This window comes from Erpetoichthys calabaricus, chromosome 1, assembly GCF_900747795.2.
Source record: "Erpetoichthys calabaricus chromosome 1, fErpCal1.3, whole genome shotgun sequence".
In the NCBI taxonomy this organism is placed as follows: domain Eukaryota; kingdom Metazoa; phylum Chordata; class Cladistia; order Polypteriformes; family Polypteridae; genus Erpetoichthys; species Erpetoichthys calabaricus.
The window spans coordinates 355,807,123-355,879,211 of record NC_041394.2 but is presented as its reverse complement, the minus strand read 5'-3'; the positions used below and the strand labels follow the sequence as shown (position 1 = coordinate 355,879,211).

Sequence of the window (72,089 nt, the reverse complement as noted above, 5' to 3'; positions counted from 1 at the left end):
AGTGATAATGTTCTTGACATAGTAAATTCGTCATTAGATATGGGGGTCTTCCCAGACTGTCTTAAGACTGCGGTAGTTAAACCCCTACTTAAGAAAAATAATCTCGAACCCTCTGCTCTTGAAAATTATAGACACATCTCTAACCTGCCTTTCTTAAGTAAAATTCTAGAGAAGGCAGTCATTATACAGTTAAATGAGCACCTCAATAAACATGCTATTCTTGATAAATTTCAGTCAGGTTTTAGAACAAATGACAGCACAGAAACTGCACTCGTTAAAGTAGTAAATGACTTGCGGGTAAATGCAGACAGAGGCCATTTATCTGTTCTCATCCTCTTAGATCTGAGTGCCGCATTTGACACCATTGATCATAATATTCTTAAGAATCGCCTTAGTCAATGGGTGGGCCTCTCTGGCAGCATCTTAAATTGGTTTGAATCCTACCTGGCAGGGAGAAAATTCTTTGTTAGTTGTGGTAATTATAACTCAAAGACACATGATATTCTATATGGTGTTCCACAAGGCTCTATCCTGGGTCCACTGCTCTTCTCAATCTACATGCTTCCATTAGGTCAGATTATCTCGGGACATAACGTGAGCTACCACAGCTATGCTGATGACACACAGCTGTATTTATCAATAGCACCCGATGACCCCGAATCTCTTGATTCGCTAACATAATGTCTAACCTGTATCTCAGAATGGATGAATAGTAACTTTCTCAAATTAAATAAAGAGAAAACCGAAATCTTAGTGATTGGCAATAATGGATACAATGAGGCTATTAGAAATAAACTAGATGCATTAGGATTAAAAGTCAAAATGGAGGTAAAAAGCTTAGGGGTAACCATTGACTGTAATCTGAATTTTAAATCACATATTAATCAGATCACTAGGACAGCATTTTTTCACTTAAGAAACATAGCAAAAGTTAGACCACTTATATCATCGAAAGATGCAGAGAAATTAGTTCACACGTTTGTTTTCAGTCGGCTAGATTACTGTAATGCACTCCTCTCAGGACTACCCAAAAAAGACATCAATCGTTTGCAACTAGTGCAAAATGCAGCTGCTAGAATCCTTACCAGGAAAAGAAAATCCGAACACATTTCTCCAGTTTAGATGTCACTACACTGGTTACCTGTGTTATTCAGAAGTGACTTTAAAATTCTGCTTATGGTTTATAAAGCCTTAAATAATCTCGCCCCATCTTATATATCGGAATGTCTGACGTCTTATATTCCAAATCGTAACCTCAGATCCTCAACTGAGTGTCTCCTTAGAATTCCAAGAGCAAAACTTAAAAGAAGTGGTGAGGCGGCCTTCTGCTGTTATGCACCTAAAATCTGGAATAGCCTGCCAGTAGGAATTCGCCAGGCTAATACAGTGGAGCACTTTAAAAAACTACTAAAAACACATTACTTTAACATGGCCTTCTCATAACTTCACTGTAATTTAATCCTGATACTCTGTATATCCAATTCATTATAATAACTATTCATTCAAAATCTGTACTAACCCCTACTCTCTCTTCTGTTTCCTTTTCTGGTGTCCTTTTGGTGGTGGCGTGCGCCACCACCATCTACCCAAAGCACCATGATGTTCCAACAATGATGGATGGATCAAAAACCAGAAGTCTGTATGACCATCAGCATCAAGTGACTCCGTGAAAAACCCGAACTACAAAGAGGACTATTTCATTTATGTTAGGTAGAATGCCCAGAGGGGACTGGGCGGTCTCGTGGCCTGGAACCCCTACAGATTTTATTTTTCTCTCCAGCCATCTGGAGTTTTTTTTTTGCTTTTTCTGTCCACCCTGGCCATCGGACCTTACTCCTTTTCTATGTTATCTAATGTTATCTTATTTTAATTTTGTATTTTGTCTTTTATTTTTCTTTTCTTCATTATGTAAAGCACTTTGAGCTACTTTTTGTATGAAAATGTGCTATATAAATAAATGTTGTTGTTGTTGTTGTTGTACTGATAGAAGACGAAACAAACTGCGTGCAGGGCCTTTGTCTGTGTGAGTACAGGGCAGGCTCTCAAGATATCACATAAAATAGATACGCACTTATCTGACATGTAGATTTATTAGGGCACATCAACAGATTAGGTAATAAAATAAAAATACAATGTATTATGATGTTAGATACTTTGAGCACTATAGGGGCTTAAGAGTTGATTGTTGAAAGTTAGGGACATTTTCATGAACATGTGCTGTGACGTAAGTAGTAGCTTGGCCTCTGACAGACCACCGTGCAGCGGCGTGCCATGACTTAAGAGCGCTGCTGTCTGTGTTTGTGGGCTTTACTATTAGCACGCACATATATGTTTTAGATTAGCATTTAAGTTTATATGTCAATGCTTCTTTATACAGCTTAGTGATAATAATAATAAGATATAGTAGCACATATGAGTGAGCTTAAAGAATCAATTGTTAAAGGCTTGTGTTTTTCCTTCTTTCAAGTATGAAGCTCCGTGTCAAGGTCTCTGCAGCTTGGTCTTCATCAGTGAAGCTGTGTGCTGCCATTCACTGGCACAGTCACCTATTATGTCAGCCTTACAGGACACCAGTGTAACAAGCAATCATTTATTGAATTATTTATTAGGCAGTTCAGTTTTCTTATATGGATCAACTTAATTGATAAGCATTGAATTATTAAGAACTGATTAACTGAAAGGCCATCAATCTTAACAGCTCAGGATTAGGTCATGAGAATGAAAGGAGGTGTAGTCAGGTGATGCTCACTGCCAGGTGGCAAATCTGTCCTTCGAGCCAAAGTGGTTGTTATGAGAAGAAGGGTAGGGGAGAAGATTATTATGGGGATGTCTATGTGGGTAAGGGTATTGTTATGAGAATGTCTGGAACACCAGGTGATTGTTATGAGAAAAGGTGCTGAATGAGGTCATCATCATGAGAAACCCTGTACAGCAGATGATAGGAAACTAATGTGAGAGGGGGGCATTTTGTGATAAGATCTGTAATATATTCGGGGCTCTCCAAACAGTCGGGGCTCACTTCATGAACTAAGATGGCTTTATGTGCTCTGCAATTGTTTTCTATGCTGTGCAATAAAGTCTAAATTCTGACTGCCTTTCTGAAGTCTCTTCTCATTTTTTTCTGAAGATTTCTCCACAACACATTTTGTAGCACTTCCACCTGGACTTTACTGGTCTCCGGGGCCTGATCTGTGTTGTTCGTTATCAGGAATATCCTCAGCAGCATCTTCCTCATCTTCTAAAGGAGAATCATGGTGGCTGTAATGAGCAGCCCTTGGGACTGCAATACACTGGTTCATATGATACCAGGTCGAACTTCCCTTCACTTGGACAGCAGTTGGAGTTGCCCGTACAACTTCATATGGACCTTCTCGTCTTGCCTTGTTCCATTTCCTCCAGAACACTCTCAGGAAAATTTAATCCCCAGACTTGATCACACTTGTGGTCTCCTCAGCTGGCTCAGGCTCTCAATTCTTCTCCTGTAAATAGATAGTTTGATGGACAGCAGTTAAGTGCTTCATTTAATTTTTAATTTCTAATTACAGCTGTTTTGATGAAGGCCCCTTATAAGCCTCCCTGCAAACAGGCCTAGGCATCAGATGGCCAGTAATCACTTCATGTGCTGTTAGATGTGTTACTCTGTTAGTTTGCATGTGATAGCTCATTAAAGCAAGCGGCAGAGCATCTAACCAATTTATCTTCACTGTAGGACAAATTTATTTATTTTTTACTTAACTTAATTTTTCATTGTGGATGGTACACACAGCCAAGTCTCCGTTTAACACCCAATGCCTGCTAGTCTTGTTTCTCTGCTGTCTGAACAAATGCTGAGCCGTTGTCTGAGCTTATTACTGATAGAATGCTAATCTTTGGGTTGACCTCCCTAGTTAAACATTTCACAACTGTAGCTGCTCCTTGATCTGGTTACCTCCAGCCATCTGCTAAACTTGTCTCTTATTACAGCAGGTATCTCTGTTTTCACACCGTTCTTAGCATATCCACACAGTCCATTAGCAAGTGTCTAAATGGGCCCTCTGGTGTTGCTATGTGTCCTAATGGAGAAGTAATTCACTTTTTCACTTTGTGTTTGGCACAAATAAGGCATTCTGACAAAAATTTATCAACAGTAGCTTACAAATGAGGAGACCAACATCCTTAGTTTTTAATTCTCTTAACAATTTCCCCCACTTCTCAATGGTCAACACCATGTGCATCCGTTATTAGAAGATTTAGCAACACAAAAGGAGCAACAATTAGGCCATCACTAGAGCGCCATAATCCTTTGCTTGTCCTTCTCTGCACCTCTTTGATTCCTGTTCATACAGTCCTGCTCTCTCCTGCATGTCACTTATGTCTCTTTCAGTGACGCCAGGCTCAATAATCACAGGTGGAGCTAATATAGGAATTGGTGTTTCAGAAGCTCGTCTGTCTACCTCATCTGCCATGTTATTCCCTTCACTCACAAGTTCATTGCCTTTCTGGTGTGCTTGACACTTGGTCACCTCCAACTTAGCAGGCACCATCATAGCCCTGATCAGTTCTTCAATCTTCTCACAATGCTGTATAGGTGATCCATCGCTTTTCTTGAACCCTTTCTGTTTCCAAACTGCCCCAAAAGCGTGACGTACTCCATGGGCATAGGCTGAGTCTGTGAAGACTTTCACCATTTTATTCATCTCCAGCTTGTAAGCTTCAGTCTGTGCTTTAAGTTCAGCTAGTTGGGCAGAGCAGGGCTCTTTACAGCCTTGTGACACAAACACTTTAAACTGTCACTCTTTGTCCGTTCTATAATTCCAAATCCTCCATGGTCTCCTACCTGATCCCTATAACATAAGCCATCTATAAAACACGTGTGATCCTCGTTCTGTAGAGGCACAGACTCCAAGTCCAGACGTAGCCTGGTGATAACTAATGACTCTGCTATACGCTCATGAGGCTCACCTTCCACGGGCAGAAACTCTGCCATGTTTAGTGTGTCACAACTTTGGATGACACATCAGGATACGTCAGCAACTGAAAAGCAGATATCAGTCTAGCTGGAGTCAAAACAAATCTGCTCTGATTTATTAGTTCAACAATCTTGTGATGGGTGTAAATGATAACCCAGTGTTATAGTGGAGGCTTTATCACTGGCATATTGGACCTCTGCTAAACCCTAAAAGTAAGGTGGGTATCCTTGTGACACACTGACCAGCTTAGAGCTGTAATATGCCACTGGCTGTCACTTCCTGGCCTTACATGTCTCTTACATCAGCACAGAAGTGGCATAGCCTGAGTGGGCATTGCTCAGGTACAGCAGAAGATGCCTGTCCTAGTTAGATGAGGCCAATGCTGACGCTGACTTCATCTCCTGCTTAATCGAGTCAAACGCCACGTTAGCATCAATCATCCATTCCAAGTGATTTCTCAGATTGTGTAACCCTGCAGTTCTCATGATGTCTCTCAATGAGGCTGTTTTCAAAGCATACTCTGGACTCCAGTCTGAGCTAAAACCAGTCATCCCCAAGAACGTCGCCATCTGTCCCACGGTCGTTGGCTTAGGTGCCTTGCTTATCCCTCCCAGTTGCGGTGGAGCTATTGCTTCACTGCCTTGTGTGATAATCCTTCCTAAATACTCAGCCTCAGGTTCACAGTACTGCAGTTTAGCCTTTGAGACTTTATGTCCCCCTTCTGCGAGTTTCTCAAGCACTTTTATTGAATCTGCATGGCTTTGTTCCAATGATGCCAAGCAAAGCAACAAATCATCCACATACTGAATCAATGCACCATCCAGAATCAAGTCCTCTGTGTCAATTTTGAGAACCTGATTAAAAACATGTGGGGAGTGTTTGAACCCCTGTGTCATCCTCATAAAAGTCTGTTACTTCTTTTTATACGTAAAAGCAAACAGCGGCTGGCAGGCCTCAGCCAGTGGAATGATGAAAAACACTGAGCATAAATCAGTGAGTGAAGAGCGTTTTGTACTCTCAGGAATGTCTGTCAGTGACGCGTGGGGGTTAGGGATCTCTGCTGGCCAGTCCTGTACTCCCTCGTTCACCGCTCTTAGGTCATCTACTGACCTCCACTTTGATTTATCACCTTTCCAGACATGGAGCAGTCTCGTGTTACAAACACTTTGTGTCTCTTTTAACACTCCTGCCAGTAAAGCCCTGTTATCGTGCTCTCTATGCCTTCCTCTGCCTCAGGTTTACTGGCTCAACTGCTAGGCCCACATCCATGTCATGTGCAGACCACAGCTCCGTCAGGACTGCTCCTCCATGTCAAGCCTTAGCAGTTCTTGTTTTGTTTCATGCATTTCTAACTGTCGAGATGCTGGTAGTTCCACTACTTTGGGCACACCTTCCATGCTAGCTGCGTACTAAATTCTTATGTATTTTTTATCCTCAGACCGATTAATCATTATGTTATCTGTTGGGCTCCACCATGCTCGCTCTGTGTTCTTCATCACAGGCCCTAAGTCTTTGCTCACAAATCCCTCAGCTACTAGCAAAGTCACCTCTGGCAGAGCAGAAGGGTTTCTGAACCATTTCTTAGTGAATTTGTTCTGATCTATCTGCTTAGCAGCTCCCTGTTTCCTGATTATCACATAGCGTGTGACAAAAAGGACATTCTGAGGAGCAGTTTCAGGGAGCCATCTCCACTCCAACTGGCCATCGCCTCCATTATCATAAATCATCATGCAGCGAGGCTCCAGTTTAGATTTCCTGGCCCCTGGCAATTTCATTTCAATAAATGGTCCCCATTCTTTACAGAGATCAGCTCCAGCCTGACTGATGGAGTAAGGTGGCTTGTCCTCTGCCAAGTAAACTGTTGTCACAATGGTTTGCAATGTCATTTGTGTCTGACCACCATTTGAAACAATGCATACCCTGTCTGGGATACACCAGATAGTCATATTTAACTTACACAGCTCGTCTCTTCCCAGTAAATTTACAGGTGAACAGTCAGAAACCAGTATGGCAATTCTAGTTATTTTATTATGTATGTGCAGATGCACAGGAGCCATCAGTGGAATTAATTGTGTTTGTCCCATCTACCGTCTTAACATGCATTTGCACCCCCTGTTAACATTGGATATTGACCTTCCCAAGTAGGATTCTCTGGGCCCCCCTAAAAGTCCTGATTAAATCCCAGCCAAGCATTGGTGGCCCCTGAAGCAGCCTTCTGCTGATTCCAGTTTTTCTGACTGAAATTCTGCTGGGAATTAGACTGGCGATTTTGATTATTCTGGGCAGACTGATTACCCTGTAGCCCATGGGTTTACCTGCAGTTTCTCCTGTTATGTCCAGGATGGTCACATCCCCAACAGACACCAGGTGGTCCTTGTAGTGGCTTAGAATTTCCACCCTTTTTATGCTTTTGCTGTCCCTTTCCCAAACCAGGTTGCTGGACATATATATTAACAGGGGTCAGAGCCGGTGCCGCTGGGGGTGTTCTGGCAGCTGAAGGACGAGGGGTCGGAGGTGGAGATACCACGGGTGCCATTACTGAGTGCTCCTCTGCTGTATTCATTTCTGGGGCACAGACCACCAGAGCCTGTGTTTTCCTTTTGTGTTTCTCTGTCATCTCCCCCTGCTGGAGGTGAGTCAGCTTTCTTTGGACTTCTATTTCCCAGTGACTTGACTGTTTCTCGTCTCTGTGATTTTGTCCACAGGACTAGCCACGTAATCACAGAACTCCGTGCATGACTTGGTCTCTCGGCCCACAGTGTCCTCCAGCCTGTGTCAGATCAGCTCAGGTAATGCAGTTCTCACTGTCCTTCTGAACAGAGCAGTCATCATTGGGTGCCCCTCCGGATCTTTTTCTGTTTCTTGTTTGCAATTTCTGTCCACAAAAGCGACCAAGTTTTCTGAGTCTCCAATTGGCTCTCCATTTAGCATTTTTGGGTCACATTTCAGTGGATATTCCTCTCTATTGACCCTCCATGTGTTGGAATAAGTATTAAAAGAGACCACCTTATACATAGTGGTGCCTGTAACTGTAGCCAGAGTTGATTTTCCCAGTAAGTACTCCATTTGGCTGGTGCCCCCTATCCTTGAAAACAGTGCTTTCATATTCCCTCTAGCCAGCAGCTTCTCCATCGTCCACCAATAACCATACCCCCCACCACCCCACCAGACCCTCCAGGTCCTGCGTTCCCCATGGCATGTACTGACCTCTGTCTCCTTTAATCAATACTGATAATTGAAATTTACTGACTCCTGGGATTTCTACACCATTTTAGTTTAAATTACCTCTACTCAAATGCCCAGCACTCCCCTCTGCATTCCACAGTTCACCTGTGGGAACGTCCATGCCAAGTAACCCTCACCATTCTGCCCTTCTCTTTATTTCTTTCCCTAATTCCTCGACAAAAGTCACTCCTCCTGGGGACCCCCGGCTCGATGGTTGTTTATTTCTTAGTTTCCTTTTTAACTCCTCAGCAAATGGATGTGTTAGCTGGGGCCTTTTGACATTGTGGCCCTCTTTCTCTATCCTTCCATCTTATCATATTTCTTATCAGACCGTGCTGCTGCTCACTGTTTTCATTCTCTCCTATTTCTCATGTTACTATTTACTCATCTTCTTCCTCCCAATCGTCTGAGTCAGCTACTAGTAACCCTTCCTCCTCATCACTTATTTCAAGTTCCCTCCATCTTTTAGGCTTTCTACTCCTTATTGATTTACTTCTTTGTATTCTCCTCTTTATGACGGGTGTGCAGGGCCTCAGTCTCCATCCTTCTTTTTTCTTGGCCCCTTCTAATCTTATTGTTGTGTCTTTTCCTCATTTGGAAATTCACAGAGAGTTCCTATAATCTTACATCTTTCCTCCAATATGCCCCTCCGTTAGCCCTCCTCACATTCTCTTAGTATTCTTCCAGTTTTCTGATAGCGATCTAACATATCGCTCATGTCTTTATAATCTGCTGCCCTCTGTGTGCTTCCCCCTATCATCTCCTCATAATCTGAATCCTCCTCTGTCTCTTTGTCTACCTCTGCTTTTTGACAATCGCCGTTCCCTTGCCAGTATCTCTCCTTTTTAAACTCTGCCTTTCTCCTCCGTTCGGGGGTCCTTTTCTGTTTTTCTCCCCATATTGTTTCCTCACTGCTAGTCTTTATCAGCAGTTCTGTGTCTGCTCTCTGCCATCCCTGTCTGTGTTTCCTGCTCCTCCTCTCACTCGCCAGCTTCACTCATCCTGTAATGTTCACTTTCACTGTCATTAATGGACTTTCTAATGCAGCATCTGCCGGCGGGGCAAAGGGAATCTGCCGTCTCCCCACCTCCTCCCTGTCCTCCTCTAGCAGCTCTCTGATTTTATCAGCGCTGCTTCTCTCTTTGATGCTTCGCCCAACTACATTTACATCATCTCCAATTCTGCCTTTCTTTTCTTCTGCCTTTTTCTGCTCGTGTCTTTTGATTTATAATTATGAATACGCTCTTGCATATCTTTACACACTGCCATGTTAAATGATCCCAATTTAGACCACTCAGTACCAAGATTTCTCACTCTTTTATGACACTTTTTGTGACAGGTCTATGTGTCTTATTTATACTGTTTGATTTTTCATCCCAAGACCTCAACGGGCTCCTGAACCTCCGCCATTGCTATTCCCTGCAGTCTCAGACTCCATGTTGCAAGCTTTAACGTTGAATTTTTGCTCAAATCTGCATGTGTTTCTTAAATGAGAATTAATGTGATGTCAGGCTAATGTAAGTTGGGATCCACAGAAATTGGACTCATTACAACCATCTATTCATTCATTTCTCTAACCCACTTCATTCTTAGCAGGGTCACTGGGAAGCTGGAGTCCATCCCAGCAAGCATAGGCAGGAAAAATCCCTGGACAGGACTCTAGTCCATCAAAGGGTGAACACACATACATACACACAGGCCCCTCCACCTAACCTACATGTGTTTGGGCTGTGAGAGTAAACTGTAGCACCAAAGTAAAGTTAGGCTGACATGGGGAGAACATGCAAACTCCATACAAGGAGAACTGGGATGAGCTCATTTCATTTCTGCAAAACGTTTATTCAGCCAAACTTATGTTTCTGAACCAGATTAAGCCATAATTGTGTGATCCATAATGCTGATGATATGAATAATTCACTAATCCTCCTTTAAGCTCACAGAAAACATGACATCAATCGGGCTGATCTGAGACAGCGGTCAGTCAGCCAACAGAGAAGAGGGCGGCACTTGAGAGAATGGCGCTCGGTTAATAACCTGTTACTGTTACTTAGTGCCAGAGAAAATAATCAAAAAAATCAAAAGAATCCTAATTGATTTTAGGAGGTTTAAGAATGACCTGGAACCACTTAGCATAAATGGAGAGAAAAAAGAAACAGTCTGCAACTTTACATTTTGGGAACTTACAGTCATATGAAAAAGTTTGGGACCCCCTCTCAGCCTGCATAATAATTGACTCTCCTTTCAACAAAAAAGATAACAGTGGTATGTCTTTCATTTCCTAAGAACATCTGAGTACTGCGGTGTTTTCCAAACAAAGATTTTTAGTGAAGCAGTATTTAGTTGTATGAAATTAAATCAAATGTGAAACACTGGCTGTGTACAAATGTGGGTCCCCTTGTAATTGTGCTGATTTGAATGCCTGTCACTGCTCAATGCTGATTACTTACAACACCAAATTGGTTGATGAGCTCATTAAGCCTTGAACTTCATAGACAGGTGTGTCCAATCATGAGATATTAAGGTATTTAAGGTGGTCAATTGCAAGTTGTGCTTCCCTTTGACTCTCCTCTGAAGAGTGACAGCATGGGATCCTCAAAGCAACTCTCCGAAGATCTGAAAACAAAGATTGTTGAGTCTCCTGGTTTAGGGGAAGGCTACAAAAAGCCACCTGAGAGGTTTAAACTGTCAGTTTCAACTGTAAGGAATGGAATCAGGAAATGGAAGGCCACAGGCACAGTTGCTGTTAAACCCAGCAGGTCTGGCAGGCCAAGAAAAATACAGGAGCGGCATATGAGCAGGATTGTGAGAATGGTTACAGACAACCCACAGATCACCTCCAAAGACCTGCAAGAACATCTCGCTGCAGATGGTGTATCTGTACATCGTTCTACAATTCAGCGCAATTTGCACAAAGAACATCTATATGGCAGGGTGATGAGAAAGAAGCCCTTTCTGCACTCACACCACAAACAGAGTCGGTTGTTGTATACCAATGCTCATTTAGACAAGCCAGATTCATTTTGGAACAAAGTGCTTTGGACTGATGAGACAATAATGGAGTTATTTGATCAGAACAAAAAGCTCTTTGAATGGCGGAAGAAGAACACTGCATTCCAAGAAAAACACCTGCTACCTACTGTCAAATATGGTGGAGGTTCCATCATGCTGTGGGGCTGTGTGGCTAGTTCAGGGACTGGGCCCTTGTTAAAGTCAAGAGTCGGATGAATTCAACCCAATATCAACAAATTCTTCAGGATAATGTTCAAGCATCAGTTACAAAGCTGAAGTTATGCAGGGGTTGGATATTCCAACAAGACAATGACCCAAAACACAGTTGAAAATCTACAAAGGCATTCATGCAGAGAGAGAAGTACAATGTTCTGGAATGGCCGTCACAGTCCCCTGACTTGAATGTCATCGAAAATCTATGGGGCGATTTGAAGCAGGCTGTCCATGCTCAGCAGCCATCAAATTGAACTGAACTGGGGAGATTTTGTATGAAGAATGGTCAACAAGACCTCCATCCAGAATCCAGACACTCATCAAAGGACAGTGTCTAGAGGCTGTTATATTTGAAAAGGAGGCTCAACTAAGTATTGATGTCATATCTCTGTTGGGGTGCCCACATTTATGCACCTGTCTAATTTTGTTATGATGCATGTTGCATATTTTCTGTTAATCCAATAAACTTAATGTCACTGCTGAATTACTACTGTGTCCATAAGGCATGCCAGATATTAAAAGGAAGTTGCTACTTTGAAAGCTCAGCCAATCTTTTTTTATTTTCTTCTTTCAGCTGCTCCTGTTAGGGGTTGCCACAGCGGATCATCCTGCCAATGATGAACAAACATCCAAAGAATTAAGAGGGGGTCCCAAACGTTTTCATATGACTGTATCTGATGGACGACTAAATACTACATCATTGATCAAGAAGGCATAGCAGCGGCTTTTGCTGTCTCAGAAAATTTTAAAATCTGATTTGCGTTTCAGGTAAGGTAATGTCGTCTTTTTGCATAATACTGTACAATATTTTATTAGACAGTTTCCACGGATTTCACTGATTAACTGTCTGACACACTCACTCTCTCTTTGCTATTCCTCCACTTCAACTCCCTTATCTTAGCTGCTGCTGTGTCGCTCGCTCCTCTTTCCTCAGATATGCCGATCATCTTCACGCACTGCCACCTTCACCTCTTGATCTGCTGGCATGATGGCTGCCATCCTCTGTTTCTCAGACATGAAGTCCGTGGCTGATCGGCTGTTCAACGCTAAGCGCTTCTAAAGCTTGCGGATCAATGTATCCAGAATCGCGAGATCCCATTGGAATCCGATGTTCTAATCCTCTGGTGTGAGATCTCCATAAAGCGCAAGATGGAATCCGGTCAAAGATCCAAGATGATCTCATTTCTCTTTCTGGAACAGACCTCTCGTTTTAAGAATGAGTTTACTTCAAATGCGCCTCTGCATTGTGTGTTGCACTGTCGCCCATCGCCCTGAAGATGGCACTGTTGTGCAAGAAATGAACTCAGTAAAGCCGACCTCCATCAGATTTTTAATGTTTTTAAAATTAGTATCGCTAACTCGACTTAGTTGTCATCGCTCAGATTTTCACGACAGGCTAAATGCAGTTTCTTATTTAGAAATGAATTTCTCTTCAGAGTATTTATCTGTTTCTTTTTCCCGGTTTCAGGCCCTTGGACCCCCAGTGTGGCAGTCTACAGCCTTTTTAAAGTGACCACCCAATGGCTCATCTTTGTGATTCAGTTTTTAGAGGAGCCGTCATGACTGCCATGAATCATGTGGATTACTTCTCTGCGATATGATTTAGCACCTCGAACAAAAACTGGAAATGTATGAACATTCATTTGTGTTCCTGGTTTGAGTGTGAAATATTTGATTTACGGCGTCTTTAATGCTGTCTCTCGGTGTCTGCGCTGTACGACTCTGATGACTCGCGTTCTTCAGGCAGGTTCAGTTTTCAGGTTCCACTCTGGCGTCCCCCTGTGGCTGCAGATTTTTATCCGTCCCAAATTCTTCTTTTATTAGGAGTCCTACATTAAGCTGTTACTGTTCTTGTATCACGATGAAGCAGAGACAACAATCTTGTAAAGATATTAGGCAATTTAAACTTGTGGCAAAGGCTTCTCACTAAGATATTCAATGGGACAAAGGTTTTTCCAATTTAAAAAAAATGTAAGGGAAGCCTTATCTTGTGTCAGAAACATTTACAGTATATACTTTAAAATAATTAAATAAATAAAAACTCTGAATTCATAATAGATATATCCTAGCTGATTTTTTTTTCATCAGTTGCAGATTGATCATGCTAAATTTTCACTGATTGAAGTTAGGATTAGGTGCATTAGAATTTGTTTTAGTATTTGGTTCTTTTTTGATTTTCTGATTATATTTGCCATTATTTACTACATTTACATTGCATTTACTTATTTGGCTGACCCTCTCCGAGGCAATTTACAACTTTTGAGGTACAATCAGCTCCATTTCTTTTGTTCTTTCAGTTGTTTTCCAGGTGAAGTGTCTCGTTCCTGGTCACACTGGTGTCAGTAGTGGGATTTGAACCTGCAGCCTAAGAGTTTAAAGTCCAAAGCCTTAACCACCACACCACATCACACACTGTAAAAAATGTTTTGTTGGATCAACCTAAATAAATTACTTCACAAGGTAAGCAATTTAATTGATTTCTTTCAAATTTTAAAAAGTATTTGCGTAAACTTAATTCATTTGAGTTTGTTTTAACCTTTTCAAAAACTTGAATAAAAGCAAAAAAATGTATTTAGCTCAAACCAAATTTCTTTAAAAACTCAAATTAACTGTGGTGGGCTGGTGCCCTGCCCGGGGTTTGTTTCCTGCCTTGCGCCCTGTGTTGGCTGGGATTGGCTCCAGCAGACCCCCCATCACCCTGCAGTTAGGATATAGCAGGTTGGATAATGGATGGATGAACTCAAATTAAAATTTTGTCCATTATTGTATTCACTGTAATGCCAACTTAAATTCTTAATTGGACTCAACTAAATATGTTTTTTATATGGTGTTGAATTCACTGTTTGTTAGGATGAAATTGTTCTTAATAAAACAAACCACAACAATGTTTTGCTTTAAACAATGGATGCAAATTTATTTTAAAATTAGTGCTACATTTTGTACAGTGCCTTCAAACATGAAACATATTTTTAAACTGATCTAATGGTGGTGAATGTTACTGAACCAGCTATAGCAAAACTCTTTTAGATTTATTACTGAATATTTGCAAAACAAAAATCAATTTTTTGGTCATTCCTTGAACATGTTTTTTCTGTAAATATTCAGAACAAACATTTCACAAAAAATACATATATATACATATTAAATACACAATATATTTTATAAACTTTTCACAAAAAATGTTTATAAATTATACATAAAATATCTATTTGAAATAATTATATATACATATATTAAATACACCTTATATTTTGAACATTACATAACATTATATAGTATACATATATATATTAGTCACAAACTCGAGACAGAGTAATATAAAGGTTTGGGGCAGCCACCCGTATAATTTGGTTTCCTGGCTGTAAAGTTGCTTTTCAAAATAATACAGCACTGATGTGCACAAAACCGAGTCCAAACAGAACTGAGGGATTAGAGAAAAGGTGGAGGCTTTTAAAGGAAGAGACAGGAAGTGAAGTCAAAGGGGTCAGACTCATGTAGGTCTTCTGCCATTGGTGCGAGCCCGGACGTGACATCACAGGGGGCTGAGCCGGCAAAGTCTCCAAAGCGATTTTTTGCTTTAGACTAAATAGAAGAAGTTACATTAAGCGACAGCAAGGTTTTTCAATTTGAACTAAGGCAAAAAATTACGTTAGGTGAACAAACATATTAATATAGTTCGTTACAACTACTAAAATTACCTTAAATCAAAAAGATCCCTTTTTCTCTTTTTAGAGTGCAGTGTCTGCCTAGTGGTAATCACATGAGTGGGTGGCACTACAAGAGCTGGCCTTTGGCTGTCAGTGTCACTTGTCATCATGTATACTCGTGTCTATGTGTTCATTGGACCCTTTTCCTACTCCTCTGGTAAAATCTAATGTATCAGATATAAGTCCACTTATTGCTGATGTCATTAATCACTCTCTCCAGAGTGGCTTAGTCCCACTGGCCTTGAAAACTGCAAAAATTAGACCTCATTTAAAAAAATCCTCTTTGGATCCTGAAGTGATAGCAAACTATTGTCCGATCTCCAACCTTCCATTTTTGTCTAAAGTTTTGGAAAAGGTTGTTTTGGTCCAGCTTCAGGATCACCTCAAAAAATTAAATCTGTTTGAAAAATTTCAATCTGGTTTCCGAACTTCTCACACTACAGAGACAGCCCTGGTCAGAGTCACCAATGACCACCTGATGGCTGCTGACCAGGGGTCTCCATCACTTCTTATCCTCCTGGACCTCACAGCTGCATTTGATACAGTAGATCATAATATTCTCCTTCATCATCTTCACTATACAATTGGACTTTCTGGCATTGCTTTGGAGTGGTTCGAGTCCAGTCTTACAGACAGGGCTGCGTATGTGGCCTTGAGGTGATGCTAAATCTCATACTCACACTTTCACCTGTGGGGTCCCACAAGGATCAGTCCTTGGGCCGACCCTCTTTAATATCTATATGTTACCCCTGGGTCACATCATCCACAAGCATGGAGTTTCATTCCATTGCTATGCCGATGACACGCAGCTCTATGTGTGACTGGATTCGATTTCTCTTACACCTCCATCAACTCTTTCCTCTTGCTTGTATGAGATTAAGGCCTGGATGTCCAAGAACTTCCTCAAGCTGAACAGCACCAAAACTGAAGCTCTTTTAATAGGCACTCCCCATCAACTTCGTTCCTCTGTAAATTGTATTTCCTTTTCTGACTGTACCATTACCCTCTACCAAACTGTTACAAATCTGGGTGTCAGGTTAGACTCCCATCTGTCATTTGATACACATGTCCATCACCTTTGTAAAACTGCATTCCTTCATCTTCAAAACATAGCCAAACTCCGTCCCTACCTCTCCCTCTGTGATGCTGTAAAGCTGGTTCATGGCTTTGTCTCCTGCAGGCTGGACTATTGTAATGCACTCCTCATCGGGATACCCAGCAAGAGCCTTCAAAAGCTCCAACAAATTCAAAATAATGCTGCAAGGATCCTGATGAGGGTGCGGAAATATGAACACATCTCACCAATCCTTCGGTCACTTCATTGGCTCCCTATTCACCTCCATATTGAATACAAACTCTGTTTGTTTACTCACCAGTGTATTCATGGAAATGCTCCACAATATCTTAAAGAACTCCTTATATTACAATCCACTACAAGAAACCTCCATTTTACAAATACCTATCGCCTTCGCCCCCCTGTGACCAAACTTCATACAATGGGTGACCGAGCCTTTGCAGTTGCTGCTCCACGGCTCTGGAATGTTCTACCAGAGAGCCTAAGAACACGGCAGATTGTGGTCTGTTTTAAAAAACAACTAAAGACTTTTCTATTTAGGAAAGCTTATTAACAAGAATGCTATAATTATTGTTGTTTTATCTCTGTTTTTATATTGCTTTGCCTTTGTTTAAACTTTTTATGTTGCACTTTCTGCAGTGGGTTGGCACCCTGCCTGGGATTGGTTCCTGCCTTGTGCCCTGTGTTGGCTGGGATTGGCTCCAGCAGACCCCCGTGACCCTGTGTTCAGATTCAGCGGGTTGGAAACTGGATGGATGGATGGATGTTGCACTTTGAGATTTACTGCTAATGTAAGTGCCCCTATAAATAAAATGCATTTTTATTATTATTACTCTGCTTGTCATTTGTTATCAGTGTTCAGCTGCATTACTGGTCAACAGTTTTAGAACACCTCAGTTTTTTCAGTTTTTATGGAATTGTACGCAAATTAATGTCTTAATGCTTCATAAAATCAATGCCTAGAACAAATAAACAATGGAAAATAAAAAGAAAAGTCAAGGAATCATTAAGTGTATAAAATATGAAAATATTTGATTCCTCAGCGTAGCCTGCACCTTTTACTGATATAACAGCCAAACTGTGGTAACCCTTTTAGATTCAGAATGCCAGTCACTCTGTCCAAGTCACCAACTCTGTCTCCAGCAGAAGACCCCCAGACCACCACACTTCCTCCTCCATGTTTGACAGTTGGTGTCACATACTGAGAACCTTCATGTCACCAACTCGATGGGACAGAGCTGTGTGTGAAGCTGTGGTGCTGTGAGGCGCCTGTGGTCACTCAAGCTGATGATCGTCAGAAATTCCTCTTCTGATTGGCTGGTGACTTTGCCTCTGCCACATCTCTTCCTATCAGAGTGTCTTCCAGTTTCCAGTTGCCTTTGGACTGTGTAGGACACCACTGGACTCAAACACACTTGGATTTTTTTTTGCAGTTTCTCTAAATGAAAGGCCTTCATTTCTAAGAGTAATAATGCTCTATCTCATTTCATTTGTTAATTAAAAAGTACAAAGGTCATGATCTGCTGTTTTCAGAATGCAAAATAAGAGAAGAAATAAAAAGGAAAGTGAACTAAACAGGTAGAACAATTTAAGATGAAAATGACTCACTGATTGTGGAACTGGTTGGAACAAAAACCTGCAGCTAGAGGAGGGCGCCAGAACTGAATCTGAGAGCCACTGATGTAGGATGTTAGTGCGGGGACTCAGACTGAGGAACAGAGGAACAGAACTGAGAGGAAGGCTCCAGACGTGCACCTGCAAAGTCAAATTAGATTTTATTGTGCATAAATAAATAAACACAATCATAAAAATCCAAAAACGAGGCAAGCAAAATTACCCCTTTTATTGGCTAACTAAAAAGGTTACAATTTGTAAGATTTCGAGGTAACTCAGGCCCCTTCTTCAGACAAAATGTAATCATTAAGATTAAGATTTCTATAAACTGGAAAAATAACAAACAAACAAAAAAAATCTTCTTTCCAAAGACTTTACACTCTACAGTTCTGCAACGTAACAAGAAAAACAGGAACAATCCTAGCAGGTTTAAAGAAAATTAAGCACCAGCAGCAAAGATTCTTCTTTATGTGAGAGACAGAGCAGGACTATCATCCAGCACTGGAAGTGACCGACCCTAAACTGAAGCCCCCCGTTTGAATGGCTTAAATGCCCTACGCGTGTCCCGAGTGATGGTGCACGCGCCTCCATTAAATCTTGGAAAGTTGGGCGCGCGTGCCCGCTCAAATCCTTCCGAGCCGCCAGCCCGTTGCGCGTTCGCGTATCCTCCAGACTGCCGCTGCCCGCTCAGTTCGCTTTTCGCAAGCAGCACAATGTCCTCAAATTTCAGCGCCCCGTATCCCTGTTATCTCTACAAGTACATAGGAGCTGGATACGTTGGCTGTAGGTGCTTCCAGTCCCTTATGCAGATACAGCATTAGGAAAGTTTATGAACACGTTGAAAATAACCAGCTTTCAGTAAGTTGCGCCATAGTAGACGAATCCGATTTCCTTGAAATGCTGTTATTAAAAGACGTCTAGTTTTAATTAAGCTGCATGTGTACGCTATTATTTGGTTCCGTTTTATTGTAATAATGTACGTATTAATAATGTATATCGTCCACTCGGTTCTGTCAGCTAGACCCGCCCCCCTGCGCCTGCTTGAGTCTGTATATATGTATGTGGGAACACCCTATCTGCTTCGCGCATGCGCATTTTCCAGGCATGCGTGCTCTACCTCCCAGTGTCTGACGCTCCCCGAGGAGCAGATCGAGAAGTGGGCGGCGACACGCTGGCCAGTTTCCTGAAGCTCGACTGCACAATACGATTCATGGAGAAAAAAAGGTATGTGCTTACGTGACATATGAAAGAAATAGAGGGAATTTGTTAAAATCGTGCCCGATGAGCAGTACTTTTTATCGGCAGGCTGTAGCTGTCTGCCGCATCGAGCCTTGCAGCTGTGCTCCGCTCAGTTCATATCCTCATATATACTACAAAGAGCCCGGCTTGTTTGTATTCCTCTGTTAGTAGTCCTTTGGGTTAGCCGCACGACTTGAGCTCAGTGCTGAACTCTTAACGTGAAGACGAGATACTCGTCGAGTTCGGAGATTTTTTTTATTCTATCAGGGTGCGTTTGGTGCAGATTGGTCTAAAACTCGGTTTGTGTGTGTAGTCAGTCAGTCATTTTCGAGGTGATGGCCGGGAAATTAGAGGACAGTCCAGCAGCACCCGACGGCGGATCCCCTTTATTATCTGTCGCTGTACGTCCGCCGCACGAGTGTCCCATTTGCACGAATTTATATTTGTGTCTGCTCTTTTAAACATCGCTATTGTGAATGTAATTCAAGGAGGACGAGCTGCATTCTCAACAAGTTATTTCACCGTCAAGCGTTAAAAAAAAAAAAAGGAAAATTCAAGTGGGCTTCATCGTCATACCATCTTTATACAGCGGGGAAAACAAGTATTCAACGCGTCGATTTTTTTTTTTCGGTGCATATATTTCTAATGGGGCTATTGATATGAAATGTTCACCAGATGTCGGGTAACAATCCAAGAAATCCACACATACAAAGAAATCAAAACAAATAAGTCCATAAATTATGTGTAATGAAGTCAAAAACGATGGAAACCTCCACAAAAGCACATTTCCAAAAGCAATTGCTATGGCAATTGTATTATCCCTTCTTCTTGTTGAAGTAATCTGTCTTCATTTTTGAGAATTCTCTACATTTGTCGATTACCTGAATATACAGAGTTAAGATTAACAGAAACGGGAGGCACAGGCTCTATGCTTGTTTTTGGATTCATGGCAGCCATTGACGATGATAAAATTTTTTTTTTGTATGTATATATTTTTTTCGACATTGGTGTGCTTTGCAAAATGGAGAGCACACTAAATGGACTCGCTCATATAAAGTGGAATATTTTAGAAAGAAGGTTTGTGCCTGTACTGGTTACTCGCCTTATCCCAGTTATGTTTGTACTTGCAAGCGTACTTAATAATGCATCTGGTCAGGATGTCTTCCCTATATGTCTTCAGCCATTACAGAAAGTTGAGTCGCTGCTGTGCTTTCTTGGTCAAGGAGGTGGTATTGATAGACCACGTCAGGTCCTCCACCAGGTGCACACCATGAATTTGGTGCTTTTCACCCTCTGTAGCACAGGTACAGTGGAGTGTGGGAAGGTGGGTCTTCCTGGTCCATGAACAATTCTTTAGTTGTCTCATCATTGAGAGACAGGCTGTCACCCTAGCGCTGGTCTGCCTACTGCGTATCAGGCCTTGTTCAGTGTCCAGCTCAACATCCCTGCCATTTCTCACTTTTTATGCACAGTACCCCACAGTGTTTCCCCCTTTATGTTGTGTGTGTGTGTGTAACACTTTGAAGAAATTTTCCACCCAAAGATGTCTTTTTTTCCTCTTTCTCTCGTCTTGTTTTCCGTGCCCTGTATTCTTTGTAGTGATTGCTTAGAAAACTTGCAAATCTCAGGTTTTTATAGAGAATGGAGATAACACAATTCCTGATATGATCGGCACCTCTGAAAATTTAAACTAAAAACGGCAAACAATATGCAGACATCCACAACAATAATCTCGATTACTGATAATCACATGGCAGGAATCCAACTGTATGATCACAACGTCTTAGAATCCTACTAGAATATCAGTAGCCTCCTAGCGATATGTTTACCCCCAGATAAACATTGATTTTTTTTTCAATAGAAATAGTTACATGTGGCAGAATCATATAAATGTTTAAATGTCACCATAAATACAGTAGTGTAAGGTCTGCCAAGTTTCCACTGCTGTACTGATGCTGATAGACTACACAGCCTTCATGTGACGTTTTGAAACAGTCGCCAATTCACAGCTCGACATCTCAATCAGGACAGTAGACACAGGCTTCTTTTCACACTTTTTAAATATTTTTTTCTGTTGTTTGAACATAACAGGGTAGAATGTTGGTTCCTGATCCTCACAATCGATGTCCCCATTGTCTTAGCCACAGCACAAGGCTTGGTGACCTCCACATTCCTCCTGGCACAAACCTTGACCGTTGCTGCATTGTGCACAGTGCTTAGAGGGCTGACATCTTTCTTGTCCTTAATCACAATCCTCTTTACATTTTGCTCTGCACCTCCTTGCACCCCAGCGAACCTTCAGATCAACCAGATTCACAGGGCATATGACAATGAGTCCGTCATATCAGTTTCACTGTCTGTGTCAATGTCTGGTGATGGATTCACATTGTCAACGCTATCACTCGTTCAGCTAATGGTTCACTTTCAGCTTCTTCTAAAACTGGCTTTACATCCTTGTGTTTGTACGCCATTGTATTTCGGTTGAAGGCTCTACGTCACTCGTGAAGATTGTTGAGTTATCTTAGAGTGGTAGGTGTTTTGCAGTGTGATGTTCTTTCATTCACTAGCTGGCAGCAGAGTTCTGTCCTGTGAGTTATTCAGGCTTAACACTGTTACACAGAGCATTACACATCACCATGAGTGTGACTCGGGCTTAACCACATTTACATAGAAGTCTGAGCCCGTGTCACACTGGGGGTTAAGGCCAAGGAGGTTAAATGAACCAGTCCTCTTGTGGGCAAAAATGAGGACACGCTTTTAAATTAACAGCCCACCTCCACCTTACTCATTGGTCAGGAGTCCTGCTCACTAACAGCTGATATGTTGGCTCCTATGCTGCTTCACGTTAGAGAGGACAGCTTAGCCAAAATTCTGACAGTTTTGGTAGAAAAGAGGTGTAATGTATTAGTATGTACTTTTCTAAGTGAAACGTAATTTTAACCAATGTTACTCCTAAATAATTCTGAATGCTGCTGCGACTCTGACCCACTGAAGTGCTTATCAATGCCTTGTTACTCAAACAGATTCAATAGCAGGTGTCCACCTCACTCAGGCCACCGCTTCTGCTAAAGGAACGCAGCACTACAAGACACGGCTTCTTTATTTCAGACCTTCCTGTTTATATCGAGCACTCTGTGATACTTTACAGTTATTACGTGAAGGTCACATACAAGTCCATAACAAAACATTTCCTTTAAGCCACACAAACACCAACACAAGTTCACATTTCCAATCTTCATATGTATGTATATTTTGTGCTTAAATGTGTAATTTTTAGCATAGCAGTAACACATTTTTATGAAAGTCACACCAAAACATGAATTTCACCCTATACATTCGATCGGCCAGTATGTCGCCCGCTAGTCTTTCACATCACATCTACATTGGTCTGTGAGAGGAGAACAACTAGAGATTAAAAGTTCAAGAAAAGTGAGCAACAATGCAATCGCATGGAAAACAAGCCTCTTATCTGTGCGTCCTCACAGTGCTTCACAATTAGAAGGTCAATTCACCGGTGCAGTTTGACAAACAGGGGACAGAAAAGCCCAGAAGTTCTGTATGTGTGGCTTAATGACCAGCAAATTAAGGAAAAGAAAGGTTTCAGTTCAGAACCTCAACTCCATATTAATGAAGTCTCATTGTTCACAGGAGAATGTTTTAGTCAGAATACACATTCGGAGTACACGACTGGACACCTGATAGATGGAGTATTCAACACGAGTAAGTTGAGATTTTCTTTTTTTAATTGACATGTTGATGATGTTTACTGTTGGTTCACCTTGGATTACCATTGAAGCTCACTGGATCAGGAATGTTGTTCTCTCTGTAAAAACGTGATGTTAACAATGCAAGGGGTGTTCAATAATTTATCTACCAAAGTGTCGTTTGTTTGTGTCACAAATCTGAACTTGTCACTGGAGATCAGGACATTTCTTGGTCTGCCACACATGCACTTTGAGGTCCTTTCATGTCAAGCACTCAGAAAGAGAGGAAGACAAACGCATCTCCTTGTGAGTCTAGAAAGAAATTGACAAATTGGGAGCAACGTTCAGTTATTCCACTCCTTACAAAGGAAAGAATTTCAGCAGCAGTCAGTTTCCACAGTAATCCATACTCATCTGATGATGTCAAAAGTCAGTTCCTGATGGGTGTTCCTCAATGCTGACACCAGAACAGAAAACATATCTCTAGAAATTCAGTAACAAGAACTTGGACCTTCTTAGAGAAAAATTCACTGACTTTTTCCACGTGGATTGTTGTTGGGGACCCTGAAACCAAACAAAAGTCGATTGAATGGAAACATAAGGGCTACCTGAACCACAAATGTTGTGTGCAGCAGTCGGCTGTAAAAGTCATGCCAACAGTTTTCTAGAATACAAAGGGTGTTCTGCTGTTGGAATTCATGCCACACAAGTCGTCAACAACTTCCACAATGAAGTTGTCACATGAGGCCATCAAACAGAAATGTCATGATAAACCTGTCAACAGGTTTGGCGCAGCTTCACAACAATGCAGTGTCCCACAAATCACAAAAATGCAAGGCTGTGGCTTTCCAGAGCTTAATCATCCATCATAGAGTCCTGACTGGGCTCGCAGTGTTTATGTTCCCTTTGGAATCTGAAGATTTCATGATGATGATAACCTCAAGGGGAGGCAGTAGCAGTTTGTCTAGAAGGCCATCAGGAATCCTTCTGTTCCAAATGAATTAAATGATTGGAGGAAAAGTAGACCAAGTGTGTTGAAGTCAAGGGGGGATTACATTGAAAAGTAATGAGGTGAGTTTGACCATCAATTTTTGGATGGATAAATTGAACACCCCTCATATTTCTCTGTTATCTCTACAATGAATAGAGTAAATAAAAGATAAAAAAATATTTTTTTATGTTGAGCTTTCCTTTAAGAAAAACTTCAAGTAAATTGGGAAAGCTTTTCTGCGCCGTGTTCAAAGATTTGACCCAATCTGTAGTGGGGCATTGATAACCATTGTAGATTATAAGATAATAAGGAATATGATGCACGTAACACTCTGCTGATTTATTTGGGTCAAAGGGTTTATCTTTCAGAAGAAAATAAAACTGAGCAATTTAAAACTCTGTACTCGTATCGTTACACCCTTATTCTGGTATCTCTGAAATGCCTGATTTGTCTTAACTGATGAGGAACAATGCGTGGCTCTGACATGTCTGGGTGTTTGTACATTCATCTCTACTGCAACTAAATCCTTTTCTTTCCACACAGAGGAAGAAGAAGCTGCCATTTTTTGTAACTCTTTATGGTTTGTGGATATGACAGAGAAGATGTGCTAAGCAGACATGAATGCTGTGGAGATAAAGACCGGGAATATTAAGGAGGAGGCAGACTATGAATGGGACCATGTGTTCCCTGTACAGGGGAGTCTGTCCATTAAAGGTGAGGATTATGAACAGGAGACATTACACATTAAGGAAGAGACGGAGGAAAAGCCTGTCATCATCAATGTGCAGGAACCTAATATTATAGTCAAGAATGAAGACCTTCATTCAGAGTCCAACCTTCAGTCTAGGGGTCCTGATGGAGGTTTGACAGGATTAGTCTCCCCTCAGAGAAGTAACTGTGCTGTTCTGGAACATTCTGTCATTGTGAAGTCTGATTTAGACACAAAGACGAGTGACAAAACGTCAAGGAGAACACCGGAATGTCAGCCATCCTCTACAAATCAGTCTGAAGAAGGTGAGTAGGAACTGAAAGGGAACAAGCAGAGGAAACTAAGAGGTCCACACGTGATTAATGAAATTTCAGTGAATTTAAAATGTGAATGCTTAAACTGCGTAAGACTTTTTTTTTTATACTTTGTTAATCCCTGGGTGGAAATTGTCTTTTCACCTGACCTTTGGAAGTCAGAGCACAGAGTCAGCCATTGTACAGCACCCCTGGAGCAATTTTCGAGTTAATGGCTTTGCTTAAGGGCCCATTGTTATCACATGCAGTAAGATCTTGAAGACCACAGCATTCAAATATGAACAAGTTAGTTATTTGTAGAGAAAATAAACCATTTTGATGTCTTTGTTACTTTAGTTTTCTTTTTCAGTAGCTGAAGCCCCTTCTACTTTGATTCCACCATCACGTCTCTTGTTCTTCTAATTTAGCACTCCTGGGCTTTCAAAGTTGCTCCAATTGTTACTTAGAGAGCAGTTCAAACCCAAGGTGCTCAAGGACCTCCTGTGCACAGCGCCCTCTTTAGGTGACACTATAGATTTGAGGTCCTGGCTCTGATTGGGTCCTTCCATCACATCCTCTCTCCTTTTCTTAAGCCATTTCCTGGTTGAGCTGGTGATGTACTTTGATTCGCTAACATTTTGTAAGGTGAAGTTCCTATTTGACTTCCATTTTATAGTAGTTAATCTAAATTATATTTATAGGTTACGATGATGTAATTGGAGAAAAAAAAATGAAAGCATGAATTTCCTGTTATTTATTTAAAGAAAAATTAACATATACAGTATATTATTTCCATCTGTCGAAAACATAACTGCCCTCTTGGCTCTAATAGCTGGTATTTCCTCCTCCATTTGGCGTTTTTCTAAAACTGTCTAGCAGTCTCTGACTTTAATTGTCAGAAAGTGTTTCCCACTCCTCCATGCAGAATTCTTTCATTTGTGTGATGTTTGAGGGGGATCTTGCATGCACAGCACATTTTAAATCCCCCCACAGCATCTCGGTGGGATTCAGACCCAGGCTTTGGCTTGACCATTCCTGTGCCCTCCATTTCTTTCTTTTCATCAATTCTTTGATTAACTTGCTTGTGTGTTTAGGGGTATTTTCATGTTGCAAGGTCCACTTTCAGATGAGCCTTAATCTTCTAATAGATGGTCTCACATTATCATCAAACACCCTCTGGTACAATAAAGAATTTCTAGTGCATACTATAATGGTGTGATGCCCAGGTCCTGATAATAAAACCCAAAAACGTTACCATTTCCACTAGCATCCTCAACAGTGGTTTTCGACTGTCCAGTGCACATTGGTCCAGAGGTCCTGGGGCCTCATGTATAACGCCGTGCGTAGAACTCACACTATAACATGGCGTAAGCACAAAAGCGGGATTGTACGTACGCACAGAAAAATCCAGATGCAGGAATCTGTGCGCACGCATACTTTCACGTTCTTCCACTACATAAATCCCGATCAGCGTGAAAAGTAACGCACGTGCACGCGCCTTCTGTCCCGCCCCAACTCCTCCCAGAATTACGCCTCTTTGAATATGCAAATCAATATAAATAGCCTTTTGTGAAAAGACAATGGGAAAAGCACAGGGGAAAATATAAGAATTTCAGCGAATACCAAGTGGAGGCAAAGGAAAAACGTACTATTTGTTGGTTTAAACAGTAGTATAATCAACAAAAGAAAGTTGATCGAGTGACAGAGTGTCGGAGAAACTCAAAAGATCAAGTTGACAAAGTCACACAGTGCCCAAAATAAAAAAGAAATCACATATCAATGTCGCCGTGAAAAGGTGAGTCGTAGCCCACCGTCTGAGTGTCATATGAAAGCTTATTAGGGTACAGACAAAAAACATAGGCACACAGTGGGAAAAAAGCACGAAATGTCAACTTTAATCTCGAAATTTCCACTTTAATCACATAGTTTATTTTGCCATCAAAGTAGAACATCATAAACTTCATCTTAAAATCGTTTATTTTACTAGTTTCTCAAGTAGCACATTAAATGCTTTGTTCTGTATTTGATCTTCTATGTGCTCTATGTGTGTGAATCACTACGTGCTTCCATTCTTTCTCTTTCTCCGACAGGACACAGAATCCATTACATTCGAGATATTACAGCTCTCTGAATAATTAAAATACTGAGATATACATGTGATATAATTTTCATGATGATAACAATGAAAGCATGTTATTAAACATGGGAACACGGTGGCGCAGTGATTGTTCATATCTCACGCAAGAGGCTTGCTGCGCCATGTGCGACCTTCGATGAAATAATTTATTACAGAAGTACTGTCTCTTTCAAACGTACTTTTCTTTCTCCAAATACCCAATCGCCACACAATCAGCTCTGTAATAGACGTTAAGCCATCTGTAAGCTTAGAACGCCGATTCTTCAAAACTTTTAAGGAACATTGAAATATCTTCGTAGTACATGTTTAATTATTCTATCCGTCTATCCTTCCAGTGTCGCGTCAGCACCAGCAATAATACAGCGCAAGGCAGGAGCTATCCGTGAACTAGCTATACGCTGCGGCACCGTGTCCTCACATGTTTAATTATTAACAATGCAGATTATTTAAATGAAGTTAAAGTTTTATCTGTATACTATAAGCAACATATTTTGCTGCATTTCATCTTAAAAATGATGTTGTCATCATACGTGCTTTATAAAGTAGCACAGGTTGTGCAATATTATAACTGTAGTGTAAGTTTACAGTGAGGTAATTGTACTTATAAGTACAAACAGTTCTACAAGGAGCACTTGATGGACTGATTGAGTGCGTTTGTAGTTCTTGGGATGAAACTGTTTCTGAAACGCGAGGTCCGTACAGGAAAGGCTTTAACGCTTTTTGCCGTGGTTGAGGTAGTGTGTACTTGATACTGTATACTGATAATTCTCTTTCCGATCAGCTGCTGCTGTGATTCACACTCAGATACAGTGATATAAATACTCTGAGTGGTGCAGTGAGAGTAATATGGAAAAAGATGATCCGCAGTGGCAACCCTTAACAGGAGCAGCAAAACGAAGAACAAGATGCAGTGAGAGTTACAACGCTAAAGCAGTTGTGGTATTTGGAATACTATGGCTATTCCCTGGACCAATATATTGCTGCAGGTTAATTACAATCAGGTGCATTACACTAATAAACAATATGCAGTTAATTTCAGTGTATTTATAAAGCCGCGTCAGGAATGTGGAGCTAAGAAAGAAAGGGTGATCACACAGGAACAGTATCACTGCTTTGACACTGGGTGCCGCCAGTCTGCAAAACTGGGCTGTGAAATTGCGTACGCCAAGGTATGAGTTACCGTGGAAATGTGCGTGGCTTTACGCCAAGTTTAGGTTTTATACATCGTAATTCGAGCGTGGAAAGGTTTGTACGCAACATTTCTGTGCGTACGCACCGTTTATACATGAGGCCCCTGGACTTTGTCAAGGTGTTTTTTTGTCTTCCCTGATTTTCTTTTGTTTCCTCCTGGCACAACTCTTATGTAGATCCCATGTGTGAAACTTTCTAATGGTAGACTCATGAACTTTGGTATCAACAGTAGGAAGACCTACCCGGGGTTTCTGTGATGAAATTCGGGGTTTCTTACAGATGTCTTTTAGCTTCTTGCTTTCTCCTCTCAAGCTGAACTTGCAAGGGCAGCCTGGTCTGGACAAGTTGACAGTTGTTTGAAATCTTCTCCACTTGCAGATGATCTTCCAGACAATGGAATGTTTAATTTGCAATTATTTGGAGATATTTTTAAATTCCTTCCCGGACTTGTAATTGTCTACAACCTTCTTCTTGAAGGCCTCACCGTGCTCTTTTGATATCTGCATGGTGATAACACACACTTCAAAAACAAGCTAAACGTCAAAGGTTTAAATCTGACAGGCTCAGACACAAATCAATGTTCTAATCATCTGTACAAGATTTTAATGTCAAGGATTGAATAATGTAGGGTTGCACTTAGTTTTGTAAAATTTGCATTTATAGTTTTTTTTTTCCATCTACAGTGCCATGAAACAGGATTTGCACCTTCCTGATTTCCACTGTTTTTGCTTATTCATAACACTTCATTGTTTCTCCAAACACAATACATTTTTAAATGTCAGTCAGTCATTATCCAACCCGCTATATCTTAACACAGGGTCACGGGGGGTCTGCTGGAACTAATCCCCCCCCAGGACAGGGCGCAAGGCAAGAACAAATCCCTGGACAGGGTGCCAGCCCACCGCAGGGCACACACACACACACATACCAAGCACTCACTAGGAATAATTTAGGATCGCCAATACACCTAACCTGCATGGCTTTGGACTGTGGGAGGACATCGGAGCACCCAGAGGAAACCCATGCAGACACAGGGAGAACATGCAAACTCCACGCAGGGAGGACCCGGAAAGCGAACCCAGATCTCCTTAATGTGAGGCAGCAGCGCTACCACTGCGCCACTGTGCCACCCCGTTTTTAAATGACCACCTGATTTATCAGGGAAACGCGTTCACCAAAACCTACATCAGTCATGTGAAGACGTAACTGACCCTCTAAACTTAAAATTGGTTGTGTCACATTTTAGCACCAACAGTTTTTGCAACAGGAGGCCACTCTTTGGCATTGCTGCAGAAACATTTTGGCCCAGACCTCTCGATAGAATTGTTTCAACTGTAGGGTTTTCGTCCATGAATTGCCATTTATGGTCCCACCATAGCATCTCAATGGGGTTCAATTTAGGACTTTGACCAGGCCCCTCCAATTTTTTTTTTCCTCATCCATTCAGAGGTTCTCTTGCTGTTTTGGTTAGGATTGTTGTTCTGCTGCATAACACAATTATACTTGAGCTTCAGGTTGCGGACTGATGACCAGACATTCTCCTTCAGTACTTCCTGTTAGACAGCTGAATTTGTGCTCCATTCAATTACAAAGAAGTCATTCAAACCCTTAAGTGGCAAAATATCAACACAGCATCCCACTACCACCACCATGTTTGACTGTGACTGTGAAATTCTTATTGTGCAAAACTGTATTAGCTTTATGCCACATGTAACTGGAGCCTATTCCAGATAGCATAGGGCACAAGGAAGGAACAAGACACTGGACGGGACACCAGTTCAACGTAGGGGAAAACATACACTCACACACAGGCTAGTATAGCATTGCATGTCTTTGGATTGTGTGAGAAAACCCATGTAGACTCCGCAATGCAAAATCTGATCTCCTTACTGTGTGGCAGCACCACAACTACTGTGCCACCATGTCACCCCTAATTAAGACATACCCAGTAAAACTATCATCCACATATATGCATTCCATCTACCCTTTTAAAGAGTTACTGGAGATTTTGTGCGTGAAAAGTGCAATGTGTGTAATGCAAGAAAAGAGGAAAAACAGATTTAGGAGAGAAACGATTCACACCAGCCTGATGATGTTTGTCAGATCACAACAGAATGGACAAAGGAAAAAAGAAAGGGGGCTACATTAAAACTCACCATTTTTAGTAGACATTTGTGCAGGTACCGGTGCTGTCAAGCCATACGTTACTTGGCTCTTGGAATGTGGTAAGCTTGTGATACCTTTGGAAATGTGAAATTGTGCTAAACATTCGACATGAAATCATGTAATTCACTATTTTTTTGTAATTTCTAGTTGTTTAAACAGATATCTTTAAACCAATGAGATCAGCAATTGCAGTCATTACATTTGAAATCCCCTACAACTAGAAATCTTGTAACATGTCCTTGACCTAATGGTCATAGCCTGCGATTCCTAGTCATGTAATTGAACATCATCAAGGCCGTATGATCAGTACAGTGAGTACTTTTATTTATTTCTTAGCCTTGTACCTCTTGATGCCAACATTGCTTTGATTTCTACCCCTTGATGTCGACTTTTCTCAATGTTTAGTTTTCTACCCTTTTAAAGTTGACTTTTTTCGACACCCATCTTGAAAAATGTTACGGCTTTCCAACTTTTGTTTTCTTTGCCACTTACAAAACCAAGCATATCAAAGCATTAGGGGAGATAAGGTAACATGTTATGATTAACATGAAAGTATTGAGATTAGGGTATTGTTGTTAGTTGGTTGTGTTATAATTTGGACAAGCTGATCCACAGTAAATGGCTACGCTTGCCAGTTCTCTCTGTCACTTACACTTGTCCTTTTCTGTGCCTTTCTGCAGATATACAGGAGAGTCGTAGCTTTTCCCCATCTTCACCTTTCCAGACTATACTTAATGACAGACAACAACAGACACTGCATCTTGAAAATATGAAGAAATCAACATCTGAGCCACAAACTTTGTCACTAGCCTCTTTGCATTTTATTTCTCAGCCTGTTGTAAAGCTAACAAAAATAGACACAATTGATACTCAAAAAAAGGAGCAAAATTCAAATTCAGGAGCCTTGTATGTATGCCAAGAGCAAAGAAAAAGTCTTCAAAGGAAATCCAAATATGTAGGAAGTCAGTTGAATCTTGCAGGGAGACAGCCATATTGCTGTTCTGAATGTGGAAAACACTTTTCTAAAAAGAAACACCTTGAGACCCATCAAAGAATTCATGCTGTGAAGAAGCCATTTTGCTGTTCAGATTGTGGCAAACAGTTCATTTACAGGAGCAGCCTCCACATCCACATGAGAACTCACACTGAAGAGAAGCCATATTGGTGTTCTGATTGTGGTAAGCGATTTCTGAAAAGCAGCCATCTTCAGACGCACACCAGAATTCACACTGGTGAGAAGCCATATTGCTGTCCTGAATGTGGAGAAAGATTTCGTGTCAAGAGCAGTCTTAACAGCCACGTGAATTCTCACAATGGAAGAAAGCCATATTGCTGTTCTGACTGTGGAATACAATTTGCTCAAAGCAGCCATTTGGAAAACCATAAGAGAGTTCATTCAGGAGAGAAACCCTATTGCTGTTCTGAATGCGGAAAACAATTTGCTCAAAAGGGTACTCTCCAGACCCACACAAGAATTCATACTGGAGAGAAGCCATTTTGCTGCTCTGAATGTGGCAAACGATTCTCCGACAAGAGCGGTCTTAACTTTCATATGAGAAATCACACAGGAGAAAAGCCATATTGCTGTTCTGAATGTGGAAAGCGATGTTCACAAGCGAGCAATCTTCAGACCCACAAAAAAATTCATACTTCAGAGAAGCTGTTTAGCTGTTGTGAATGTGGCAAACAGTTCTCTTACAGAGGCAGTCTTACCACCCATATGAGAATTCACACTGGAGAGAAGCCATATTGCTGTTCTGAATGTGGGAAACAATTTTCACAAGTAAGCAATCTACACAGACACAAGAAAGTTCACACTGGAGAGAAGCCCTATTGTTGTCCCGAATGCGGCAGACAATTTTCACGACTGAGCCATCTTCAGAAGCACACAAGAATTCACAACACAAAGAAGCCACAGTCTGACTGTAAAGAACAAAAACAATCAATTCTAAGAGACAAAAAAGAGTCCGTAATAGAGAGAAACAAAAATATCAAAAGAAAAGAAAAACTAAGTGGCAAATTATGTTCAAATTTTGAAAAATAATAAATGCTGTGAGCTGCAAATGAAATTACCTGAGGTCAATTCAGATGTATCATTAGTTTCCAGGATAACCCTGGCTGGCTGTTTTACTCCAAATCGCTCTTCTTCATCAACTGCTCTCATGCAAGTCAGCACCTGTAAGTTTCATTTTCTTCATATCGCTTCTAACCTCATAAATCCATTTTTCTGACTTACTTCTAGGCCTCTTACAATCCATCAATAGATCAAGACTTTACTTCACCCAGTCATAATCATCTTTTCACATCACATGATCATACCACCTGAAGTAGCGCCTTTGCCAGTTGACGCTTATATTTTCAACATTTGCTTTGCTGTGTAGATTTACATTCTCCAGGCTGTCGTTCAACGACACATCACGTGTCCATCTTATCATACACCTCTCAGTTATCTCTATTGTCTCTCTGTTTTCAAATTGTAATGCCTGTGTCTCATTACCATACCCTTTTGTTTTAATGAAGTTTTCCTTGGACTTTAGTAATGGTAGTACTTCTCAAAACCTTTCCAACTGCACATTAATCTGGTGGGCACTGCTAAATCTGCCTCAACTGTATAGGATATGATATCTCCAAGATAACAAAACTTAGCCACCCACTGTAATTTTGTATCACCTTCAGTCCCTAAGTCTGATGTCTTGCTGACTGTTTGTGTGATTTCAGGCCGCTTCTTTTGCACAGGAAGGAGATGCTGATCTTTGTCATGCTACTGCACCCATTTGTCACATTCCACGCACTTGGTAGAAGTTGAATGCACACCTCTACCACATGCACTGCATGGCCACCTTCCAGATTATTCTGTAGTTCCCCATTTTCCACCTACCTTCATCTCCTAGATTAATGGATAATCTCCTCTCGCCCAATCTGTTTCTCCATTTAAGAAACTTTTCTGTTAATTCATCCTCACTGCCATCAATTGTAACTAAGTCCTCTGCATAAAAAGTTCCACTGGTGGTCCTTCTCTTATTTCTCTATATGCTGCTTCAATTACTATGGTCTGAACCTTGATGTACTTCCACTTTCATGCTAAAACCCTTGCTGTCTCCATATACTTTTACAAGCTATTCCTCCACTCCCATAGCCCAATGTCGTAACTTTTCTTGGAAAATAATTAAGTGTTTTGTCTAAATCTACAAAAGTCAAAAATGCCAGTTTGCACTTCTCTACATACATTTCCTGAATGTGTTTCACAATAAAAATTGCATGGAAGGTCCTCACATGAAACCAAACTGCATTTCATTTTTATCTTCCCCCTGATTGTTTGCTCGGCAGCCCATTTGACAAACTTGATCGCTCTATATGAGGCTCAGCTCATAGGATCCCTCTTATTCTTGTACAGTACAGTACTAATATAGTCATCCTGCCCTCTGGCACTTTAGCTTCTTTTATGATAGCATTACAGAGATCAGTCAGCCATGCCCCACCTACTCCATGAGTATCTCTTGGTACGTGACTAGGGAGTGTGAGGGGTGTTCGACCCGAGTCAAGTGATGGTTGACCCGGGATATAAGCCAGTGTTTATGCCAGAGACGGGAGTTCAGTTCAGAGCAGGAGAAGGAGTTGCAGGGTGATGTATTGGCAGAGAATAGACTAATATTCCAATTTGCCAGGACAAGTCATCTTTAACCCTGAGTTTTTGCATAGGGGGAGAAAGCAGGCTAAGAATTTTTTTTTTTACTGATTCATCATTGCAGTTTTTATGTGCCTTTTTTATAATTTCTTTATGGACTTTTTTTTTTTTCTTTAATAAATACACCCTTTTAGTTATTATGTCAGTTGTGTCTGCCTCCCTTATTGTTCCAACGACTCTGTCCTCTTTGTACTGATACTTCATGTCCCCACTGTACAAATAGTTGGCCCTGCAGTCCTCCTTGTAAGTCACTTTGGATTAAAGCGTCTGCCAATCAAATAACTGTAAATGTTTTCTTCACCATGTGTACTGAAACAATGTGGGTAATTATAACTGGAACATTTTTCATTGATTACTTTTTTTGCAGTTTTCTTGTGTGGTTTCACTGCCAAATTATTTCAGAGCAAAAGCAGTGAGGTAAGGGCAGGGCTTATTCCTTCTAGCCAATGGAAGTAGTCAATGCTAACCTGCCAATAGCGAGGCTCACTTCCTCTCTCACTTACAAACAAGAATTCTTACAGCACCACTGCCTCTGTCCAAGTGGGAGAGGGATCGGTGTAGCACGTAGATGATGGCATCCTCCGCTCCCACCGTCTTCTGGTATGCTATCTGCAGATGGTCGAGGGCGTGGTGGACCTGTGGCCTCAGGTGGTGAAGCAGCAGCCGCTCCATGGTCTTCATCACATGTGACGTCAGAGCGACAGGCCAGAAGTCATTCAGCTCACTAGGACGTGATACCTTTGGGACTGGGGTGATACAAGATGTTTTCCAAAGCCTCGGGGCTCAGGTTGAAGATGCGCTGTACAGAGAGAGAGATAGATAGATAGATACTTTATTAATCCCAAGGGGAAATTCACATACTTCAGCAGCAGCACACTGATAAAAATAATATTAAATTAAAGAGTGATAAAAATGCAGGTAAAACAGACAATAACTTTGTATAATGTTAACGTTTATCCCCCTGGGTGGAATTGAAGAGTCGCATAGTGTGGGGGAGGAATGATCTCCTCAGTCTGTCAGTGGAGCAGGACAGTGACAGCAGAGAACTCCCCAGCTCCAACACACAGGCCTTCAGCAGTTGTGGCGATACTCCATCTGGACCCACTGCTTGCTGGCACAAAGTCTTCTCAGCTCTCTGCTTACCTGGGCTGCTGTAACTGTGGGTGATGGGAAACTCTCTCCTATGCTGGTATCAGCAGAAGGATGGGTGGAGGGTGCAGTTCTCCGAGGTGAGAGTGGGTTAGGGTGGTCAAACCTGTTAAAGAAGTTGTTCATTTGGTTTGCTCTCTTCACGTCTCTCTCGATAGTGGCACACCGCTTCGAGCTGCAGCCAGTGATGATCTTCATCCCATCCCACACTTCCTTCATGCTGTTATTCTGTAACTTCTGCTCCAACTTTCTCCTGTACTGCTCCTTCGCCGCCCTGAGCTGGACTTGGAGTTCCTTCTGCACGCGCTTGAGCTCATGCTGATTACCTCCTTTAAAGGCTCTTTTCTTCTGGTTCAAAAGGCCCTTGATGTTACTTGTAATCCATGGCTTGTTAGCATAGCAGCGTACTGTTCTTACTGGAACTACAATGTCCATACAGAAGTTAATGTAGTCAGTAGTGCAGTCAACAACCTCCTCAATGTTCTCACTATGTGACCTCTGCTGGATATCCCAGTCCATTGTTCCAGTCTCTCAGAGCTTGCTTTGCCTCAGGGGACCACTTCCTGAATGAGCATGTGGTTGTAGGTAGGACCCTCACTCTTGGTGTGTAGTGAGGCTGAAGCAGAACCAGGTTATGATCTGCTTTCCCAAGCGCAGACAGCGGCATGGCGCTGTATGTGTCTTTAACGTTTGCATACAGTAGGTCAATAGTCCTATTTCCCCAGCTGTTACAATCCACTGGAGAAGGCAGGTAATGCTTTGTCCAGCATCACATGGTTAAAGCCTCCAGCGATTAGCACAAGCACCTCAGGTTGCTGTGTTTGTAGTTTAGCAACATCAGAATGGATGATGTCACTCGCTGTCTCCATGTCCGCCCGAGGAGGGATGTAAAAGATAACAACAATGACATGTCCAAACTCTCTGGGCAAGTAATAGGGATGCAGACTTATGGCCAACAGTTCGATGTCCCTGCAGCAAGTGGAGATTTTGACATTTACATGTCCAGAGTTGCACCACCTTGTGTTCACATAGAGAGCGAATCCTCCTCCTTTGTGCTTCCCGCAGGTACTTGCATCTCTGTCCGCTCTAACTGTGCTAAACCCGGGTAGCTCCACGTTAGCATCTGGGATGTTAGTTGTTAGCCACATTTCAGTAAAACACAACAAACTGCCTTCTCTGTAGGTCCTTACATTTTTCACCAGCGCAGCCAGTTCGTCGATCTTATTTGGTAGTGAGTTCACATTTCCCAGGATCACAGAGGGCACTGAAGGCTTGTATCGCTACTTCCTCGCTAGCCGCTTAGCCTTTAGTTTAGCGCTGGCTCTGCTGCCACGATACGACCTTCTTACCTCATCAGGTAAATAGGGAACCACATCGGTGCGGGCCTTTGATCTCAGCACTAGAAGTTGACTGCCTGAATAGACGAGTCTCGGCGTGCTAAAATCCATGTCCAAGTAGTAAAAAGTGTCCAGGGAATGAGTCCACATAAAAGAAAGTGGTAGGAGTGATCAGTGAAACAGAGAAAAATGTAGGTCAGAGTCAATAGTTACCCCTAAATTTTTTACCTCCGTCTTGACTTTTAATCCTAATGCATCAACTTTATTTCTAATACCCTCATTATATCCATTTTTGCCCAACACTAAGATTCCTGATCTCTCCTTATTTAGTTTGAGAAAATTACTACTCATCCACTCAGAAACACAAGTAAGACTTTGGGGTCAGTGAGCCAAGAGAGTCAGGGTCCTCAGGCGCTATTGATAAATACAGCTGTGTGTCGTCAGCATAGCTGTGGTAGCTCACGTTAAGCCTTGAGATAATCTGACCTCATGGAAGCATGTAGATTAAGAAGAGCAGCGGACCCAGGATAGAGCCTTGTGGAACACCATATAGGATATAATGTGTCTTTGAATTATAATTACCACAACTAACAAAGAATTTTCTCCCTGCCAGGTAGGATTCAAACCAATTTAAGACACTGCCAGAGAGGCCCACCCATTGACTAAGGCGATTTCTAAGAATATTATGATCAATGGTGTCAAATGCGGCACTCAGATCTAGGAGGATGAGAACAGATAAATGGCCTCTGTCTGCATTTACCCACAAGTCATTTACTACTTTAACCAGTGCAGTTTCTATACTGTGATTTGTTCTGAAACCCAACTGAAACTTATCAAGAATAGCAGGTTTATTGAGGTGGTCATTTAGCTGCGTAATGACTGTCTTTTCTAGGATTTTACTTAAGAAAGGCAGGTTAGAAATGGGTCTAAAAATTTCAAAAGCAGATGGGTTGAGATTATTTTTCTTGAACAGGGGTTTAACTACAGCAGTCTTAAGACAGTCTTGGAATACCCCCGTATCTAATGATGAATTTACTATGTCAAGAACACTCTCAGTTAGCACTTCAGATACTTCTTTGAAAAAACTTGTTGGTATTAGGTCAAGGACGTAAATGGAGGGGTCTCAGTTGAGAAATTATTTTATATAAATTGGGTAAATCTATCCTAGTGAAAGAATTTAATTTGCTTAAAATAGAATACCGGGCTTTAACAAGATCAGTATTGGGTGGATGTACTATATTATTTCTATTATTAATTTTGTGATTAAAAAATTTAGCAAAAGCTTCAAGTTTCACTGGAAGGTTTTTGGAGGCATCCCATTGAGTGACCTGAGTTTAACAGACGATCAATTATAGAGAATAAGACTCTGGGATTACTAGCATTGTTATTTATAATTCTAGAGAAATAGCAGCACCTCTCAAGATGGACTATGTTGTTGTATTCTGTTATTTTAGCCTACAGTATCTCATAGTGGATAATCACTTTAGTTTTTTTCCATTTACGCTGAGCTCTTCGGCATGTTCTCTTTAGATCAGACACTCTTTGGGTCTTCCATGGTGTAACCATGTAACTATGGTGTAACAGATGTAACTATGTCAGCAGCAGCTCTCACTTTAACATTAACATTTCCCACCTTACTATTGACATAATTATCACTATTGTAGTAAGCATTACAAACGGACTGGTTACTTAATATGTTTGTAAACTTTGAAGTTGCAGATGAATGAAAGAAGTGTTTTTAACAGTATGTTTCTAATTTATTTTATTTATCAGTATTTCTATATTAAATAGTAAGAGAAAATGGTCTGATAAACCGATATCCACAATCTGCCTCACATCAACTTTTAATCCTTTAGTAATCACTAAATCCAATGTGTGCCCTCTTTTGTGTGTTGGCTGACAAAGATGCTGGCTCATATCAAAAGAGTACAAGAGATTCATGACTTCTTTTGCTTTTGGGTCACACTGATTATCGACATGAAAATTGAAGTCGCCAACTATAAGGAACCTGTCATAGTTAGTTATTATAATTGACACTAAGTCTGAGAATACCTCAAAGAAAGAAGCATTATATTTAGGAGGTCTATAGACGAACAATACTAGAGACTGAGAAACTCCATGAATAACAACAGCAAGGTACTCAAAAGACTTGAATGTATCAAAGCTGACATTTTTACACTTTAACTGACTTGAGTAAATATTTGCTAAACCACCTCCTTTCTTACCTTGGCAATCCTCATGAGTAAAGCTGTAATTCAGAGGTGCAGATTCGAATTAAACAGCCACACCATCAGAGCTAAGCCACGTTTTACTTAATGTAATAAAATCAATTTTCCTATCACTAATAAGATTGTTGTTGGAAAATGTCAACAGTAACAAACAGCAGAATCTGAGCTCAATGAGGCCAGTGATTAAAACCTTTTAGTTTCTTCTCATAATTGGTGTCGAGAAATGCTGCCCAAACATTTACTTCGCCCAGTTTGTCCACCACTGTGAGTGCCACACAAAGATGACCTACAGGACGTGAATCAGGTATTAAAGCAACCACAAATGTGTCTGTGACTTGTGTCAGTGAACACAAGGTTGTGTCAGTGAGGTAAAAACAAACTTTATTTCACTTTAACATGCACAGGTTTGTTTTTCAGAGAAACCACTCTTATCAAACACTAGGACTTAATTAAATTAAATAATTTCATTCACCTGAATGGTCTAAATTAATGTCCACACAGCAGGTGGGCTCCCTTGAGCAGTTTCAGAGTTAGGAGTCTTTTCTTCTTGAGCCAGCCAAGTTGCTTCTGATCACCAGAATGCTGCTATAAGTGGCAAGCTTAATAATAATATCCAAAAATAAAAAGAAAAGGTGTCCCCAAAGCCACTCTTTTATAGAGTGTCTTGATTATGTTGGAAAAGTCCTGGTAAAGCAAGATGACACAGCGAGTTGTGGCGGACAGCCGGGTCCCATGCCCAGCAGGGACACCCCTGCTGTGTATGTTCTGGGGGAGCAACCATGGGCAGCTCAATACCTCCCCGGGACGCTTGGTGGCAGCCTTCCTGGCCAACAGTGATTCCCCAACCTACTGCAGGGCTCCATGGGAGATGGAGTCCTCCACAGCCTGGTTGGGGCCCGGGGTGGCCGCTAGGGAGGCTGCCTGGTTTCAACAGCCTGGCTGGACGAATCTTCAGCCCCACCCGGAAGTGCAATTAGGACCAGGTGGTCAATCACCTGGACCGCTTCCGGGTGGGCTATAAAAAGGGCCAGCCACCACCACTCAGGGAGCCAGGGTTGGGAGGAGGAGGACTACGCTTGCGGAGGAGTGGTGGGAGAGGAGAGAAAAGATTGTATTGGTGTTGGAATAGTGCTTTTGGACTGCATATTGCCTGTGGGTCATGGGGAAGACGTGCGCCCACAGGTGAAGAAAAATAAAAGTCTTGTTTAGTTTATATGTGCCTCTGTGTCCATCTGTGTCGGTTTGGGCACCTATATAGCGCCTTGTTACATTGGCGTAGTCGGCAGGATCCCGGTCCGTCCATTTGGACCGGAACCTGGTAAAAATTTGTGTAACGGCCCGGTACAGCACTCAGAGGCATGTATAGCACAGCGTGGAGGGCGCACACAGCGCTGAGTGCACTCCTGAGGCAGAGAGTTTGCTCCATCAGAGTACAGAGCTGAGAGCGCCCTTTGGACTGCAGCGTGGGGCACACTCCCGACGAAAGCACGCCACGGAGGCCGCAGTGCGAGGTACGCGCCTGCAGGACTAGCCGGTGGATATGCGCAGCACGGCGCTGGGAGAGCACACTCGCAGCTGCAAGCAAGCCCGCGCAGCACGGCGCACTGAAGAGCCCAACTGCAGCAGGAGCCGCAAGACACTGCGTGATGGGGAAGAAGAAAGCCGGGCGGACACAGAAGCCAGACGCCGCCATGCCAACCAGCACCACGGGTTGCAACCAGAGGTAGGTGACGGGCACAAGAAGGGTGAAGGGCCACGGGAAGGGTTTTCCACGTTCGCATCAGCCTAACTCCTAGACGCCAAGGGTCAAACCACCTGTTGGTGGCCAGATGAAGTCTGTCCGTGGCATGACGGCGGAGAGAGTTCGGGAGAGAGCGAGGCTGGGCTGTGTCTTCCCTTCAGCCCGATTAATCAGCTGGAGGAGGAGAGCCCGGATGAGCTTCCCAATGTGGTGTCCCCGCTAGAGGAGCAGCAGCTTCTCCCTGAAGCAGGTAAAGGGGGGGGAGGGCGTGTGTCAGTTGCCCGCCGAGGAAAGTTCTCAGGCGGGGGTGACGGACCTTCTCCCCGAGCCTCTTATTTACCCAAATGGACCTGCGGAGGTTCCGCAGGGCCTTGATGGCTCGCGGTTGGCGGGAGGGGACAAGCAATAGGGAGCCAGGCGGGGCCCTCCTCACTCATGCACCAGCCTCCGTTCGAATCTCTCTTCCTCTGGTCACGTTTTGGAGCATACCATACCTCCGCTTAGCTAGCGATACCTGCTTGATTTTTAAAGTTTGCCCTGTTTCACTACTACGCGAATGGGGGATGCCTCATATATATATATATATATATATATATGGTCTCGAAAGGGGGGCCAAGATCGCAAGCACCGGGTTGCCGGTCAGAGGGGGGAGGGTTGCCCCTATGTAAGACAGAGAGACGCCGAGTGGCAGTGTTAGGGCAAGGTCTCCGCCCCTTGTTCTGTTTTATATTTTGCAGGACCGGGCCCTGGAGCAGAGTATGTCGGCTTCCCGCCGTGGAAGACCTGCCCTCGCGGGATGGGCCGCTGGCCCCTAGGGGTCTCAGCTTGTGGTGGGGTACTGTGGCATGCGGCTAGGGGTGGTACCCAGCCGGGATGCTCAAGAGGACCAGCGGAGGGCTCACGTGTCCTCCGGACCATGAGGGGGCATCTGCCCTGGCTGTGTTGGGGACCACGGGTACAGGGCTGTGAAGCCCGACCCTGTAGGGGCCCATGGTCACCACCAGGGGGGCGCCCCAATACCTGGAAACCTGGACCTCAGCCCTTCCACCACACCAGGAAGTGCTAGGGGGAAGAGGAGCAGGGACACCCGGAGTGCTTCCGGGGATGCAGCCGGCACTTCTGCCACACTGGGGCGTGTTGGTGGGAGATTGCCAAGAACCACCTGGAGCACATCCGGGGGACAATAAAAGGGGCCGCCTCCCTTCATTCAGAGCTGGAGTCGGGTGGAAGAGGACAAGGTCTGAGAGAAGAGAGAAGGAAGCAGTCTGAAGGCATACTGTGGCTTTGGCCTGGACTTTGGGGTGATTGGTGCTGCGGCACTGGGTTGGTGCACTTATCTAATTATAAATAAACGTGTGTTGGACTTTTATATGCTGTCCATCTGTCTGTGTCCAGGCTGTTTCCCTATATATATATATATATATATATATATATATATACTAATAAAAGGCAAAGCCCTCACTGACTGACTGACTCACTCACTCACTCACTCACTCATCACTAATTCTCCAACTTCCCGTGTAGGTAGAAGGCTGAAATTTGGCAGGCTCATTCCTTACAGCTTGCTTACAAAAGTTAGGCAGGGTTCATTTCGAAGTTCTACCTGTAATGGTCATAACTGGAACCTGTTTTTTGTTCATATACTCTAATGGAGGAGGCGGAGTCACGTATCGCGTCATCATGCCTCCTACGTAATAACGTGAACTGAAAACAAGGAAGAGATTTACAGCACGAGTCAAACGCGGGAACAAAGGTAAATGACTTTAATTGTTGAGTGTCTTTTAATACTGTGTAAGCATACATATTAACACATGTGAAATTAAACGTGTGCATTTACGGGGTGATTTCTCAGGCTTAAAGCTCGCCTTTTATTAAAAAGGTAAATGCAAACTGTTTTCATTCAGAATTTGTCACCAGTGCCAGGATTGGCCTCATTCTCCATCACACTGGACTGTCCACCCATGTTTGCTCCTGCTGCTCCCCTCAGTGGGCTTTGTGACCCCCGCTGGTTTCAGAGGACAATTTCCAGTGTGGTTCACTGGCTGGTGAAACTCAGGGGTCTCTGGTCTGAACTCGTGGAGTTTGGTGACCAGTTCAAGGGCCACATGGTAGAGAAACACCAGTAAGTTTAAAGAAGAAGCACACAGTCTGAGAAGAAGACATGGAGAGTTTATTAAATGTGGAGGAGAGCTGAGGAGATTATAAAAGAATAAAGAGAAGAATTTAGAGGGAGTGGACAGGGGGCGCCATCACTGGGGTTAGTTGATCAGAATGTTCAGTATTTTCCTGTGTAGATATCCACCTGCCATCCAGTCCTGTTCAACTCCTCCTGTAGTTACCTCAGGTTCTTCTTCTGACTCTCACTGATCTCATTACCAGACAGCCTGTGAAGGACACAAGTGTGAGTTACAAACATAATAAGACCCCACCTCACACACTGTACTATCACAGTGACACGCCCACTCAGGTCAACGTCCCAGAATTCTCCTCAGTGTCCCTAAGTCACATGACATGTGTGTCGGCCTGCCGGTCACTCAGTTCACTGTCCAGTCAGGTCACCGTCCTCTGAAGGCCTTTTGGTTTCATCTCATCTCAGTGAAGGTGTTCTTGTCAGGCCGGGGCTCCTCCATGGTGCCTGATGACAGTTTTTGGTTTTATTTTCTCATTAACATTCCTTGTTTTCCATTGTTTTTATAACATTGTTCTCTTCATTTATTATTTGTTTAGTTCTGTATTATCTGTTATTTTTATTTTATTTCGTTATTATTTAGTATCTGTGTATGTGTGTCTTGCAGTTCTCTCATGTTCCTTGTATTTTGTGGTTTGATCCCAAGACGCAGGACCACCTGCCCCCCAACTATCTAAAGGCTGCGGCTCATTTGACTGCTCTGGTGATTGGTGGTCTTTGTGAGTATTTTGCTCTTTTGTTTTTAATTCTGATTATTGTCTTTGAACCTTTAGCTCTTGAGTTCTGATTCTCTTACAGTTTGTGCTTTTTGAATGTTGTTAGCTTTGGATTGCCTTTGGCAGCCCCTTTGGCTCTTTTGTTAATAAACTTCATCTTTTATAAAGACCACTTGTAGACTTGTCTCTGCTCCAGCTGGAGTTTTCACGGTTCTCCTTCTGGTCAGACTCACTTCACGCCTCTGAAACTCTTTTTGATTTTATTTTGAATTTAAAAGCTTGAGCTCCTTTCTGAGGCCTAGTCAGGCCTGAAGCCTCCGGTTTGCCTGGGGTGGGCCTGCCTGGGGGTGACATCTGTTTGGTGGGCTATTCTAGAGGCCTCACCCCTTTGTTATATTGTGTTGTTAGAGCAATCACCACAGAAGGTGGTCTGTCCAGGTGACATGGTGTTGACCCCTCTGTGGTCACTTCCTGTGTCCTGCTCTCTTCATTAATGTTCAGTCTCTCTCTTTCTATTATTTTCTTTCCCACTCCTCCTCACTGTCATGTCTTCTCTCATTTTCTGTACAGATTTGTGACTGACTTACTGTGATTAAAGTTATTCATTCCTGCAGCTATTAATAAAAATTGTTTTAAAAATAACACTACAAAAATTACAAAACAGGCTTTCAATGTGCAGACATATCTAACAATAACAGAAAAATGACTTTTCTAGAACTTTCTAATCAGTTGTACTTTTCTCATTTCTCAACAAAGAGGGTCTAATAGTGAATTTCTGTGCTGAAAGATTCATTCAGACAAGCCGAGTATAAATTATTATTTGATTTCCGTTGTTATTGAGCTTTTATTTATTTTAGGTGGCACTGTGCCACACAGCAGTGTGTGTTCTGACATGGACCCTCGTCTATTTGTAGGCCTGACACCCCCTGATGGACACACTAATGTCACCCCTCAGTGTCCACAGACAGTCAAACTAAACTCATGAAGGTTTTATTACTTACTCGACACGTCTGCAGCAGATGAGCCCCAGTGCCAGCCTGCTGATGCACTCTAGGGTCAGAGATGTCCTGGACAGGTTGAGCTCCTGAAGTTCTCCACAGCAGCTGATGACAGAGCCCAGCACAGCACAGTCCAGAGGAGAGAAAGTCATCTAACTAAAGTCCATCTTTAAATCCTTCCCAATGGCGTCTCTAATTAATCTCTTATTCTGAGTCTCATAGAGCCACTGACACACTCACACTCACAGAGCTTCACGTTTATCTTGTCCCCGTAGTGCCACTTCAGTTTTCTTCTTCACCCACTCCAGTATTTGCTTTGCTGTCTTCCTCTCAAACTCCCCCAGGACTCCCCCCAGTGTTTTAAACACAGAAGGTCTGGCCAGTCCTGCTAAAAATCGAGTGAGAATCTCAAACCGGCCATCGTTACATGACTCCAGCTTCACAAGTAGCTCCTCAACACCCCCTGATGAATCGAGGTAAAATGATAAGGCAGCCATGAACTCCTGTATGGTGAGGTGGTAGAATGTGTACGTCGTGTGCTCCAGAGTGCTTTCTCTCTGAATGATTTCTCTGAGGAATCCTGAGAGGAATGGAGAGGATAGGACTAGCCGGAGACCAAAGGTGGACATCTCAAACTTGTCATAAAACACAAGAGTTCTGTTGGCCACCCCATAATAAGCCATCTTTCCTAGTTTGACCAGAATATCTCACTGGTCTTTGGCTTCTCGCTTGTGATTGGTGAGGATGTTGTGAAGGAACATCACAAAGAGCTCGGTGACAGTTCTGGGGGCAGCTCCTCGCTCTTCTTCAGGTGTCATGAAGTGGCTCTTCAGCACAGAGCAGATAATCCAGCAGTACGAGGGGTTGAAGCACATGGTGTACAGGATGGCGTTCTCCTCCAGATAGTGAAAAGCCTCAGAGCCTCGATCAGCATCACCAAACAACTTCTTAAAGTACATCAGCCTTTGTTCAGGGAAGAACCCCAGGATCTCTGCAAATCGATCAACTTTCTCCATGTCCAGAGTATCCAGGGCTGTTGGTCTGGTTGTGATCAAAACTGTGCAGCCCTTCAGTAATGTCCTTCTGACTAGGTTGGAGACCAGGGTGTGCACAGGGAAACTCTCAACTGTGTCTGAGGGGAGCTTCCTGGGTGTGAAGTCCAGTTTATGTTTATATTCATCAAGTCCATCAAATATAAAGAGGAGAGATTCAGGTTTCTGCAGGATTTCCCTCAGTCTCGGGTCATTAAGATATTTATAGTGCCTTACAATCAGCCTGGTCAGAGGTATCTGTGGCTCTGTCTCTGTGTCTAGTAGGTTGAGCTCCCTGAACTTAAACAAAAACACAAAAGCAAACCTCTGGTACTGAGTGCCTATGGCCCAGTCAAACATGATCTTCTGGACTATGGTGGTCTTCCCAATTCCAGCCACCCCACTGACCACTATTATGTGAGGGTCTGTCTCACTTCCTGGACTCCTCCTGAAAGTTGCTCTGTCCAGATTTGTTCACATTTCTCTTTTGTCTGCTCCTCTATTAGCTCTGCATGAGTTATCCCCATCTTCAAAAGTTCATGGTGCCTCTCACTGTAGGTTCTTTTGAACTGTTTAATGACCATCAGCTCTGTGTATCGAGTCTCAAAGCCCACAGCTGTCGTGTCTGGGTCTCCAGGAGAAGTCTGATCCTCCAAAGTTCTTGTAGATTCAGACACACCACCTCTGTGTGTCTCATGGAGCCCTGAAAGTGATAAAGAGAACTTGTGACAGAAAAAAAAATGGACTTTCTGGAGGCTGACTTTGATGTTTGGGTGATGCCAGCTGATCCAACACCTTGCAGTCAGGGTCATTGAACTTGAGGAGGAGGCGAACCTGTGGTGCAATAGGAGATTACAGATTTTGCCCAGGTGTCTTTTAGGGGGATTGTGTGAACCAGGGAGGAGACTTCAAGCAGACTGGTAGAAACAGGTGTGTCATGGTTAGTCATGCAGTATACACAAAGCTACAGGTGCACACTGGCCAAGGGCTCCAACCCAGAGTTGGAAGTTACCAACCATTTTCAGGTCCTTGTAGAGCTTGACGGTGACTCTGATAAATCTGTGGTGGAGGAGCCCCAATGGGTCACTTGAAAACCAGTCTCCCCAGAAAGACAAAAGCAGTGAGAGTACAGGACTCAGTCACCAGAGGGATTGAGATTTAGGTTTGTGTTCTTGTGTGGTCAGACTTTTGTAGGGCGTACTGCCTAACTGATGGACAGTTGGGACACCTCTTTGGAAGGATGAACAGTCTGCTGGCGAGAGTGTGTGTGTGTGTGTGTGTGGAGGAGGGGGGGGGGGGTTAGTTCTCATTGGCCATACTGGAACAGAAGACAAATGTGTGGGCAGAGTGACACTTTGACAATTATGGAGTTAAGTGCCAAGCTGAGGAGTGGAACTGACACGGTGGTCTTCTCTGAAGTTCTGACTTTTCAGTGCAGGTAAGACTGAGGAGATTAGAAATTTTAAATGTGTGGCTCATCTTGGGGTAGGATAGAAGGGCACAGGTTTATGGGGCATTGGGACACCTTGACAAGATGCATTTGATCCAGAGGGACACCAGTTTAGGGGGTGTGGGGGGTGTTATGTTGGACATATAAGTAGATAACTCAAAGATTTGGGGGGGGGGGGGGGGGGTAAGGTAGTAGGGAGGTCAGGATAGACCACATAAATGGATACCCACAACAGTGTAAAAACAAATACCAAACAATTCAGAATTTTCTACCTCAAAGATAAAGAGTCAAAGGTAACTGAATAATACATTGGAATTACTGGCCTTAAATGCAATTAAAAACAAGTAAAAGTGTACAAGTAGTTCTGTGTAACTGAACAAACAGTGGACTGAGAAAGTATTTTGACTCCATCCCTTTCTGCAAATTTTACAGTGTTATAGATTTAATTTTAAATAGATACATTTAACATTTTTGCCTATCAATCAACACTGAATAACCCATAATGACAAAGTGAAAAATGTTTTCATAAAAGTGTTCAATTAATGAGAGATTACAGTTTTGATATTTAGAACTGTTCAGCTACTTAATTCAGTACTTTGGAGAAACTCCTTTGGCAGCTTTTCAAATGCCAGGTCTTCTTCCAAAGTCTCTGCAAGCTTTGCACAACTGGATTTGGTCAGTTTATCCCATTCTTCCTGATAGATCCTGTCAAGCTCCATTAGATTTGGATGGTAAATGTCTGTAAACTGCCATCTTCAGGTCTCTCCACACATGTTCTATGGGGTGTAAGACTGGGCTTTGTTTGGCTCACTCAAGGACACTCAGACATGTTCAGAAGCCACTCCAGTGTTGTCTTCGCTGTACGCTTCAGATCACTGAACAGTTACCCCAGTGGTCCACACTCTGGTGATAGTTTTCTTCAAGGGCCTCTCTGGATTTGGCTGCATTCCTTATCCCCTCAATTCTGGACAGTCTCCCTGTTCCTGAACCCCCCACACCAAGATGCTGTCACCATCAACCATCACTGTAGGAATGTATTAGACAGCTAATGAGCAGTGCCTGGTCTTTGCCAGACAAAGTGCTTGAAGTTCTGATCCAAGAGTTCAGTTTTTGTCTCCCCAGACCAGAGATTCTTTTTTCATCATGCTCTCAGAGTATTTTATATTGTCATATGCCATTTACTTAACAGGAGCTTCCATCTAGCAAATCACCAAAAGATTCCCTGATTGATGGAGTGCTGTTGAGATGTATATCCTTCTGGCAGGTTCTCCTATCACAGCAGAGGACTTCAGAAGCTCTAAGAGTGATGACTGGATTGTTGGTCACCTTCTTGACTGAGGCCCTTCTTGCCCAGCTACTCAGTCTGGATAGATAAAAAGGACTCCATGAAGAGTCCAGGTGTTTTTAGACTTCTTCCATTACATAATAAGTGTGGCCACTGTGCTCCTGTGAACACTCAGAACTTTACAAATGGGTTTTATCCTTTTGCTTCATTCCATGTTTCAGCACAACTTGGTTGTGGAGGTCTACAGAGAGTTCCTTGTACTTCATGGCTTGGTTTTGTCCTGACATGCAGTAAGAATTGTTGAATCTTCTATCCGCAGGGACATGTGTGCCTTTCTAAAGGATGTCCAATCAATTCAGGGGGCCACAGTTGGACAATAATCAATTTCTTGAAACATTTCAAGGAGAATGAAAGCAAACAAGATGCACCTGAGCACAACTTGGAGTGTAACAGCAAAGGGTCTAAAGACTTCTAAGAATGAAAGATTTCAGTTTTTGACATTGAATATTTTTTTCAAACCTTTTTGAAAACATGAGGTCACTTTGTTGACACCTATCTGTCTCCGATAAGCAAACTGCAGATGATCCAGATGTTCTGAAAGCAGGAGTTGGAGGTGTTTCAGAACCAGCTTCTCAGAGTTCTTCATGATGTATGACATTAAGAGAAACTGAAGGCCTTTTGATCACTGGATCACAGCAGCACATGTGAGGAACAGCATCCATATTACTAACCGAGAATGCTAAACCGGATGATGGACGCAGGCACATCCGGCCATGGGCCGTAGCTGCAAAAAGACGTACTGCGCCGGCGCAACAAACAGTCCGCGAGAGTCGGCTGAGGACCCGAGAAAGGCGGACAAAAGAGGGCGAGAGAGGCGGATGAGGGTCCGCGAGAGACGCAGGCGCAAAAAGAGTCCGACAAGAGCACAGAAAACAGGAGTGAGCACATACAGAAAGGAGTCACAAAAATGAGGCTCAACAAGCACCAAAATAAGGAAAAAAAAACATTAAAGAGCACTCAAACGAGGGGAAAGCACGAAACACATTGCACACGAAACTAAACACACCAAAAAAAAAGAACAGACGAGCGCACAATAGCAAGGCACGACCATACCCCCGCCACCCTACAGGCACGGGACGGGACGGGACACACACCAAGAGGGGGATTCAACAAGCCCATGGAAGACCAAAAAAAAGAACACAAAACCACCCCACAGACCCTACAAGCAAGGACGGGACACACACAAAGAGGGGGATTCAAACAAGACACAGGAACACAAAAAGAAACAAAACGCTCGGGCAACAACGATCCCCCCCCCCCACACATCCATAAGAAAAAATGTCTCGACTCCAAAAACGCAAAGCTCAACTAAAGCTTCTAACTAACGATGTACCTAAAAGTAAAAACTTTATGAACTGCATTAGATCCTACAATAGTTCATTTGCTTTTGCATATACCGGAGTAAATATCAGGCCACCAAAAGGCAATGGCCCATACTACTTTCGCATATGTGCACAAATACTGCATCGCATTGGAACAGTGCACCCTGAAACAAATCAACAACGCAAATATGCACAAATCTACATCCTAGATCCACATTACGCAATCTATCAATCAAAGTGTTGCATCGCAACAGGCACGGATTCAAAACGAAACACCTCCCGTCTCAGACATACGTTAATGGCAGCGAAGGCTACAACGGGCTTCTCACACAGCACAGGCAAATCGATTACAGCTCCAAAACAACACGTCCCAAAATACTACACATGCAACAACGCGCCTCTCAAACGGCACAAGCAAAACATACACCAGGAAAATTCATTCGGATTAATGAATGTCATTTGCAATCATTGTCATTCAGTTCACTTCCCTGAAGAAACAACTGGCAATACAAGTTATACATTTACACGTTGTTGTCAAAAGGGTCAACTTAGACTGCCTTCTTTACATTCATATACTGAATATCTACAGAAGCTTATAACTGACGATGTACCTGAAAGTTAAATCTTTATCAACTGCATTAGATCCTACAAATCGGTATCCACTATGAACATTAACGGTGGCACTGCACGTGACATCCGTCTTGAAAAAATGTTGCTTATTGATGAATGTTCAATGACATGAAGTCACTTACTCAACACCATTCATAAACTTCTACAAACGTTTATGAATAATAATATTCGATTTGGAGGAAAGGTACTTTTATGAGGAGGAGATTTTAGACAGTGATTAGCTATTCTTCCAGATGCCATGCACTCAGCTATTGTTCAGTGCACCTTAAAATACGCAGACAATTGGCATTGCTTTCAAGAGATATAGTTAGTAAAAAAGATACGATGTCCAGAACCAGATCATAACAATTGCTTATTACAACTGAGAGATGGTACACTCACCAATACAGATGGACTTCAGCCACATATTATTACAATTCCTCAAGCCTTTATCTGCGACGACTTAGTTACAGAGACATTTGGAACAGCAATCTCATTAGACCAAATGCCCCCTTTTAACACAACGCACTATATTATGTCCAAAAAATATTAATGTGGAAAACATAAATACCCAAGTCATTCCATTACTTCCTGGAGAGACACAACTCTTTCTAAGCTCTGACAAACTTGACTCTGATCACAACAATAACCATCTTAAATGACCTTACAAGTTCTGAGCTGGAATTACCTTTTACACTTGAACGGCGTGTACAAAGAAATTTTCAAATAAACCTTTACACTGTGCCACACACTTTATTGTTTGATTTCTATTTGCATCATCTACACCGTCACACTATTCTATATCTCATTCATACATCACGCTCTTTGTCATTCCCAACACCAGGGGTTGGCGAGCGAAGCCCACCCCACAGACCCTACAAGCAACGGACGGGACACACACAAAGAGGGGGATTCAAACAAGACACAGGAACACAAAAAGAAAGAAGACGCTCGCGCAACAACAATCCTCACCCCCCCCCCCCCCCCCCCCCCACACACACACACACATCCATAAGAAGTGACACCCAAAGCCACATATTCTAAAGTGAACATCAACACCTTCACACTAGACAGCATAGGTGTCAGCATAGGTGGATCTCCTTACAATAAAGCACTATTAACCGTTCAACTGCAGAAAAGGAAACATATTAACAGTGACTGCGATCCTCCGGAGTGGCAGCAAATCTGTTAATAAATGGTCGTACATCTCACTCAATATTCAAAATACCGGTCCCAATCACAGAGACATCAGTATCCACTATGAACATTCACAGTAGCAATGCCCGAGACATCCGTCTTGCAAAACTGATAATTATTGATGAATGTACAATGGCATCCAGTCACTTACTCAACACCATTGATAAACTTCTACAAACGTTGATGAATAATAATATTCCCTTTGGAGGAAAAGTTCTTTTATTAGGAGGAGATTTTAGACAATGCTTAGCTATTGTTCCACATGCCATGCGCTCAGCTATTGTTCAGTCCACCTTAAAATACGCAGACAATTGGCATTGCTTTAAAACAATACAGTTGGTACAAACATGCGATGTCCAGATCTAGAATATAACAGTTGGCTGATACAACTGGGAAATGGTACACTCACAAATACAGATGGACTTCACCCAGATATTATTTCCATTCCACAATCCTTTATCTCAGACGACTTAGTAAAAGAGATATTTGGAACAGCAATCACATTAGACCAAATACCCCTGTTAACACAACGCACTATATTATGTCCAAAAAATATTAATAACCAAGTCATTTCATTACTTCCTGGAGAGACACAGATCTTTCTAAGCTCAGACAAAGTTGACTCTGATGACGACAATGAACATATAAATTTCCCCTTAGAATATTTGAACACTATTAACCCTGCCGGATTACCACAACACGACCTTGCCCTTAAAAACGGAACAATAATCATGCTATTAAGAAACCTTAACACAAAACAGGGTTTATGCAATGGCACACGTTTAGTCGTCAACACCATGACACACAATGTTATTCAAGCGACATTTCTTACAGGATCACATGCTAACAATACTGTTCTCATTCCTAGAATTGACCTTACAAGTTCTGACCTAGAATTACCTTTTACATTGAAACGCCGACAGTTCCCCATTAAACCTGCATTTGCCATGACCATCAACAAATCACAAGGACAAACCATGGACAAGGTTGGCATCTACCTCTCTGAACCCGTTTTTGGACATGGACAACTTTATGTTGCCTTCTCACGTGTTCGCCGTTCATCTGACGTTAAAGTTAAAATTATAAATAATCCATGCCAAGGAAGACTCATTCAAGGACAAGACACCATCTTTACTACTAATGTTGTATACAAAGAAATATTCCAATAAAACATTAATATATGACAAACACTCTATTTGTTATTTCTATGGGCATCATCCAAAGCTGCACACTATTCTATATCTAATTCATACATCTGACTCTTTCTCATGTCCCAACGCCAGGGGTTGGCGAGCGAAGCGAGCAGGGGGGCGGAGCCCCCTAGTTGTTTTATATGAGGAGATCATGTCTCAATAGTAAAGTGAAATTGTATGAGGAAGCAACAAAAGCAGATGACTATGTATGTGTAAAAGAAGTGTGAATTAAGGACACAGTCTGTTGGTGGGTACAGAATTGACTCAAACACAAGAAGCAAAGAGAAGTGGGGAGAGGAGCCTTATTAGAATTAGATCATGCAAATCAGCGGTGTCCCTTAGGAGTCAGTATTGGGGCTGCTGTACTTTTCAATATAAATAAATGATCAGGAAAGAATATACAAATAAGGAACATCAACATGATGATGATATCAAACAGTGGGGTGGGGGGGGGGGGGGGGGGGGTGTGAGTATTGGTAGATAATGCAGAACCAGTCATTTTCTTACTGAGGGATCTGGACAGCATAGAGACTTGGTCAGATCTGTGGCAGATGAGATTTAATGTAAATAAATGTAAAGTATTACATGTAGAAAGTACATTGATTTGAATACTTAGTGGAGGGGGTGGGGAGGGAGGGGGGATCTGAAACTAAAAAGTGTCCTTTACAAAAAAGGCCTGGGAATTGTAGTAAAATGATCATTATTACATTGAGACAGTGGACAGAAGCCATGAATAAGGTTAGCAGAATGGCAGGTTATATTGTGGCCCCATGTGGAGTACAAGTCACGTTAGGTTATACTAAAGCTTTATAATACACTGGTGTGGCATTATCTGGAGTGTTGTGTGCACTTTCAGTCTTCGGGGTACAAAACGTATATTGCAGCACTAAAGAAAGTCCAGAGATGAGCAACAAAGCTGATTCAGAACTGAGAGGTCTTCACTATGAGGACAGACTGAAGGAACTGAACCTTTTTATCTTAAGTAGATGGAGATGAAGATATCTCTCTATTATAAAAAAAAAAAAATCCTGGGCGGGAGAGACTAGGGAGACGAGACCTGATCTTCACGGAAGACACTTAAAAGACCCACGAGACAAAAGAGATAGGCCACGGAGTGTCTCGCGGGGACCTTAAACATGAGACTTTGTGCCAAGAGATTGTCCCAGGACCGTCTTGCGGGGACAGGGGACATGGAGCATGAAATTCATGCAAGACACACCCTACTTACAACCAATATCAAATAAGACAACGGGGGCAGCAAAACACTCAGTTATGTAAAGGCTTGTAGCAAACTAAGATCCTGTGTTCTCAGCTCATATAAAGTATATTAGGACAATACGATCTACTGTAGATGAAACGTCGACGACTAAGCGAAGAGAAAAGAGCAGCGGAGAAAAAAAGAGACCCAAAAGCGTTGGAGAGAAAAAAATGCAAAAAAGAAAAAGAAAAGGAAAGTAATAATCAGCCCGGAACAAGTGGAACTGAAAAAAAAAGCAGATCCAATCAGGCTCAGATATAAAAGACAAAAAGTAAAAGACAAAGTTGAACTTCATAAAGACGTTCAAAAACGTTGGCGCGATACACATACAGAGGAAGTTAAACAATATGAAAGCAGGAACATTTGAAAGTATAAAAAAAAATAGTAAAGATCGCAGTAGCACAAACAAATGGAAATTATTCAAAAAAGGGAAAATAATCACCACGGAACAGGTGTAATTAAAAAAAAAAGCAGGACAAAGCAAGGTGAGAAATAAAAGACAAAGAGTAGAAGACAAAGTAAAACAGTCAAAAAGAGGTTAAAAAACAAGGGGGCCAAACACATGCAAAGCAGGTTAGAGATAATGAAAACAGTGGAATTCAAACGACTCAAAAAAAATGTAGGTACAAAACACATGCAGAGCAAGATATAGAATATGAAAGAAGAAAAAAACGAAAGTATCAAAAAAAAGAAAGCGCAAACAAAGAGAAGTTATTACTCGGAGAAATAACGAAAAGACGAATAGAGATTGAATATATGGACATAGGTGATATGTCAGAAGTATGTAAATATTGTAAGGCTTTGAAGTTTAAGTCAGAGACTTGTAGATTGTCTAATTCATATTGCCATCAGGGAAAAGTAGTGTTTCTACACAATCAGGAGGCGTATCGGCAAGAATTAAAAGATTTGATGTTTGGGGAGTGAAATCCACAAACACTACAGGCAAAATATCCGAGTCTACAATAATCTTTCCGCATTTGCATCATTCAACGCTCAAAACGTAGATTTACACAAGAATGGACCATACGCTATGACAATCTGTGTCCAGCAACAATTAAAGCAAAAACAAGTTTAATTTCGAAGAAACCACAATTCAGTCAGGTGTATATTTATAATCACAGAAAAGCGATGAAACATAGAACGATCGGACGTATTAGAAATTATACAGCCAATAATGGATACAAATCCATACTTCCAAAAGTATCGCACTTTACAGAAAATGTATCTGTAAAACACGGACAAAGAAGTTTTCTTGGATTTTTATATGAATCATAAGGACCACGCATGCATATATAATAAACCAACATGTGACGAATTGTCAGCGATAATAGTTTCAAAAGACGAAAATTTCAAAAACAGAGTAGATATTCGTGTTTATCCAAAAGCAAAACATGAATCAACATTTCTGTCTAATAATTCGCCACATTCCGGTCCATTGCTCTTTCCTTTGCTTTTCCCAGATGGAGAAACAGGATGGTCATACAATATGAAACACACAAATTCAGAAAAATGAATAACATCAACACAATATTTCGGGGCAAAATTAGCGATACGTTCCAATGTATTTAACCCACTTCTGTCATCTCAACATCTAATGCAACATTACATTATTAATGCGTATCTAAAAGTCGAAGCTAATCGTCTCTTCTTTATTAAATCGACTAATCAAAACTTAGAACGGAACATATGCAAGGTCTCATTGATCACATTTAAAATTCAAATATCAATAGTTCAGACAAATTCAAAATAGGTAAAGCAGTAATATATATCATTATCATATAAAGATAGCCCAAGAGCATTGCAAAAATTATATCATGATGCAATGGTAATATCCAGAACTATCGGTTGGCCATATTTATTTATTACAATGACGTGCAATCCACAATGGCCAGAAATCCCCAGATACTTGAAAACAATGCCACCGGCTACATTGGCTCTGGATATTCAGACTTTCGTAAGTAGATTTTTTTATCAGAAAGTCTTAATTTTATTGAAAGAACTCGAAACAGTGTTTGGTCAAATCCGAGCATACATTTACACAATCAAAATTCAAAAATGGGGTTTGCTTCACATGCATTTATTGGTTACTTTGCAATAAAAATTATTAACTGCTGATGTCTGTGCTAAAACTCCAAACAAAGAAACCGATCCTGGATTATGGTACAAAGACATTAAACACATGTCTCACAGACCTCATTTAAAAGAGGGACTCGAAAGAAAGAAAGTGTATAAAAAAGTTCCAAAAGCTTTTGTTCAAGCAACAGATAGGACTAAGGCTGGCTTTACCAGATTATTGCTGAAGAGATAATCGTCACGAACAACACACTTATCATGGAAAGAAAGATGGAAAAATTGTGATGATTGATAATTCAATGATCGTACCATATAACCCGTATTTGCTAAAAAGATTTGATTGTCATATTAATGTTGAGTATCATGCATCAGTGATGAATATTAAGTACATCTATAATTACATTCATAAAGGGCACGAAGTTCACTGAAGTTCTAAAATAAAAGTGAAAACAATGAAATAGCAACCATTCCCAGAAAAAAAAAATCTTAAAATTGTATATCTCGTTAAACAAACACGGGGGTTGGCAAGCGAAGTGAGCAGGGGGCAAAGCCTCGTAGTCATAAATTAAGTTTTTAATATTATGAAAGTAATTTAAATGTCACACAAATATGAACATGTTTCTCCACAAAGAGAACAACGGACACATGTAAAAAATGACCAACCAGTGTGGTGGAGTGTAGGTCTTTAAGACCCTTCAAAGCCGACAATGTTATTTTAGAAAGCATTACGAGAATAGAATTAGGTGAGCTTGTTGAGCTGAATGTCCTGTTCTCATCACAATTGTTCTACTGTTCTAACTGAGGTGGAGAGTCCTGAAGGAGCTGATGACAGCAGACACAAGACCAATGGCTTACCTTTAATACGATCATCTATGGGAGCGGGCTGGAGACTGGCCTGAATGTCCTTCAAGAGGTCTGGTCCTGGTGAGACAACAAGAGAGACAGAAGAGACAATTACAGCAGTAAAGGGTCAGATTAACAAAAAGATAAAGTGGGTGCAGTGAGGTATTCAAGGTATACAGAAAAATATCAAAAACTAACCGACTGCTGCTACCGTGGACTTGGTTTGGCCACAATGAAGAGTTAATGTCTGAAAGAAAAGAGCAATCCACCAATGTGTGTCCATATTGGGAGTCTGCAATTAAATTGTCCAGGAAAGAAGATCCAGAAAATGACACACAAGACAGCTAGAGGAACAGCAGATGTATTGTGTGTTTATCATGCGGAGGACAGCAGGTGCTGTTTACTGAGACCTCAGGAAAACAACAAGCTTCATGAAGGGGGAAGTTTGAAAATACAAACATGGATGAGAATAAGTGAGCATCTGGGGGCACCTAAAGCTGATGTTTACACACACCGACCTGAGGGGTTTGCTAAGATCAGGGATGTCAGAAAACAACAGAATCTGTAACTTCTTGTTAATGAAAGAAAAAAATATAATTACTGATCATTCTGGTGAGCTGTAATTGTAAGCTTATAAAGTGTAGAAATGTGTCAAATGTGGAGTCATGACAGGTCACACATAGGAGACAGTAGCAAATCAGTTACTAAATAGTTTGGTGGGACTGTGACAATGCTGGTCCAGCTTCATGCTATCACTTCCCATTTAGGAGCCCTTGAACCCAACATCTTCGGTAATGTAACTGAACGAGCTGGACAAAGCGGATACTAAACAAAGCAAGGGGATGGTGCAAAAAGTACTTTAAATAAAAAAATTAAAAAATCAACAAAACCAAAAAGTGTTCAAAACACTTCAAATGTCCCAGTAAAAAACAATCCATTAAAAAAAACAGTGAAAATGTGGAGATTAAAATCCCAATAAATAAATCCTTTACAACGAGGTTAAAATACTGGCTGGAAGCAGTATCTTCTTTAAAAACACTGTGTCTTCTTCATTTAACTGGGCCCTGCAACAGGGGAGTCGTCCCAACCTGCAGCTGGTCTGGCAGCTTTCCGAGCCCTGGCTCTGTACAACTCTCTCCAGACCAAGACTCTGGTTCCCCAGCGAAAAGGGTGCTCATGCTGGGATTTCAACCTCCAAAGCCTGTAACTCCCACTGCCTTCCGTGGCCTTATGTGCCGAGCCAACCACGATCCTGGTGACTCCCGCTCCTCTGAAGAACTCAGCAGGAGTGACCCATCCGCACCCGAGTGCCAGCCAAACACCCCACTCAGGCTCATTTCCCAGCTGCCTGTAACTACCAGACGAGCTTGATCTTCCTGCTCGCTCGCTCACAGCCTCACAGGCTCTCAGCCTCCAGCTTCCTCTTCTTCCTCCTCTAACCTCTGCTAACTTTTCCAATATTTCTTTTTTTTCCTCTCCGCACTCGTGCTTCTACTATTTATAATGGGGACGTGGCACAGGTGTGGCGATTAACAGTTCTACACATCAATTACGGAAATGGGCGATCCCACACCTGTGCACTTCAGTGCAGAAGAGCCCAAGTCTGTATCCAGCCCGGGAACCACACTATCATGCCCCCTCTTTAAATCCACAAGTGTGGCAATTATTTATTTAAAAGCTGGCCTTTTCTTCTAAGCCACGAACGTGCTATACCACAGGGACTACTGACCTCTTTAAAGACTTTAATAGATACATAAAATAGAAAATCAGAGAAACTGAAGAAACTGTTGGCATTGACGGTCATCAAGCAGGGATCTCAGTGTAAGTGACAAACCTGACAGTCGTGTGTCCAGTGGCCTACAGACACTAATGTTGTGTTTTGTGTTCCTGTGTCTCTCACTCTGTCTCCTTTTGTGATTTGTACACATTCTGTGTTTCCCGGTCACACAAAACTCTATTAACTCACCACCATCTGCCACCTCCTCCAGTATTCTTGTCAGGTTTGGTGACAAAAAATCTCACAAGTTCTTCAGCCGGTGCCTCCCACAGGCTCATCAGTACCACTCTGTCCATCTTCATTATGTCACTGATGAAGGACTCCACACCTGCTAGACCCTCACCCTCTTCTTTGGCTTTAAATCTCTGAAAGACAAGCAAGTGAACAGAGTGCTAATTTAGAAAAGACCACTGAAGGAGCAGAGCAGAGTGGTCAGTAGGTCTGATGACCTCACAATAATAGAAAGACATGCTATGGAGGGTCAGGCAGTTTAAGATGATTCTCCTGAGCTCACCATCTCTGCTCAGCTCTCTGTGCCTCGTACTGACAGGGAGACCTGCCTACCTTGGCCTCATCATTGGTGAGGATGTTCTTGGTGGCCAGGTTCTGCAGGATACTTGTGATGTCATATTCAATCACATAAGCCATGTGGGGCTTGTAGAACTTGGTGATCTTGTGGAGATCCTCATGACAGAATGCTTTTATTACTTTAAGAAACCTCTGTGTTAAACCTGCATTGGAAAGAGTAAAGATGAAAATTAAGAGTTGTGTGCGTGTTGGAGGCTTAGGGATCAGAATTCAGTCTGACATGACCACCTCTCTCTACCCTAACTACTGGCCTCATCTATTCACACAGTAAATATGAATGAATAGCATCAATGACAGGCTGGACTGGTCTCATAACACACATGAGTTGCTGTACATAACAAAGGACAGAGCAGACCCTTTTTATTGATGAGACTGTGCTCCTTTAATATGATTACAACAACAACAACAACATTTATTTATATAGCACATTTTCATACAAAAAGTAGCTCAAAGTGCTTTACATAATGAAGAAAAGAAGAATAAAAGACAAATAAGAAATTAAAATAAGACATTAGTTAACATAGAAAGGAGTAAGGTCCGATGGCCAGGGTGGACAGAAAAAACAAAAAAAAACTCCAGAAGGCTGGAGAAAAAAATAAAATCTGTAGGGGTTCCAGGCCACGAGACCGCCCAGTCCCCTTTGGGCATTCTACCTAACATAAATGAAATAGTCCTCTTTGTAGTTAGGGTTCTCACGGAGTCACTTGATGCTGATGGTTATACAGACTTCTGGCTTTTAATCCATCCATCATTGTTGGAACATCATGGTGCTTTGGGTAGATGGTGGTGGCACAAGCCACCACCAATAGGACACCGGAAAAGAAAACAGAAGAGAGAGTAGGGGTTAGTACAAATTTTGAATGAATAGTTATTATAATGAATTGGATATACAGAGTGTCAGGATTAAATTACAGTGAAGTTATGAGAAGGCCATGTTAAAGTAATGTGTTTTCAGTAGTTTTTTAAAGTGCTCCACTGTATTAGCCTGGCGAATTCCTACTGGCAGGCTATTCCAGATTTTAGGTGCATAACAGCAGAAGGCCGCCTCACCACTTCTTTTAAGTTTTGCTCTTGGAATTCTAAGGAGACACTCAGTTGAGGATCTGAGGTTGCGATTTGGAATATAAGGTGTCAGACATTCCGATATATAAGACGGGGCAAGATTATTTAAAGCTTTATAAACCATAAGCAGAATTTTAAAGTCAATTCTGAATGACACAGGTAACCAGTGTAGTGACATCAAAACTGGAGAAATGTGTTCGGATTTTCTTTTCCTGGTAAGGATTCTAGCAGCTGCATTCTGCACTAACTGCAAACGATTGATGTCTTTTTTGGGTAGTCCTGAGAGGAGTGCATTACAGTAATCTAGCCGACTAAAGACAAACGCATGAACTAATTTCTCTGCATCTTTCGATGATATAAGAGGTCTAACTTTTGCTATGTTCCTTAGGTGAAAAAATGCTGTCCTAGTGATTTTATTAATATGCGATTTAAAATTCAGATTACAATCAACGGTTACCCCTAAGCTTTTTACCTCCGATTTGACTTTTAATCCTAATGCATCCAGTTTATTTCTAATAGCCTCATTGTATCCATTATTGCCAATCACTAAGATTTCGGTTTTTTCTTTATTTAATTTGAGAAAGTTACTATTCATCCATTCTGAGATACAGGTTAGACATTGTGTTAGCGAATCAAGAGATTTGGGGTCATCAGGTGCTATTGATAAATACAGCTGTGTGTCATCAGCATAGCTGTGGTAGCTCACGTTATGTCCCGAGATAATCTGACCTAATGGAAGCATGTAGATTGAATTAGTGACATTAGATTAATTAGATTAGTGACATCCTTTACATATTATACAACTCTGTGATGACCAGTGTGGTGTGCTCAGTCAATAATATTTCTTCACAAGAGGCCCACTAGATAGATAGATAGATAGATAGATAGATAGATAGATAGATAGATAGATAGATAGATAGATAGATAGATAGATAGATAGATAGATAGATAGATAGATAGATACTTTATTAATCCCAAGGGAAAATTCACACTTTAGGTGGATTACTTAGTCTGAAGGGCAGGTGGGATGTTGGCACCAAAATTTTTCAATGTAAAATGTGACAAGTGCTCAACACCAATCAGTAACGAGCACTTCCTTGTGAACCTGTAGTATACCTGATGTTCCCCTGTCTATGCTGTGCCGGAAGTATGAGTTTGAAAGGCAGCGGCCATCTGGTGAATAGAATGACCATTTTAGAAGTATACTCTGAAAGGGATGGATATGTTGACTGTAGGCTATTGGGTGGATTACTGAAGCCTTGGAAGCAAGCCATGAAAGAAGAGAGGTAGTTGCCTATGGGCATAGCAGCTATCCCAGTTGTAGGTGACCACAAGGAACATAAACAGGACAGAGCTGACCCCCAAGAGAAGATGGACAAGAAGGCCTTGGAGAGAATCTGTTGCACTCCTCAAGGAGCCAAGCAGTTCAGCAGTGGCATGGCTAACACCCACACACCTGCATCTTTTACTCCACTTATCTAATTCCACCTGAATTCATGCATACATAACCAATCCTAGTTATTAATTATTATTATTATTATTATTATTATTATTATTATTATTATTATTATTATTATTATTATTATTATTATTCGTAAAGAAGGAAATAAAGTCCAGTATGCCTTAAAAAACAACTTTATTGAAAAAAAACTCCAGCACAGACACAACTTTCATCCCTTACCCCACATAAAAACATGCACACACTTTAAAATTATCTGAAAATTTCAGTACGGCTAAAAAACCACAACTTCATTGAGAACAGCATTTAATAGTGTTGTCTTCATCGTCAGAGTGCCATACTTCAGTCATTCCTCAGTGTTAAACAGTGTGTGCATCGAACTGGTGTGTATGTGGTACCAAATCCTAATCTGGTGTAAAACGGATGAAGCAGGCCAGAGTTTTAGTAGAATGACTTAATTAACTGCTGAATGTTTCAAATAAGGATTTGTTGCAGTGGCCTCGTAAAGTGGAATATTTATTTATTTGCATACGTGTGTTTGGTTTCTGAAACAGAAAAAATACAAAATAATATTAAATAGCTGTCGCAAAAATAAATACCTTCAAAATACTACAGACAGGCAACATCCAAAAATTCCAGTAGATGGCGGTAGATTTTAACAGAGCGTGCCGTCGTTGGCAAAGACACTGAAGAGAAATGGCTAAACACGTTAAAGTCGTTCAGACATGGGGGTCTTCACAGTCACTACTTAAACAGCGATTACCAGATCTGTTTTCTAGAAGCACATATAAAAGAATAAAGAAACAACATTTCTTGATGTACTGTACACAGTTTTAAACATTAAACTGAACACACTTCGACATTAAAGGTTCCCAGGTCACGTTAGTAAAAGATCGTTACAGCTCTTACCATTTCTTACAGAAAAAAATGTGTTATATTTCTAATGGAATTGACAACAAAACATGTAACCTGAATAAAAAAATAGACACACACAGTATTAACGACTAATCAAATACATGCTGCAATGTGAAGACTCCGGGAGTACAGCGTATCGGGCACAAAACTAACACTTGCGAATTCCCACGCAAAACCAATGTGCGTAAGGACGCAGCCAGGTAGCCGCCCCTAATTTTTAGGTCACGCAACTGACAGCGAGCTGAGACTTTTGCACACTCAGCATTAAACGACTTCACTGGAAGACAAAAAAAAAAAAACTCACTTCACATTTCATTTCTGTTTGAGTGCCATTTAAGGAAAGAAAAGAAGCAATTCAGATGAATGACGAAGAAATTCAGAGAAACAAATCTTAAAAAACAAGTCAAGAAAGTAAAAGGAGTTCATTATCAGCAAAAACAGGTCACTGATTAAGAAAAAAAGGGTTAGAATGAAAACCTGCAGTCACTGTGGCCCTCCAGGACCGGAGTTTAAGAACTCTGCCCTATGGCATAGAACGATTCTGGCATCTCTATACATAGAATCCCCAACCCCACGTAGCATCAACCCTGCACTCTTAAAAGCCTGGTTCTTTAATGGCATGTTCTTTACTGGGTAGGGTAGTTCTTCGTAGAACTATAGCTGGAAAAAGCACCATTTCATTCTGGGAAGGGTTCTTTACATATGACGTTGGTTCTTTGTGCTTTGAAAAACTTCCTAATACGCGTAAAAAATAATTTTTTAGTGTTTGGTAGACTATCTTGCATAACAAAAACAGATTAAGAACACCAGGACGTATAGTGTAAAGACAGCAACAGTTAGTAACAGGAAAGGATGGCACCTGTCACAGTACTCTTCATAACGCCGTCATGAGGTAAGGCACATTGTTAATGCCGGGTCAGCAACAAAATTAAGCTTATCATCTCAGTCTTAACAGACGCTTAATTCTCTTTCCCCAACTCTCTCTCTCTCTCTCTCTCTCTCTCACACACACATATAGAATACGTATAAAAAAACTTTAAAATACACAAGCTATTTTTATTTAAACATCCATCCATCCATTATCCAACCCGCTATATCCTAACGGCAGGGTCACGGGGGTCTGCTGTAGCCAATCCCAGGGCAGAAGGCTGGGAACCTAACCTGCATGTCTTTGGACTGTGGGAGGAGCACCCGTAGGAAACTCACGCAGACACGGGGAGAACATGCAAACTCCACGCAGGGAGGACCTGGGAAGCGAACCCGGGTCTCCTAAATGCAAGGCAGAAGTGCCGCCCACTGCACCACCCTTTTAAAACATGTATATAGGAAATTAATTGGGAAAAAAAGAATCTCGGCCCTGTCATTCTTCCTGCACTCTGGTCTTGGCGGTTTCAAACTAAATTACAAACTAAAAGACGCCTGCCATTTGAACTAAACGCGCGAGGTTTGAAGGTAAGAGACTTTCAACATACTTTGTGACCGATACCTTCAACAGATTCCAGAAATTAACAGTTTTACAGAATGACCACATCAATACTGTACCGCGTCGCCTCTGGTCGTTGCAATGCAACGCGATGTATATGAGAACCGATCAGTCATATAAATAAAGCGAGCAAAAGGACTTCAAAAACAACAATCATGTCTCCTTATAGACACGGGTGTGATAAAGTAAAATTAAATGATCAACACCCCATCAGAATTTGAAATGTAACTTTGAGTAAAATTCTAAAGATTTCGTTGTAAGTACAGTATAAGCATCTCTCAACTGGGCTTACATTTAAACATTTGGTAAAACATTCGCATATTTCTGTTGTCCAACATCACATTCGTTGCATTTTTATCATCCCGACTTTTCTCTAGCAGAGATCCAGTAGTTCTCACAATTTTAAAATGCGGTATAAGCAAAAGCAATGGATGTGCGTGTAACCCTTAGGTTCACACTTTACTTTATTGGTTTATAATGTCCTAAAGGTGAAGAAAAGTTACGTGATAATGTCGCCTTTACCAAAGTGCCGACTAACAATTCCTTCTTCGTCTACATGCACGAGACGAATTACTGTTTTTAATTAAAATTAATTCCTCTTTAAACTTATTTCGGTTCCTTATAGGGTAATAGTAATACCGCCTTTAAACTTGTATTGGCCATTTTGTATTTCAAGTTATTTTTAATTGCTAATTATTAAATAGGACTCTATTGAGTATACTTTCAAAACTGGTATATTTAAGGAAGCTGAACACCAATTAGTCACAGACCTTCCAGCACTAACACACATCGCTCGATGCCAATTTTACATCCCTTCAATTTCAGTCTGCCGTGCATGAAAGCACGTTCATTACAAAGCCACCACCAGCCTCTTGTAAAGTGTTGTTAAAAAGCTCGGGTTTAATGGAATCTACTAACATGTGGAACTGATATGTCAAAGTTATTACTTTGAATCAAAACTGTGGTAAGGTGGCTCTTGGATGAAGTAAATAAACACACCTCGCTGAGCTGTGGCCACGCCCCCTTGGGCTCCACCTGCTCTCACGTCATCTCAAAGCTCTTAACTGGGTCCCTGCCGGTGCCAAGCGAGATTAACTATCTAAATTAATAGATTCAACTTTGATTTACTATTCAATCCCCGATGTCGATCGATCGCTGTCCATACATCAAAGAAGAGCTACGGACGTATCTTGGGCTATCTTCGTGAAATCCAGCTGACAGGTGTCATCATTTTCAACGTACAACTTCATTCCTTTTTTCAGAGCGACCACTTCCTATCAAAACTGAAAGGATCGTTTTGAAGTTCGGGGAAAAAACATTTACCCTCATTTCAACCCGATAGTTCTCTAACTTTTTTGTGAAATCTACTCTCTACTCTTTAATTTTTCAGAATAATCTACAGCACAAGGTAAAAACACTTTTTATTCTCTTTCTCGACGTGGTGTAATGATGTCCCGCCTAAAATGGAATTGAATTCAAACAGGACTGTCCGTTATATCCCGCGCATTCTGACACACCGCGCCCTCCTCGGTCTGCTTTTCGTTCTTCTATGAGTATCAGGAGCTGAACGAGACCTACAGGAGTATGCAACGTATTAAAAGGTGCATTGTGTGTACCGAGTTATGTCAGTGAAAGTATTGTTTAATTCGAAACTGTAATATGTTGCGTTTTTTATTCAAGGTGAGATTCGACCCACCGCGGGTACACTCGTCAGACTTGCACCACCAGCACATATTCACTATGGCGGTTGGGTTGTTCTGATCAGAATCACTGATGGCACCATACAACTGAAATACACTTCGGGGTCATTTAAAACCGACTTACTAATGATAACGAATGGTTTGTGGTATACAGTCATCGGAGCCAGTCAACCCATTAGGCAACATAAAGTGTGATGATAAGGTGTGCGGTCAGGGGCAGATCTACTATGAAACTATAAGGTTTAAGCTTCAGTGCTCCTCATCCTGGAGCCCCAGAAGCAACTTTAGTCCACATTTCTTACAAATTTTGCGTGTCTACTGTATGAAATGGGGTTCATAAAAATAATAATGATAATATAGTATAATACAGCAATTTTCATCAAAATTTTAAACGTAGTGGTTAAAAAATGTGGTGATCTGTCATGGAAACCCCCCATTGAAGAAGATAACAGACCCAGACCTCGTTGTTAGTTGTGAATTGGCTCTCATAACAGTTCAAGCTTCAGGGCCCAAAAATGTAGGTCTGCACTGTCTGCGGCCTGTACAGAGAGGGGCACAGCTTGCATTTCTGAAGGCACTTTCACCCCGGACAGCGCAGTGGCGTAGCTACAGGAGGGTGGAGGGGGTGGTCCGCCCCGGGAGGCTCATTTTTGGGGGCGGCATTATTGGCCAAAAGGCTCAGTACAATTCGTGTGTAAGCAGCAGGGTTCGGAAAAATATCACTCATGAATGAAAAAAGTAAAATTCTCTGATTTTTTTTCCACAAATACTTCAAGAATAATTTTCAGACTGTCCTTCTGTGACGGCATCAGACACAGCAGTTGAACTTTATGAGGCAATAACAAACATAAACATAAACATTACACCGATAATAATTTCTAGGAAGATAAACAACTAATTTACAATTTATAATTTAGTTTCGTCATCAATCCGAATGTGGTCTTCCTCTGCGCAGAAAACTTCCCCACCTATCACTTGTGCACTACACTGGTTCTGGTTTTCGCTTCGTAATTGTATTAAACTAATAATTAGAACATGGCTTATCAGTGCGTCTGTACAATATTCTTGTAGTTGATGCTTATAGATAATTATATTTGAAAAATGATTGCTGTTTCTCTATAGATGAATAACAAAATTTATCTTAATATTTCTCTCTACGTCATTTTAATTTTCTATTTAAATAGGTTAACATATTCAGATATTTTGGAGGGGCAAATTGAAGCCCCGCCCCGCCCCGAGCAACTCGAACTCGAGCTACGCCACTGGGACAGCGAAGGGAATTCCCAGAGCAGGCCCCACACCTTTGGTCATTAAATGCCGATGATACTGAGTGGGCACAGTTCCCAAAAAGCACAGGTTATGAAAGCAGAAATGTGGACGAGTTGTACTGTCTGTATTATATACACAAAGGGAGCCACTTGTGCTATTGAAGGGTCACATGCTTCACCAGTGCCGGACTGACGTTTACCATCAGCGGGAGCTTTCCCGGTGGCCTGCTGCCTGCCTGGCATTCAAAACAACCAGTGAAATCAACTAATGATGAATTTATACACTGTAATGTTATTATAATGGAAAACGAGCAGGCGTTATTGCTCTGTAGTGGGCACAATTCCTTTCGGTTTAACGTTGGAAGGTTTCTTTTCTGGTTTCTGGATGGATGGTTTCTTGTTCATGTTTTGACATCGCGCTCTGACAGTTAAACAGGAGCGCTTTTATGAGAGATGCGTACGTCTGGTGCTTTTGTGATTAAAGTTATATAAAGATTGATGAAAAGTTTATAATATGCTTTGAATTATATTTGGATATAGTATAGGTTTTGGTATTTGTTACTGTGCATTAATTTGTTTTATTTTTGTTTCAAATTTTAATGGTCACTTTTTTAACGGGTTATTTTCCACGTTTCCACGTGACTGAATAGACTACACGAAATATATATTTTTTTTTATTAATGTAACACGTATGTGAGTGGAATGATCTGTGTTTTAAATGTAGTTGTTGTTCTTTATTTCATGATAAGTTTGTTAATGTACGTGTGTTATTTTTACTTTACTTTAATATTTTTAAAGTGCACGTTTCTCGCGCTCTGGACAGTTAAACCTTAGCGCTATAATGAGAGAGTGACTGAATTGGCTACACGAAATGTTTCATGCTTTTTTGTTTAATAAGTGTATTCTTTAATAAATGCTTAACAGAATACTGGTGCACTAAAACATTTTTGAGTCTTTTGTCTATTGTCAAATTCAAAGTGCTCTTTTTTTGGGTATCCGTCAATAAGGGCGCGCACATAAAGGCGACCTTCAAAAGGGCGACCTCAATTGGGCGCGGCGAATAAATCCGCACATAAATAAAAGCGTTCTTCAAAGGGGCGACCTCAATTGAGCGCCGAATAAAGGCGCGCATAAATAAAGGAGCGCTTCAAAAGGGTGACGTCAATTGAGCGCCGAATAAAGGCGCGCGTAAATAAAGGAGTGCTTCAAAAGGGTGACGTCAATTGAGCGCCGAATAAAGGCGCGCGTAAATAAAGGAGCGCTTCAAAAGGGTGACGTCAATTGGGTGCAGCGAATAAAGGCAACCGCAATAAAATTACAGAAAATTTATTAGATAAAGGCAATGATTAAACGTATAAAAAGGTGAAAGCAAGAATATTAAAACATCCAATTAATTAATGCATGAACTTCTAACGAACTACTTCTAACGAACTATTTCTAAAGCTCTCTATATTTCCTTGTTTTCAAAATTACAGAAAATTAGATTAAGGCAATGACTGAATGTATAAAAAGGTGAAAGCAAGTTACACTTGAAGCTGTAGATTATGTGCAATGCCACGTAGATATTCGAGATGCGGTCTATTAGCATAATCAAGGACAATTAATTTAATTCGCTCCGAAGGTCATCCTTTTGAAGCTCGCCTTTATTTACGCGCGCCTTTATTCGGCGCTCAATTGAGGTCGCCCCTTTGAAGATCGCCTTTATTTATGTGCGCTTTTATTCTCCGCGCCCAATTGAGGTCGCCCTTTTGAAGGTCGCCTTTTTGTGCGCGCCCTTATTGAATAGAACCCTTTTTTTGACCAACTCTTTGAACTTTGTGCAAGAGCATTCAGCGTTATCCATCCAGACACGGGCTGCGGCTGGGCTGTGGAGATTCCAGACTCGCAGTTGAAATTGCAAACATAATCGATGAAGTGCGGATTCCACTGACAACTACTTTTTGTGGTTCAGTGCTTTTTGCACATTTGTTTTGATATAAATATTATAGTACTACATGGTTTATTAATGAAGTGTTTACATTTATGAAGTGTTGTCACTTTATCAGAGGTTGTCGTGAGATTAATATTTAAGAGTGAAATGTGTGTGTAAAAGCTGAGTCTACTGTCTCCTCATTTATAAATAATTCCAAGACAAAATGGTGTTTTGTTGGTTTTTTGAGTCTGTGCAAGAAAACTGATGCATATTGTGTGGCCTGGCCTGGCTTAGACTTGGGATTCCAGGCCTGAATAAGCTTTCCAGTCTGGCCCTGCTTCAGACACTGAGATGGACCTCACCACACTAAAAGTCATCAAACTCAAATGATACTAATTGACCATTATGGACATTGATGGGTGACATCAGTCAGCATAGCCTAAGGTTCCAAACCGGCTTTGACCAGTACTTACAGTCACTGTCTAATAATGAGCCTGAGCAGAAGGGCAATGAACATGCAAGACTTGTTTGTGTGAGCTCCTTCTGCAAGCATATTAGACTGCAAAATATTTACAGTTGTGGAAAATTTAAATGGGTGCTGACTCAACATAAGCATAAGGGTCAGAGTACAAATGATTATGGGTTAGAATGTAGAAAATAATCCAGCAACAACAGTAATGATAGTTAATGATCAGAACTGAGTCATTGAGAATTGTATTCTGAGTATAGCCTTAGTAGGCTGTAGCAGCACAAAGACTCTGACGGGGCTGTTACTGACTTCCAGCTCAGTTTTACCATCACAACTTTCATTGATATAGCATTGGGGACACAATTGCAGCGCCCACAAGTATGGATGTTCTTGGAGTCCCTAGACAACGCATTCTCTGCATTCTCCCTTTATGCACCCCTGCACCTGGCAGTAAATATTTTCATACTGATATGGCCAGACTTATGAACTGACCACCCTGGGCTGCAGCCCACTGCCCTGTCTGCCACAGGGACCCAAAATTACCAAGTAAATATCTCTGCAGCCTTGAATCTCCACCCTGGACCTCCAAATAGGTGGAATGGACCACAATGGTGGCAATAGAGACTAGCTGTAGATCTCCAGAGTTCTGTCTGGTTACACTATGGTTAAGATTAGGGTTGGGGAGGGTTATCTGACTCAAATAAGGACAACTCTCCATCAAGTCAACTCCACATACATGGAGCTCCAGGGTGGAGGTTCCGAGCTACAAAGATGCCAGACTCTTTACTCAAAATGTATGAAGAGATATTTGTTGTTTTCATTTCAAATAAATATTCCTGTTTTTTAATTAAGTTCTCTGTAACTCCTTCCTTGGTGTCTGTGAAATAATCCGTCCAATACCACACACCCTGTGGTATATCAAACTGTAATTGAAGCCTGAAGCTGAAATGTATAGTTCAGTAAAACGGTTACTCGAAATGCCTTATGGGAAGCAGATCAGCAGGTGTAAACATGTCAAGTTACTTCTCAGGGGTTTGCATTTTATTATTACTGCCTGATGGGAAACCTCTAAGGCTGAAGACTCTTCACTAGATAAACAGGTTTTTCCTAGCAGATGCCTTTCGTCATCTACTATTTTACATCCAAGAGTTACATTATATATTGTTTTATTGTTTAACAACACGTCCCAGCTTGTCCATGTTTCACTCTGTGTCAAATACATTTCTTTTTTTATATCACACACTCCAATTTACAAACTCACAATGTCAAAAAAATCACACTTATATGTAAAAAATGTAAATCAGATGTCATATATTTTTATAAAGAAACATTACACCAATAATAATTTCTAGGAAGGTAAACAATTTATAGTTTCATTTTGTTATCAACCCGAATGCGTTCTTACTCTGCGCAGTAAACCTCCCCACCTATCACTTGTACACTACACTGGTTCTGGTTTTCACAGTGTAATTATATTAAGCTAATAATTAGAACAGGGCTTATCAGTGCCTCTATACTATATTCTTGTCTAGCTGATGCTTATAAATAATTATATGTGAAAAACTATTGCGCTTTCTCTATATATGAATACATCTATGCAAAATTTATCTTATTTTTTCTCTATACATCATCTTAATTTTCTATTTAAATAGTTTAACATATTTAAATATATTGGAGGGCAGCAAATTGAAGCACCGGTGCGCCCCAAGTGGCACGAACTCGAGCTACGCCACTGGACAGATGGATCACTTCAGGGTTTGAGGGGCTACAGTTGACCACTCACAGTAATAGAAATAGAGTTTGATTTACCTGAGGTATTTGAAGAAGACCACACTATGTGATCACACTGTGGAATGCAAGCATGGTGTGACTCAAACCACCTACACCTGAACACCAGCAAAACCAAGGAGCTGGTGGTGGATTTTAGGAGGCCCCTCCTGGACCCCGTGATCATCAGAGGTGACTGTGTGCAGAGGGTGCAGACCTATAAATACCAGGGAGTGCAGCTGGATGATAAATTGGACTGGACTGCCGATACTGATGCTCTGTTTAAGAAAGGACAGAGCCGGTTATACTTCCTTAGAAGGCTGGTGTCCTTCAACATCTGCAATAAGATGCTGCAGATGTTCTATCAGATGGTTGTGTCGAGCACCCTCTTCTAAGCGGTGGTGTGCTGGGGAGGCAGCATAAAGAATAGGGACGCATCATGCCTGGACAAACTGGTGAGGAAGGCAGGCTCTATTGTAGGCATGGACCTGGACAGTTTGACATCCATGGCAGAGCGACGGGCGCTGAGCAGACTCCTGTCAATCATGGAGAATCCACTGCATACACTGAACAGGATCATCTCCAGACAGAGGAGCAACTTCAGCGACAGAATGCTGTCACCATCCTGCTCCACTGACAGACTGAGGAGGTCGTTCCTCCCCCACACTATGCGACTCTTCAGTTCCACACGGGGTGGGGGGGGGGGGGGGGTAAACGTTAACATTATACAAGATTATTGTTTATATGCACTACATTTTTATTGTTTTTTAATTTAATATTGTTTTTATCAGTATGCTGTTGCTAGAGTATGTGAATTTCCCCTTGGGATTAATAAAGTATCTATCTATCTATCTATCTATCTATCTATCTATCTATCTATCTATCTATCTATCTATCTATCTATCTATCTATCTATCTATCTATCATTAATTAGCTTTGTAAAATAAAGCTTCATGTGCCCAAAGCAAAAATTTTATAAAATAAATTTAAGTGCACACCAGTGTTGTGATGTCAGCAATGCAGTTTTTTGGTCTTCATTATTCGTTCTGGTATTCATTCTTGTCGCTTTGCTTTGAATTGCCGATCATCAAACAATTTGACCAA

At 41.6% G+C, this 72,089-nt stretch overlaps 1 protein-coding gene and 1 pseudogene across 2 annotated transcripts; one reads left to right on the top strand and one right to left on the bottom strand.

Annotated features, from left to right (window-relative positions):
- Positions 1–18,890: 18,890 nt before the first annotated feature.
- On the top strand, positions 18,891–34,264 carry LOC114644279 (gastrula zinc finger protein XlCGF57.1-like). Of its 2 annotated transcripts, XM_051925664.1 has the most exons (4): positions 18,891–19,016; positions 22,680–22,751; positions 24,270–24,740; positions 30,903–34,264. In XM_051925664.1, the coding sequence occupies exons 3-4, from the start codon at positions 24,344–24,346 to the stop codon at positions 32,264–32,266; spliced, it is 1,761 nt and encodes a 586-aa protein (XP_051781624.1). In that variant the 5' UTR covers positions 18,891–19,016; positions 22,680–22,751; positions 24,270–24,343; the 3' UTR covers positions 32,267–34,264. The 2 variants fall into 2 exon arrangements, with proteins under 2 accessions (XP_051781624.1, XP_051781623.1); XM_051925663.1 differs by lacking the exon at positions 22,680–22,751.
- Positions 34,265–44,506: 10,242 nt separating this feature from the next.
- Positions 44,507–59,010, bottom strand: LOC127530150 (NACHT, LRR and PYD domains-containing protein 3-like; annotated as a pseudogene).
- Positions 59,011–72,089: the final 13,079 nt, after the last annotated feature.

Bases quoted from the DNA above. Each gene is read 5' to 3' on its own strand.
- LOC114644279 (XM_051925663.1), top strand. From the start codon at position 24,344: ATGAATGCTGTGGAGATAAAGACCGGGAATATTAAGGAGGAGGCAGAC. The intron at 24,741-30,902 runs GTGAGTAGGAAC...GCCTTTCTGCAG, and splicing joins TACAAATCAGTCTGAAGAAG to ATATACAGGAGAGTCGTAGC.